The sequence below is a fragment of the Pseudochaenichthys georgianus genome, chromosome 21 (genome assembly GCF_902827115.2).
Source record: "Pseudochaenichthys georgianus chromosome 21, fPseGeo1.2, whole genome shotgun sequence".
Lineage (NCBI taxonomy): Eukaryota > Metazoa > Chordata > Actinopteri > Perciformes > Channichthyidae > Pseudochaenichthys > Pseudochaenichthys georgianus.
In genome coordinates, this window is record NC_047523.1 from 18130238 (window position 1) to 18190170 (window position 59933).

The window sequence follows — 59933 nt, forward strand, 5'->3', positions numbered from 1 at the left end:
GATCTGAACCTGAGTGATTCAGACCCAAAAGACATATGAGAGGATGCTCATACCAACCAGAGAGCTTTATATACGTAATTGAAATACTTTAAAAAGTCAAAAGAAAGGGTTAATAAAAAAGCAAATCCTCCATTAGGAACACTTTGAGGTAGAAAACAAGGTCACCTTGATCTCATACATCTTCCATTATCCACTAAATAAAAGGTGTCCTGGAAGCTGTCATCTTAAATTGATCTTAATCTAAACACATGTCTTAAACTGTATCTAAAACATTTAGAAGCTGTGTGCATTGATTCCCAAACATAATTATTCAGTTTGTCAAATGAAGCGTCTGAAGCTTGTAGTGGCATACTTAGCATAAGATTATTTGTTTACATTATAAAATGTATAAGAACTGCTATAATAAAGAAGCTGCCAACACACACAGACAAACACAGTGAAACACAAATAAAGACACACACACCAACATCTCAAGGTAATTCTAGAGTCTGGCATTCAAAGTGGGTCACATATTTGGAGAGGGCGGGGGTGCGGTGCATAGCTACACCTCTGTCTCCCAGTCTCTCGGGGGACATTTGAACCAGCTAAGGTAAACTTGATGCCAGAATGGAATCTGTTTCCATTGGTTTTCTTTGTGTTGGTGGAGCTGCTGCATCCCCCATCTTCTGAATATTGGTAAGAAACGCCAACACCCTGTAATACTTAGCTAGTAGTAAACTCAAGTTTAAAGGTCCCCTATCATACTGTTTTTTATCAATATAGTATAGGTCTCAGATACAGAACATGTCTCTGAAGTGTTTGGCTTGAAATACCAAACAGATTGTGCATTATAGCATCCCATAAACCCCTCTGTTTCAGCCCTGTTTCAAAAGTGCTGATTCTGTGTCTGTTACTTTAGATCAGTGGTCACCAACCTTTTTAAGCCCAAGATCCCCGACCTCGGCCTCGGTGAAAGGCGAGATCTACCTATTGCAATGGAGTGAAACAGACAGCCCAGACAGTACTTCCAATTTGAGGCCTTTTATGTAGGCTAATTGCATCTGGATTACATCAAATGGTGGTGACGAAGTCCATAGGGGACTTGGCTTGGCAACTGGAAGGTCACCAGTTCAAGTCCCGGCAAGACCAAGTGCTACCGAGGTGTCCCTGAGCAAGGCACTGTTCCTTACACTACTCCCCGGGTGCCGTTCATAATGGTAGCACACTGCTCCTAACACTAGGATGGGTCAAATGCAGAGAAACCATTTCATTACATAGTACCTGTACTGTGTAATGAAAATAAACAATAATAATTTGGTGCAACTTCCAATTTGATTAAACCAAGAACACAACATAACTAACATGTGAAAAAGGATAAATATATATATTTACATCATACCTATCATTTTAAGTTTCATTCATTCCCTCATTACAATCCTAAACATAAATGTATGTAGCTTATTTTCCATTTGTTTGAGTGAATGAGTACATTATTTTGTTGACAGCAACAACAAAGAAGACAAAAATAACATCTTGCAGTGAGCAGATAACATAACGTGCCATTTTAACTGTGAGGCTTATCCACTGAAGTCTCATGCAAGTGCAACATTTAATATTAACATTAAAACTAGTTATTTTTAACACAATTCTTACAAATTAAAAATGCTAACAACATTATTTATCCGTGCATAGACCATTGGTGCGTTCACACCGGACGCGATGCGATTTTGGGGGGCGGCGCGATTATTTATTTATTTATTCATTTATTTAACAGGGACAGTGCACATTAATGAACATTTCTGTAAACGATTACATGTAAAGTCAATGCAAAGACGCGGACAGACGCGGTTGATGCGAATGACGCGTTCGCGCGGTAACCAATCAGCGGTGAGGATCTCAGCCTGCCGTCAATGACTTGAATCAGAAAACCAAAACAGCAGCCGTTAGCTGTTAGCACTCAGAGCTCACAGCTCCTCATATCTGTTCAGAAACTGGACAAAAGATAAACATGTACAAACCACAGACTGTCTGTGTCATGCCGAATACAGTCGCTGTTGTATCTGTGTCTGTATCATGTTGTTGTGAGTTTGGACGGAGCAGCTACAACGTTAGTTTAGCCTGATCGATCCGATCTCCATTCAGGAAACACACATTTTAAAAGGTTTTTCGCCTGCCGACAAGACAAGAGTCTGCACACTTGTCAAAGCATTAATTAATGTTTTTTACTAACCGTTTTTTTTTACTTTTCTTTCTTTAGTTACTTTTGTTTACGGTGCGCGATCTACCCTCACCACACTCGCGATCGACTAGTTGGTGAACACTGCTTTAGATGAAAATAAGGTTCCACTCCCCATCAGTAGCGTGGCGTGGGGAAAAAAAGCCAATAATACGTCCTTTTTTTGGGGTGGCGGTCAATGTAATGCTGTAACCAGATGAGTGATTACGCCTGTTATCTAACCGACAGGCACGCACTCTCCAGCCGAAACTCTAATAAGCATTCATTCACAAACTAAATCAGAGACCTTTAACGTTTTACGTCCGATTCGCTCCTTTTTTCCTCTCTGTACACAGCTCCAGTTTGGTTATTGGCCTGTCATCAGATTTAATTTGTTGTTGCTGCTGTAGCGGAAGTTTAGTACAATTATTTTTGATCAAATACTCTAAATCTCCACCCTCCATAATTGCACTTGCTTCAGTTGCTTTCTACTTTCTAATGGCGGTGAGAGTGGTGCAGTGACGCTATCTATCTTCTATCGATTAGTTTTATGATTCGAAAATAATAAAAGTAGGGTAGACATGTGGATATTATCCGACTGAACAAAACGTGCATTTATCTAACAGGTTCATCTCCCACTGACCTTATTTCGAGCTATTCTCCAAAATCCTATGGAGAAATCCCATTGCTTTTTTGTCGAGGGAACGCGAGCGCGGCTTACTTCCGGGTTTTAGGACGCGTCACTGCACCACTAAGTTGATGCGATTTGATTGGATTGTGAGGCAAGGGAAGCCAGCCACCTCTGGTTTCCCTTGGCATGACCCTGACTAATCACAGGTTGGCAGGGGCATGACGTGAGGCTTGTCTGATTGGTCAATCCCTCCATTCTTTTTCACCAAGGGAAGCCAATTTGGGCTGGCCTCCTCTCGCAACAGAGAGTGCAATCTCCTGTTTCACCATAATATCTAGAGGGGCGCTGTTTCACTCTTTGTAAAATACTCAATGACAATGGGGGAGAGACGGGCCTGCAGCAACACACAGCAAAGAAGTATTTCCGAAACTAAACAAAGTGTTTTTATTTATTTATTAAAATTATAACTACAATCCGAAAAAACAGGGGAAGCCTGGCTTCCCTTGGCCTCCAGGAGAAAACGCCACTGCTCCCCACGCCCCTTTGAGAGATATTTGGTTAAAAAGAGGACAATGGTGCTCTAGGAGGAGATCCAGGTGATAAGGTGGGCGGCAGTTACCTTGGTTGGTTATTGGCTAATGGTTAAACAAGCCAAAAAATCGTTATGACATCATCATGCCAAAATCTGATCAGCTCATTTTCAGACACATTTATATAAATGGATCAGGACAAAAAGAGAGGGGGTCTTTTTTCCTAAAACTTTCAGAATCTCTTAACGCAGAGGGGACACATGTTTACGTATGTATAAAATACATGAAAAAGTGGATTTTGCATAATAGGTGACCTTTAAATTGGATTGGAACGTACATAAAGTTGAAGCACTGCATCAGTAACACATCACTAAAACATCTGACAAATAATCACCAGGGTCCTTTTTTAACTGAAGCTGAATGGTGCTGACCATCTCTGTACTCTGAGAACATGGATACACCACTTCCATGGCATGCATTGTATATTTTGGAGCTATACCTAGAATGCACTTTCACGTAAATATCATCCAAGGCAGGTCGTTCTTGATTGAGAGACGAAGTCCTGCACATACTTGTCCGTGTATTTTAGAATAAATAACATGAAGCTGGAAGCTTTTTTGGATTTTTCCACAGCCCTTTTAAAGACCTCTGCTTGTGTCTTGTTGTTTCCTGTTGCTGACAGCAGTAGAAAGCGAGCAGATACACTGACAGCAATGATGTTGAACATCACAGTTTGCTGACGTAAAATAAACCGACCGTAACACAGCTGCTGGTGTTGGAACGAGCTACTGGATATGAAATCACAGATAAAGCTCTGTCTGGCACGGAAGCATCAAACTAGTGGGAGTGGGCGGGGGAAATGAGCCTGGTGATCAAAAGAGAAGAAGGGGCGTAATGAGGTTTCAACCCAGCGACCCGCCTGTATGTTTTCATATAGAGCTTATTTTGTTCATGTCACACCCTCATATGCAGAAAACATCAAACACTTCTTTCCCTCCACCCTCGTCTCTCTTTACTTAAATTCACCTCGCATGTCAGGTTTATTTTGCTAGCGTTAACTACTGTTTTCCCTTCTCTCGAGAGGTGGTTCAACTACATGTTTCTCCCCTACATGGTGTGTTTTGGCTGTAATTAGAGGAGCAGGTTAAAAGAAGGCAGAATGTAGGTCATATATCCTCAATCTGAAAATAGATCCTGCTGTGGGTGGTGTTTCTGACAAATGGCTTTATAAATGGGAAGCTTTGCACCACAGGAGACGCTCACTTCACGTTACCTCCTGTGTGTTGTCCTGCATAGTATTTTATTGCACATCCTTTTCCTAAAGGTGTTTGTCTGGATTCAAGGATGAGCTTGCAGGTATTTCCCCAGTTAAAGGCTGCTACAGCTCTTGCGTGTGTTCATGTTAAGGTGACTTTTTGCATAATTATCATCCAAGGGCAAGGCAGATGCAAACTCTCATTTTGTCTGATTTCAAGATATGTCCCTCTGTAGGCCTACATGTTATCACTGGCATTTTCTCATATCTCCATGTGTAAAACACATGTAAAACACAAGAGAAAAGGAGCTTCTTCATGTCTGTATTTTACGTTTTGTTTGACATTTAGCTTTGTTTGTGTCTTTGCATTCAACACGAGCATTGCCCACATCCTTGATTGTTTATAACGTCTTGTTCGCATTCGATTTCAAGGCCATTTTGACATGAATGGGTTGTTTTTAATATTATGAAAAACATGTCCTTCCTCCTTTGCAGAGGATATTTTCTTAACCTTGATGGAAAACATCATGAGTTTAAAGGGAACTTGTAAATAACCATTTGGAAGGAGTCCGGAAAAGCAAACCACAGCGCTGAGAGAATTTGGCTAAATGTATACCAGGCAATATAAACATGTGTGGGTGTGTATAAGTGGGGAAGATCTTGGTTTCTGCCCTCTTACAGTCCAAGCTAAAACCATTCTGGCTATAAACTCCCCAAAATCAAAACATTTTTATCAATTATTCGTATCGTGTTACCTTAAATACTTGAAGAAAACTTGTATTTCTCTCACATGCTTTCACAAGGAACACAGAATAAAACAAAAATAAGAAAGGTCTTGTTTAACATCAGCAAAACATATAACAAATTCAACATTTCAAGGTAGCACATCATAACTGTTGATATACAAATTGTCGTTATTTTGGATAAAATACTCCTTTAATTTACGTGAGATAAATATTAATCCTCTCATCCTATACTGTGACAAGAAAATATTCCCAAAAATGTCAAACTATTTCTTTAATAAAACTATTAAATTGTAGATTTATTTGAGTCTGCTGTGAATGTAGGGGATCCTTTTCCCATGTATTTTCTATCCCGGCATGCTCTGGTGGTACAGGTGTATGACATCTTGTAATTTATCATTTATGTAAGACATCAGTACAAACGATCAGTCACTGATACAGCCAAAGGAATCCTTCTGTTGCACATAGCAGAGAAACTGGCCTGCCGCCTTTCAATCACACTTAATTATAAGTTGGCTGTTTAGAGGAGTTGGACATTTCTTCTTCTCTCCGTTGCTGGACTTTCACTCCCCAAGCAAACCCTTTGATGCAGTTGCTAGGCAACCTCTGCTTTCTCTCTCTCTGCCCTCCTTTCTCTCCGAGCAGCCGGCTTGATGTCTTGTTGGACGGAGTGATGAATGATGTAAATCAGCCGTTACTGATATAAAAACATGTGCACATCATACTGGGTAAAGCTGAGGCGTCATCCACCCCGTTAGCCTGAGTTTAGAATATAAATTGTTACCTTGGTTGGTTATTAGCTAATGCGTTAGACAAGCCAACAAATCGTTATGACATCAAAATCTGATCAGCTCATTTTCAGACAGGTTTATATATAAATGGATCAGGACAAAAAGTGAGCTAATCTTTTTTCCTGAAACTTTCAGAATATCTTCAGGGGACACATGTTGATGTATAATAATAACATAATAGGTGACCTTTAACAGTGGGAGGTGCACCCGTGTATTCCGAAAGGAATTCAGTCTTATTCAGAGCACCATTTCACTGTCCTACTATTAATCCTGCCTTCATAAACGTTAAATGTTCAGGCTTGGTTGGTTTAGAGATGGGTTGATTTAACTTTATATAACGTTTGTTGTGCTGATTATCCAAGCAGGATTGTATTTACCTCAGCTACTGTACAGGTGGGTTTACTTAATGGCTCAGAACTAAGGTTGTGTCTCTACTGCTATCACTATTGTGACTTATTGTCTTTGTTTTTCTTTTTGTTGTGTTTTACTCATGTTGAGAATAGAAAGACAATTAGTAATTGGATGTTTTTGTATTGCTCTAGAGCAGAAATCATGCAAATAACAAATAAACATACACAAATGTATCACAAGGCTCATCATTCGGAATTGCACAAATATATTTGTACATCTCGTTTATTTAAATGTATATATTTTTTCACAAATATTTTTTATATTTAATGAATATCTTAGCCGGTTTTTGGTAGGCTACTGCTGTAAATATGAATTTGCAGGAATCTTATTTTAATTACTACAGACCTTCTTGATCTCTGCTTGTTTATTTTGTAGAACATGTGACAATTACAGAAATACTTTTTCTTTCTCCGCTTCTGAACGTTATCAATTAAATCCATTATCAATTGTGGAGCGCGCCTCTGGATACGCGCTCATCTTCACGAGGTGCAAAGAGGAGCCGCGTGAAGAAAACCAAAATGAAGCAAGTTAGTTCCTGTGAGGACCTTCAGAATAAAAGGTTAAAATACAAATATTACATTTAAGTTGTTTTGAGAACTCAGAACACACTTAAGAGAGTAAACCCCCACTTTCTGTTGATGTAAAATACAAAATGTCTCTCCATACCTCCTTTTAAAATGCGAACATTGTTCCTCTAAAATCCCATGCTCGTATTCTGAAAGTAATTACATCCAGTTTCCGGTGTTAAAGTGTCAGAGGTCTCCTAGCTTGATGCAGGGGTGCTGTCGAAAGCCTGCAGCTTCAGAAAAATAAAGCAGACTAATTTATCCAGGGTTTTATAATCGTGCCGGAAGATGGTGGCTAAACAGAGGATCCGCATGGCCAACGAGAAACACAGCAAGAACATCACGCAGAGAGGAAACGTGGCCAAGACGCTGGTGAGCCGCTAACTGAAAGCAGCGAGGTGCCAGCATGACATTAGCCCAGATAGGTGACGTTCTCTCCGGTATGGAAGCAGCATGATGAGGGGGGTGGTGGTGGTGGTGGTGAAGTGTGTCCTCCTGCTTATCACACATATGTCATACAGCAACACATCTTGGTCCTATCTGATACATTATGACCCACCAGGCTGAGCTGCTTCATCATTAAACATCTTATTTATGCACACCGCCCTCCGCAGTGTCACTTGACGTTATTTTTTTTTTTTTTGTGAAATGATGATAATAAAACATGTGCAGGTTATGTAATGTAGGCTCGGATATAGCTAGGTCAGTGCTGCTGGTTGATTTTTGTAATACATGCCAAAATGTTGGTGGTGATATGAAGCACTTTTTAAAGCATTACCCAGGTGAAAACCCCAAAAATATATCAGTAAATGAGTCCAATCAATATTTAAAGCTGACATTACAATACATCAAATGTAATTGTGTGATAGTTTTAGTGTACCAAATGTTCATGTGATGGCAAATTAAGTGTCTTTTGGACATGTAATAAAAAAACTATTAATTAATCGAAAGATAAATGATAACAACCAGGCATATGTCTGAGAGTCTAAAGACAGCATCAGATGTTTGGATTTACTGGCTGTAGTTTCATTTATGATTGGGATATAAATGTGTAGTGACTAGTTAGCATACCGAGGTGTTATGTTTTATCTGGTAAACATTACAAACAATAATCCGATCGATAAATCAATTATTGATTTGAGATTAAATGAATGTGTTCATCATTTGAGTCATTTATCAGTTTGCCTATGTACTGGTTGTAGCTTCTCAAATGTGATTATTAGCTGATTATCTGTTTATTGTAAACTGAATATCTTTACTGTGATTTGAAGACATCACCTTTTGCTCTGGTGGATTTGTGATTTTAACACTATTTTGTGACAGTTTACAAAACAATCATACTTTTGATTTTATCACATTTGTAAGCTGATGGATTTGCAGACATTAGTTTCCACTCCTCTGAGGGCCTCTCATCCATGTTGGCTGAAAATATTTCAAGGTTCATTGTTGACCTTGGAAACAGCAGTTGACAAAAATAAACTCACCACAATGTCCATTTAGTATCTGATCTCATAGTTTCCAAGGTCCAGAAATGCTGATGAAGACTCTTCCACTTATTCTCTTTGCCATGATATATCTCTTTTCCAACCAACAATAAACAAATCACCTTTTGCTATCCACATATTATTTAAAAGGGGGTTGTATGTAATTTAGCCATAATTAGCAGTGAAAAAGAACCTTTTAAGACTCTTGCTAACAGCCCAGCCATTGCAGTCTGACAATGTGACAATTATTTATTATCCTCCTCTTCCTCTGTCACTCAATGTAGTTTAAACAGCAGCTTAAAGGTCAAACATTGAGGCTGCTCAGGCTCTGTTTCCCTCCAGAATCGTTAACTGACAGTAACAACTTCCGTCACCAAAAGAAGACAACCCTCTAACACTTCCAAACTGATGAAATCATCTGTTGGAGGCTGATGGTTTCTCCCTAAATCTGTCTAGACTGACTGACTGACTCATGCTGTCCCACTCATCAAAAAACACTAACTCAGCACCTCTCAGGGTATAATTAGACACTCAGCTGTGTTCAGTGTAACCGCAAAGTTGTTATTGTGGTCATTTTGGTGAGCAGCACAACAAACCCGATCATCTGTGGTGGCAGGTTTTGAGGACAAAGGGTGACCAGGCAAAAAGCAGCAGCAACAACTACCTGAGCGGGATGGAAATGGAATCCCTTTTGTAAATCTATCCATGTAAAGCTATTTTACTTTCGCTCTGCAGCATCTGTCACATTTCTGTTGAAATGGTGATACACTAAGGATATATGTGTGTGTGTTTTCCATAGCGACCACAAGAGGAGAAGTATCCTGTGGGTCCCTGGCTGCTTGCCCTCTTTGTATTTGTTGTGTGTGGATCAGGTATGCACTTTTGTTTCTTACAAAAGAAAGGGTCTGTTTGTGCAATGAAGTAAATTAGTATAGCTAATATAGTTGTGGATTCAACAAGTTCTCACTCCGAACGATTGGTTAGGACCCCTTGGCTTCACTTTTTAATACACATTTAAATCCGTTAGTGTCACTTTTCAACGTGCAGGGTCGTCCAATAGACTTCTACACATGGCTATCGTTGTGACTACTTGATTAGTGTTAGGAAAAAAATATTGGTGTGTGTTCAAATAAGTATGTTTGTTTAGTAACTCAAGCTACGTATGGGACACAAGTATTCACATTACTTAAATTAACTTTTGTAAATGAAAAAGATAAAAATTGACTTTTGGCAGCCCCCTGGTTTAGAGTCCTGTGTATTGTTAATTCCAACCACCCTGACTTCCTTCCCTAATCCTGTCATAATAACAGTGGCAGCATTGAGGGGTTCAGGGAGTGTCAGAGTTAAACGCCTAGGCCCAAGAGTTGGGAGTGAGAAAATCGCTGGTTAGTTATGTAAACATCAATAAGCTATGTTCATATGCTGGTGGATTCAAATCATAATGTAGCAAACTACAGTAGTGTCAATAACATTACATTGAGCAATAACTATACCAGCACCCTGAAACTGAATTGAGTTCAGCTATGTTTTCCTTTACTGATGTTGCTGTGAAAAATATCCATAGAATTGCGGGGTTTTGACAGCGCTGACTGTATTTTGGTTGTCTCTCAGCCATATTTCAGATCATCCAGAGCATCCGTATGGGGATGTGACGCAGAAGAAGCATCCGTATCCTCGCCCCCACACCCTCACTGAGCCTGGCTAGCCTGCACCCCCCCCCCCATCCAGAGACCACGCAGACTGACGCTACAGCCCTCAGAGAGAAGCCTCCCCATCCCCCCCCCGATAAGTGTTTACAGTGTTGCAGTCTGTGGTACTGACAGCTTTTCTATGGACAGTCTCAAACCACGCCGGCTGGAGAACATGTATGTCTCATTACTCACTTGGCACTTGTGTGTGTGTATGAAGTTTTGACTGTTGACGTGAGAGTGTGTGCAGCCATTGAATCCTGCTGATATGTGCCATATCTGTCCGTTCAAGTATATGTCTGTGCAGTGTGAAAATAATATTTTTTCAAATAAATGCCAAGAACAAGTTGTACTTCTTTCACCCAAGTCCCTGTGTTTATCAGTGCACACACACCATTTTGCTTGGATTGTATTAATGGTATTTACACCCTGTAGAATAACTAATCAAATAAAGTAGCCAACTTACTAAAAGTTACATTCATTGTATGTCTGCAAAGTTTTAAACGCACCAACCTTTATGACATTTTTATCTAAGCCTTGTACTTGTCCATACAATATGCATGACTAAGCAGCAGCCCCAGGATATATTGTGTCGTGAAGGACCCCCAGACACTCCATTAGAGGTCCGGACTAAGCCAAGAATGGCCTTAAATCATAGTTAAAGATGAGTTATAGACATCTTAGAATTCGTTCATTCATTATTATCAATATAAGATGACCCAGCATCCTATCCTTTTTCAAAAGTGGCCTATGGATAAGGAAATAGTGTCCTTGGTTTAGCTTGTTGTTTAACTTTAATAGCAGTTGTGTCTCTTGAGAGTATTTCCTTTTAGGGAACAACTCCATTCAAACTGAAGCACACATATATTCAATCGTTTATTAATTCCTATCCTCCAAACAGCATATGTTATTAAAATGAATGTAAGAAAATAATATTGTCTCATTTTAGGTGGTGCCAAATTATACGGACATTTCCAAGGAAAGAATAACACATGTATAGCATATTTTTGGTCAAAAATCAGAGGGCCATCCATGAGCAGTTTGAACCAAAACGCCTCTTGGTCATAGCTTTTATCTGACTGCTAACAAGAGAGTTCTACAACATAGCTGGCAGTGATTCAATGACAGCGAGAAGCAGAGGACTTCAGCAACACAGCAAGCATACCGGAAGCAGCGTGACACGACAAACGGCCGGTCAGCATCCAGCAGACTGAGCTCAGGAGGACGAATAAGAAAGAGAAGCTGACCCAGGTGATTATTCTTCCTTAAGCAGTTTATTGAAAGTTGTGATGTGCAACTGTCAAGTGCAATTGTGGTATTTATGTTACTATATCTTATCCGGTTTTTTGCAGAAACATGCACAGAACATGAGCATACAACTGATACACAGAATGTTATGAAAAAAAGTGTTTTATGTTGAGTTTTAAGATATTGTTCATCCAAAAATACTTCAGTCAAAGAAAAGTGCAATACGCCAGAAAGAAAAATGATTTTACATTAAGTTATTGTTGCAGTAAGGGATATGGATAACATTGTTGGCTGTTGTGTTTTAAGTTAAATAACCTAAACCCCTGTCCACCCAGTCTTGAAAATACAGCATTAAAAATAGACGTTCCTCGCTCACCCGTTTCAATCTGTGTGACCAAGATAACCTCTGTTTCTCTCCTTCTCCTCCCTATTTTACATGGTACTTACACTATACAGAAATATACATCTTCTTCTGCCCATCAAACTTTTAGGAAAAAGAGAAAATGCAGCTAAGCCCAATGTCTCAACCCTGTCGAATAAGGTTTAAATTACATGCCACTGCAGGGTTGAGAGAACAGCAATGATGAGCTTTGTCTAGGGCAAAATGAGGAGCTTGAAAGTGAAATACTGAAATAGAATATCACCACCTCCATAAGAAACCACCGTTTGTTCATCCCAGCAACCCACATTTGAAGTAACGCCATCAATGCTGCCATGTATTGTTCAAAACACCCTCCCACCCCTCCCCCATTCCAGATGGGGACTTTGTCTTAATAATTGCTCACATTCTTCATTTGTCACTCTGAAGGCCTTTTTATCTTTCTCTCGAATATCTCAGCCTGTAACTTTAGGATATAGCCTTGAGAGGGAACCACTTTTTAATTTACATCATTCAGCAAAAAGGTAATACAATCCTCTACCTCGTACTCTTCCATCGCCACCATCAGTCAAATCGACATCACTAAAATCAGACAGTGATTTTTTTTAATCTATAGCTAAGGGTATTATCGCCACTGATAATAAGCAGTTTTGTTTCTTCTTGGTAAGACATTCTCATTGATATGTCCAAGTGTTTTTTGGCAAATGTTCTGATGATTGAATCCTCCCCCGAAACCAACCGCCCCCCACACAGCATTTCGAAATTGTCCCCCTCCACCGCCATGTTGTAAAGCACTGCGCTGCTCGTCCCGCTGGCTGCATCCTTCTGAGAGATAAATATGTGCAAATTCTTGTCTTGACAGCGTAGCCTCCTGCCTGCTGAAGCCAAGGCTTAGCTCTGCTGCTGTAGCAGAACTGAAAAACGTTTCAGTTAGTCCGTCAGTCTGTGCAGACCATGCTACGCCGACGGGCCAGAGCTGTGCGAGTTGGGCTGGGTGAGTTGGGTGGTGTTTGGGGGTCCCGGTGTTGCAGGCGCGGGCGGGGAGCCGGTCTGAACCTGCGCCTGGAACTGGGCCATCTGCTCAGGGCTGGCCAGGGTCTTCAACAGGGTGTTCTCCTGCTCCAACTGGGAGTTACGGTCGATCAGCTCCTTGATCTGCTCCTTCAGGACCTCCACCTCCTCACGCACGGCGTACATCAGGTGACTCTTCACCAGGTCCTGAGACACAAAGAGATATGGGTTAATGGCTGAAATATAACAACTTATTGACTTAAAGAAGAGTTAAGCAATCATCTTAACCAACCTGTGGCCCATTCTTGACGTTTAATATCTCATTTCTGTCATGTAAAGTCACTTAAATAACAACTGAATATCAGGCTATCCCACCTGGGGTGCTGGCCACGGCCAACTGCTCTTATATGACAATGAAGTACACATAAAATGCTGTTCAATATATTGCGTTTATGTCATACATGTGTATGTTTAAGAAATGTTATTTAAATAATCCTACATATGACAACTAAACATTTTTGGGCAAATCCTGTATCCTATATCACTTACACGTGTAAGAATATTACACTTTAAATATTGTGGCATTCCCTTGCAACCTACTATAATATGAAACCGTTTTCTTCCGATAAGAATGGAGAATAACTTAAAAATCAACAATTTATAATGTGATTAAGTGCTGAAAAAATTATGATATTAAATAATTACGTGTAGTAAGTGGGAAAATATATTTAAATGTGATGCCACATAAAACACAATCTCGCTACTATTGCAGAAGAGAAACTGAGTATATTCAATGGTGCCACGTCATTAACCCTGCCCACATTTACGTGAGAGCCAATCAGAGGCCGACATATATTTAAGCAGGCATGAGAGCCTTACAGTTTGCCTAGCAACAGAGCCGAGACAACAACAAAGGGAAACAGAAAATAAAACTACGATTTTTTTAATGGAAAAAAAATATTATCATAGTTTAGCAAAGACATGTAGTGCGATAAAGAAATAAAAAATAAACTTTAATAACACGTTCGTGACTTTGTCTCAAGTCGGGAACAGCCGGTCGTTTCAGGTATTGTTAGCTACTTTAATATTAGCATGAACAGTTTTTTTGAAGACATCATATCTTTACAGTTATTTATGGAGTGGTTATTACAGTACAATCCAAAGTTACACTAATTTCACTCCACAGTAAACCTTAGTCCTTTTTTATTTTGTCACTAAGGTTTTAAATGAATAAACTCACTGTTTCAACTGCATCTCATCACAATGCAAATCCTTAAATAGCCTATATTTTCTTGTTAACTAATATTTTTAAACACCCACTCAGTATGAAGTATATATAACAATTACATTTTCCACCAAGAAAAAGGGAAGAAGTTGAAACTCACCATTGCTTGTTCAATCTTGTTGTCTATGGCCACAACACTGGCCCCCGAGGAACTGCAAAAAAAGAAAAGGGAAATGCTTTAAAACAGACTGCTATATAGTGTAACATTAATACAAAAGGATTTAGAGCCGCAGCCTTTCCTTTGCTCTTGCTAGAAATGTGGGTCGTTACTGGAAGCTTCTGGAAATGTCTATAAAATCAACGGGACAATTCCTGATGTCCTGGAAAGCGTTTATGGCAGTGTGGCCTCTGGGTGTAACAATACTGTAGCATCCCTCCTCCATCACACAGACATTACCGACCGAGAGCCCTGAACACACAGGCAGCTCTGCGGGAACTAAAGTGCTCCATATGTAACACATAGTATGTATTTACCCATTGTCGAGTTTGACGTGTGAGCTCTCTGCGCTCAATAACGACGACAGAAAAGATATGGAGACATTTCTCAGCTGGCAGACGCCTAGATCCATAGCCACGGTGAAGCAGGGAGTATTCATGCTGGTCATGTTTCACAGTCCGCTAACAAACACACCCGTGTCCCGACTCGACCTCCTCGGTCTGTAAAGGCACATCCACGGGCTCTTCTAACACTGTCCGTTAAGGGTGGTGCACCGACAGCAGCGGTAGCAATACAATCCAAGGTCAGCTCATCTCGGAGGTACACACACAAAAAACTGCAGCTCGGGATAAGCCCGCATAATTTATCCAGCGACGAGAGCCCGGCCCCTGATTGGTCGAGAGTGACGCTATTTGCGTAATTTATTTAGGAACGCTCCCACCTGCCGCTCAGCTGATGCGTTTATCATAAAATAGTCTGAGAACAGAGAGAAGGCGGATGAAACCGGGGGAAACCGGATGGGAAGGGAAAGAGCAGAAGTGCAGGAAAACAGGACAGGGGAAGGGCTAGATAGTGGGCTGGACAATGCACGTTAATCAGCTACTGTTTAAATATCTATGTGTCAGCCCCTAACCCCATGGATGCTTCAGTCTTTAGAATCAAAGGAATGTACCAGTATCTTAACCTGATTGTTTTGTTATCAAATCAAATCCCATCAAAGTGTTTTAACAGTAAGGAAATGACTAGGATAATGTACAAACAATGTGTTGGGTAAAGTGTTCTCTCTCCACAATGCAAGAGTAAATATTAACATGTTACAGGTTTGGATAAAAAAAATAAGTATTTATTTCATAGACTAACGCATATTCTGGATCATTTACCCATATTTTGAAGAGTTAATGTTAATGTTTACACTACTCTTTCGGCAAGATTAATTACCCTGTTTCAGAAACACCAACGTATAGCCTACAAATCGTAAATACCTACATCAAAACGGCCTGCATCATATTTCCAACACCTTGCAAAATAACTGATATTTACAGTAAAAGGCATAATAATATCCATGGGATAATAATCAGATAGAAATACACCAGGAGAAGTGGTTGAATCAAATTCTCTGGATGTTTATAAAGTGCCATCATGTTGTCTGTACATATGATGCCCCCATGTGGCCCTGTACAGCAGTGTTCGTCACATCATCACAGAACTGGCAAAACAACCTCCAACATTTAATTAAAATGATTGAGTCTTACTTAGCGCGAAGGGCTTGAACTATCGGAAGGCGCATATCAACAAATCCATCATTATTCTCTCCTGTAGCACCAACTGGCTCTTAAAAAAAATGCCATTTGTCCCTGGACATGCCTGGACATTCCCTGACTTGATTGAAAACATGTCCCATGGGTTTTATAACTCCCCGGTGGGTTCAGACACCCCAGGTTTTCAACTGTTGATTGCTAGATACTATATAATCAATTTCCCTGGGAGATGAAACACCCGTCAAAGGTCTCTAAGACAATGGAAGCCATGGGAATTTAATTAGGTCAATCTGACTCAATGTTACTACACATCCAAAAATGCCTTTACAGAGTGGAGAATCTTGGGTCAGACCGACGCACCTATAATAACTGCTCCATACAGAAATTCCCAACATAGACATAATACTCAATAAGACCCCCACCCCCCCACAAAAGCACCTCCTGTACAGTCTAAAAGACCGCTCTCACACATTCCAGGTACACCCAAAACCTCAAAAATCATGTGTACAAAAAAACAGAATCCTGATTTATTTGTATTACATTAGGGCTGCAACTAACAGTGATGTACTTTATTGATTAATCTGAAAGTTGTTTTCCAGATTCATCCTTTGTTTTATGAAATTAAAGATAAGAATCCAAGGCTGATGTAAAACATAGAAAAGCTGCCAACATCCATCTTTTTGGAGGTTTCAAACTGCATTTTCCACCATTTTTGCATGAACATTTAAAATAAATCATCCATCAAAACAGTTGATTCGTTTTTGGTTGCAACTCATTGATTATTCAACTTATCATTGTAGCTCTCTCACACAACTGTTAAATATACAATAAAATACAAGAATAAAGTTGGGTGTCCCATTGAGAAAACATGAGCAAAAAAAGGAGGCCATCTATGAATTATGCTGATGTTTATATTTTAAAAAAACACCCTCAAATAGTACTAAAACAAGTCATTGAAGTGCTAAGTACTATTGAAGCGCAGTAAAGAGGGTGAGCGCGGGAACACTTCCAAAGCCGAATGGAGTATTGGGGAAGATGAATGGGAGAGGGGGAGGATAGGGAGACATATTCAAATCCTGAACAGAGAACAGGTTGAGCACCTTTTCAAGTCATTTGAAAGTGAATAGAAGGATTTTCAATAGCTGCTTATGCTAATGTAGGTGTCACAGCATAGTCCTGGCTCATTAAGCACCAGTACCAAGACGATAAGCTCAAACACAGCCTGTGTTTACCGTCAGCTGCTCACCTCAGATCCCAGTCAAACACTTATTGAGAAGTCAAATCACTTAATGAGATACTCTAAGCTACTCTCATCTCTTCCCTTCACTGACTAGAAGAAGGGTTGAACTAATTATCCAGACCATAATAGCCGCCAAAACTGCAGCTCTTGAGGAGTCACACAGTTTGAAAACACACTGGAACTATAACTGGCTGCTAACAATATATTATTTTAAGACAATTTAATTTTATACGTCACATTTTAAGCAAGACATGATGATTTAAAAAATACATCCAGAGTATTGTTTAGTCTGATTAGTAAGGTTTGTAAATTAAAGTTAATATTTTGACCTTTTACCACAACATTGACTTTTTCCTTAGAATCAGAATCTGGTTTATTGTCAAGAAGTTGTACACCTTCAGGGAATTTGCTTGGATGTATAACATTTCTTTATCTAAGAAACTGCTAAATCACCATATCGCATTTGACTGTTCCTGTGTGGCTTAGTGGAGATGCCTACATCTCAGAAGTACTGCTGTATTGGCACACCACTTGCATGGCCTTGCTAATTTGCTGAAAAACAACAAGAGCACTTTATGCAAATTGCTCGTGGTCAGGTTTGCAAAACAAATATCCAAAACTGCGTCGAAACATAGTTTCCAATTTTCTGATATAAATATATATTCTACTATGCATAGAATACTAAATATGACTTGGATTTTTGTATTTCTATCAAAATATATGGAGAATCGGTCACAGTATATTGTAATGGGTTATCTTTAAGAAAAAATAAATAAACAAAGCTTATCGACATAGAAGGCAAATGTTAGAAATACCTCTCAATATAATGCTAACAATCCAGCGATACCACTAAATGTTGCCTAAAATAATACACATAAAAACCACTCCCCTGAGATCTGATTTACTACAGGGCTTACTCACATTACATCATACATGTGTACAAAACTAGTGTCCATGTAGCACTGCATGTATATTTCCAGCTTTTAGTTCAAACATATTTTCAAAATGAAAACAGCCCCGGATCGATCACTGCAACAGAAAGCCTTTAAGATCACAACAAAACAATCATAACAAAGGAAGTCAAGCTTCTGTTTTAAGGAATTTACCAGAGTTACCTATGTGTTGCAACATTGTTGCAGAAGAAGAGGTGACTTAATGTGAAACGGACCAACAGAGCCGTTACAAAACAGCCAAAACATGGCCAGCAAATCAGTGACAAAAAAAGGAACAAGCAGTGGGTTTGCTTACTCGCAGTCTCCAAGATAGATTACTAAATGTCACAAATGTACATAACAGATGCATGTCATCTTTCTTTCCACACTTTTCTACAGTTCCCTTGTTATCACAGCACACCTATATCATCACTTGAGATATGCCTACCCAGCAAACCTGTTTAAAGAATAGACTTGAAGTATTCTACAGTGTAAAAGCTGCCCCTGAAGCTATGAGTGACTGAATGGAAACAGTATAGCCGAGAGCCTTTTGTGTGCAGCTACTGTAGAGATTAGCCCATGCTGAGCCGCCCTCTCTGGGGACCCCCTGTCTTTATTTTACCTTTTGAGATGCTGCTCCAGCTCCCAGAACAAAAGCTTCATTGCCATCTCGTCATGGCCTTGTACTCCCCGTGCTCTCATGGAGCCGTCCGTCAGCGGGATCATGTAAACTCCAAAGTATCAGAGCCTCCTGAGCCTCTTTGTGTAGTGTTTTCTGACACCCCTCGCTCCTTCTTTAATGTAGTGAACAGATCTGGGTCGCTCCCTACAGATGCATTGGTGAGTGCGGCTGCATTGGGAATCAGAGGCAGGCTGCCGGGTTATGATGACTGTATATGTGTGCTCCTCATTTTCCTCTGTCTATGTCATCCATTTGTGTTTGAATGGCTGACTGGTGAGGGAATTACTGCGTACAGACAGAAGCTGGGCGTGTGGTGACGTGGGCTCACGTGATCCTGGGAGTTACATAAACCATCAACAGAGATTAGCATGTGGTCCAGTGATTTCCCTGCTCCTACTCCGTGATCCTCCGCCCTCTATAGCCCAACACATGGATGTACAATAACTTTAAGACTCAACTCTTCAACAGCCCTTCAGCAGCTCTCTTCTTACTGGAACATACAATTATGTGGCCCTATAGCAGGATGGAATGTTATGAGCGCACAAGAATGTCGATGTACAGTAAATGCAATATAAATATCTAAACGTCCCCTGCAATTATAGAAGGTTCAAATTGGCAGTAAATATCGAGAAATCAACAGCCATTTGGCGAATAAATAATCAGCAACTTTTTTGAATAATCGGCTTATCGAAAAAAAAACAATCGTTGCATCAAAAGTGGCAGAAAAAGCAGTTTTTAGCTCAAACTCCTGCTTTAATTTGTTTGATAATATAATGAACTGCATTTCTATAAGTTATGGGCTGACCAAACAATACCTTTAAGGACATCATCTTGTCCTTTCAGAGACTGGGATGGATGTTTTTCACCTTTACCTGACATTTTACAGAACAAACGATGAATACATAATTAAATAATTGTCAGTGCTAGCACTATTTTAATGTGATATATAACAGACTTGACCGTAGAACTTAGAATTATATATTGACATTATATCCATATTGTCAAATGAGACTAGAAATCAGCTTGGATATAATATGGTTATTTGGCTTAAGTGTTGTATTTTCCAGGCTTTAATGGCTGCATAACAGTAGAGCGATGTCATTTTCTAATAGTTCTTTTTCTAAATGTTAATTTGCATTCGATAATTATGCATCACCATACATCCACATAACTGATATTTATCAAAAATATTAAATATATAAAAAATGAAATATTTTGTTAAAGCACCAATCAACCGTCAAACCCTCAAATATCTTTGGCCAAATATTTGGTGGCATTTGATATAATCCATTTCTCCAACCCTATAGGACAGTTCAGATTGTCATTTTTGAACACGCTGTACTTTTCGGTGCCAGCGCGATAGTGAACCTGGCCTCAGGGTCTTATCTTGTCATTTCTCATTGAAAGCCCTCTCAAGATGGCTTAGTGCCTCTGCAGACAGAAAACACAACGTGCACTCGCAGGGCCTCCGCGGCTTAGAGACAGCCGGCCAAGAAACAACAGGTAGAGCAGGGGCATAATGCAGGGGATTTCACTTGTCCTAACAGACTCCATGTGCTGGGGTGAATCGCTATCACATGACTTCTGATCTGGGTTATACAGAAGCCTGCTTAAGCACTTTAAACCTCTGCCTCCCTCACTTTTTATCAAAACAAATAATATTCTTGCTTATCAACCAAAAAACTAAATTGAAGAAAAACAGGTTTTCTAAATGTTAAAAGGCTCAATATTCACTGTATCGTCTTAATCTGCAAATACACCATACAGGAGGACACCCAACTATTGCGGAGGGATTTCTGCTTTACACGTTCAAACCTTTGATGTACGAGCTAAACCCAAGGTTCCTTTACATCTTCCCTATATGGATAATGCAAAAAATATGTGCTCTAGAGACTGCACAGCCCCAGCCTGATGAAGGCCACGTTTGTCAGACATCAGCAAAATCTGTGTTAACAGCCAAGTGCTAAACACACCTGTTGCTGGGCTATCATCGGCCTTTTCTTCTGATTTGTTCACATCAAAAACATGTCATCCAACTTTTAACCCAAAGCAGCTTTTGAATACACTTGAGGAGCCAAACAGGCTGTGCAGTATCATGCTTAATTTCATATCAACAATGACTATAACTGATAGTCATCCTCTAAACACTACACATAGTTCACTCCCTGCTTCAATTCTCTAATGAGGAATTTATCACTGTGAATGCTTCCCATTCATTCACTTGAAGCATATGCCACCAACTACTCTGATCAAATGTAGTCTGGCTTGTGAAGCAACAAAGGTTAATGTATGCAGCCATGAGCAGCAGGCCCATTTATTAATGCATGTCTTCTACTCATCAAACAAATGTGCTCTTCAGCTACGATTTCAAACATCATTAAAAGATCAAATGACACACAGAAAGGCAGCAATATATCCAGTTACTGGCTGTTGGGTACAGCCGCCTGACACAAGGGTGTATTTCCTTAGGAATGTTTACTAGCACTGCTGATAAACTTGCTTCATTATGACAACTATGCAAAGACATCGTTTTGATGATTTGATTAATAATTTTTCTGACTGATTTGGCAATTGCGATACGTTTTGTGATATGAGGGAAAAATAATTTTGAATCATTATTTGCATCGTTGAAAAATATATAAGAATGATTATGGTGTGACGGACGATCTCTGTAGCTTTACAATACTTAATTCAGAATAATATTGAATCTTTTACAAAATATTGCCCTTATTGGAGATTGCCCTTCTTCATGAACTTGTGATTAATTGTGCAGCCCTGGAGAGAAGTCCTATATGTATGTCAGTTATGTTTCTGGTTTATTTCCTTATTTCTATCTATTGGCAACATGTGTCTTACTCCCAGGAAGAGGAACTCCTCTCATATATGCTGCGTTTCAGCGGAAATGAAAGTTAATAAAAAGGGCCTGGCATGACCCAGCGATGATAAAAGAGGCCTATTGAATAGTTGAATTGTAAAGGCTTTTGGCTGTGCTGTAGTTTGATAGTGGAAAGAACACAGACTTTACCAGTAAGCCCTGGCAGTGGTTTTCCATAGTCACACCCTGACTATGGAGAATGACTGAGAGCTACTGAGTGAGTCAGTCAGGGAGGCAAGGGAGGAATGATGAGTGGCCATTTCGGCTTCCATACGCAAGAGAGAGAGGTGCTATTGGGGCATTTGGGCTGACAGCAGCAAGTCCTTAGTGCTCGCTCTATACTACAATCACGCGCACACACTGGGGGAGAGCCGGCGGGAGAGAAGGAGGGAGAGAGAGTCACCCAGGGACACGAGCTAGAAATGCCTAGATCCACCACCTCAGCATTCATACTGTCTCAAAGGGTCAGGGTTACAGGGAGAGCGGAAAACAGAAGCAAAGACAAATACACTCTGGCTGCGTTTCACTGCTCTTATTTTTCATTTCCTCGCTCCTCTGTATCACCGGAAGTTGATTTGTCTGCACCATCTTGAGTAGCGTCCCAGTGGCCTTATTTGTGCCGGAGGATCGATAATGGAGGAGCGATAACCGAGGAACCACCAGACCATCCTTCGATGAAATCCTCAGACACTCGCCCCGCCCCCTTACTGTGTATCGCTCACTGATTGGACGATGCAGTGCATGCACTGATCTGATGCTTCTTGACATGAGAGCAGTTTCCCAGCGGAGTGAAGAAAACACATGAACCTCACGGGAGTCACTCCTCAGTTTATACCGTGTTTTGTTTCAATTCATGTATCATTTAGTTACAAATATCTTATGTGATATATCTGAACAACAAAGTGGTCAAAAATAATTTTCTTCATTTATTGGAAACATTTTCATGATCGCTTTTTTCGTTTTACATTTTCATTTATTGTCATTTCCATTCAGTCAGTCATTAAGTGCTATTCAAATGTTAATGTGCTACATAGCCACACAAACAAACAAAGTGTGCAATCCAATGAATGTTAATCTAACTGGGTTTTGATAGATAACATCTCTTTTTCTTCTCTCAATTATTTTATTCCTATTGTGCACTCTAATCAATATTAATCCAACTATTGTTCGTTTATACATTTTGAGAATGGCGTTTATCTTTTTTGTCAATGAGTTTTTATTTTATTTTATTTATTGGGGTCTACAACAGATGATACAAATGTTTGTGTCAGTAAATGTGCACTAACAGAGGCGGGGGTGTGTGTGAAAATAACAGGGACAGAGCTGCTGTCAGACGATCAGCTGTGCAGCGTCATCACAAACGGACCGCTTCACGTGACGCTCCGGAAGAAAGGACGTCCCATTGCTCTTAAAACTAATTTCCCTGCTTCTCGTGGTTTCCTTGCGTCTCTCCATGCTTCCCTGGTGGGAGGGAATAGTCATTTAGCACTTCCTGGTTTCCTCGTCTCAAAGTTTTTGTGAGATGCCTGAAATAAGGTCTGTAGAACACATTAAACGACAGTAAATTCCACCCTGATGAATGTCTGAAACTTTATGTGTCTTATAGAAGGTGCTTGCTCACAACTGACTAAATGAGACTACTAAACAGCATCACACTGAAAAACGAGTCCGCCTTTTAGCTAAGCAGTGGTTCCATGCAGTCATGAGACCGTCATGTAGGTCAGTTATAGCTTTATGTTTACTTTTACTTCTGGCGATTGCCTTTACCATTCATCTATTCCATGAATGTTGGGAAATTATTGAAATGTGACAGGATTATCAAGCTGAGCACATGTGTCAGTGTGTTTGCCATATTCCAAAATCCCATGGGAAAATCCCATTGCTTTTTGCTAAGAGAGCAAAACAATGCTAACTTCCGGGTCTGCTTTCATAATACCTCATCACTGCATCACATATGGTTTGATGTATATGTTTTGTATTTTTTACGCCATGTTCGATTCTTAAAGTTGATATTTTTTATATAACTTTGCATTTAATGTAGCTTATCATTGGCTCATATTTTTGCGTAAAGCCTTTCTGAATTAAAAAGCAAACATTTATAGATTGACATATCAAATTCATGGTTTGCATTTCATAAAATACAACTTCAGTGTGAGAAAAAGTTTTTAGAGAGTACTTGTCCATGGACAAGTGAGTTTGGCAATTTACTTGTCCGAATACATTTTTCACTTGTCCAGAATGGACAAAAATTTGGGGCCACTGGAATCTTCTTCTTCGCCATCGTATTTTACATTTTCCCACGGTTTTTACGACACCGCTAACGTAAGTGAGCGGTAAGATTTTACTTCATCACACATAGGGTTGGGTATCGTTTGGATTTTAACGATTCCGGTTCTGCTTTTCGATTCCGGTTATTTTTGTTTCTCGATTCCGGTTCTTTGAGAGGGTAAATAAGTCCCATGACAAACTGGGAGAAAAATATATTTATGAAAACATTAAGTAAAATCTGTATTCCTATTTACAAATCACTTCATACTGTTTAATTTCTTTCGGTTATTGAATACAATTATATAAAAATAATCTCTGCATTGTTTAGTTAGTTCTAAGTGGTGCAGTTTGAGAATGTACAGTTGGCCCAGTGTCCTTTGATGTTACACTGCAACCTGCCTGTGAGACACAGTCCAATCACACATGTCCAACACATAGGACATAACCTAATAATAATAATGACACATTAGATGTATAGCCTAGAGGCCTAGCGCTTTTCTACAACTCAAAGACGCTTGCACGCTACACATGTCCTGCAATCAGGGCCGCTATTATTAATAGAAGTTGTTTATTTGCATTAATTATATTTTAATCTTTTTGAGAATAGTATTTGGCAGGAAATGCAGACGTATTCACCTGTAAACGCATACTGAACGACATACATGCACAACCATTTACCTCACTGCATAAAAAGTGTTGATAATAATAATAAACAGGAATTATATTTATATTATTATATTAGCCTACTTTGTTTCGAAGAAAAGAAAAAAAAAGTTCACTCCTGTCGGTTGGGGGGGGGGCCTCATCTCACAATGTCACTTGGGGCCCCAAGTTGGCCAGGGGCGGCCCTGCCTGCAATACACATGCTGCAGCTGATCACTGTTTGTAAAAGTAAATAAATAGTATTTTCATTTCAATAATGTACTTTCTATACCCTGCTTCATAAACAATACTGACATCCCTGTGCTCCTCCGAGTCTGGGGGTCCGGGAATGTGAGGACAGCGCGAGGACACAGACAGGGAGGCTACTTCATAAAGGAAATGGCGGGCAATATTAACAACATAGGAGTTAAAACGCTTAATAACCTTCATTACGTGTTAGAGAAAGAACATAAGAAAGTTTGACAAAGATGAGGCTGTTAAACGGGCTGCGGATCCGCTGTGTGGAGAGAGAGAGAGAAAGACGCTGAGCTGCACCGCGCAGCGATCAGCTGATACGGAGCATAGAGAGAGAGAGCTGTGTCCTCACAACTCTTATTAATCCCGGTACCTGACAATTGTTATTTGTTCCCACCCCGCTCCGCCCCGCCCCCGTCTAACTGTACAGAAAGCGGCGAGATGCATTTCCTTAGGAATCGACAAGCAGAACCGAAACTAACATTTCTAAACGAACAATGGCGGGCACGTACAATTTGCGAATGAGTTCTGCCTTTTGTAAACTGAATGTATCAATAATTTGTCAATAAATCAGGCCGAAAAACGTCACTTGTCCGCCGGACAAGTCAATTGAAAGATCTACTTGTCCGATATTGTAAATAACACGTCCCGGACGGTGGGACGTGTACTTTTTCGCACACTGAACTTATGATATATGATGGTAGAAGAAATATTTGTCGTTCTTTTTTTCCAACCATAGAAGACACTGGACTAACTGACCAACCTTAACCACCAGCCATGGTTGGGAAAACAATACACAGCAACTCTGTGCAAATCACATCAAGCAAATAGCCTTAACATGCAAAAACAAACAAAGGCGTGGTCCTTGAACTGCCATATAATGATTCAAGACTAAAGGAATTAACCAATGCTTTCTCAATCATAGCCTCCCTCCACTAAATTCTATCAGTAGTCATTTGCTCAACAAATGGCCTCTTTATTAACTTCAGAGTAGGTCCCCACTCTCTTGCACACTCACAGAAGATCCAAGTTGCATAATAGTGATTGAGCAGCAGGTTTGAGTAATGCGGGGTGAAACCTGGCATTAAAAGGATTAGCATCCAAAGAACACACAGCGCTCCGAGTCCAGACAACAGAGGATAGGAGTAATGCCGACCGCAGCAATATAGATAGAGCAAAGATGAGGAGAGAAGCCCACTGTGTGGTGGGTGGGGGTAATGTAGTGATGCTTATTTAGAAATTAAAAACACATACATTGCATGTAAACGAATTACATTTTTTGACATTCGCATAATCCGTTTCTTTGGTTTTACTATTTATAGGCATGTGTTTGAATAAAGTGATTTTTCTTTTCTTATTCTACAAACTACTGACAACATTTCTCTGTGTTGGAGGTCAACAGACACTGGAATGGAATGGCTGCCATACATGTAGAGATTGAGATTTAAGGAAAACATTGGAGTGCCTCTGTTAATTTTTTCCCGACCTATAGGTGAACTCAAACTTAGTATTTCCAACAAGTTACTGTTACACCTTAACACCTCAGCTATATACACACACAATGGGTGAGTCTGAGCTGCAGCAGTGTCGCTGAAATTATCCATCCATCCATCTTCTCCCGCTTATCCGTGGTCGGGTCGCGGGGGTAGCAGTTCCAGCAGAGAGCCCCAAACTTTCTTTTCCCTGGCGACATCAACCAGCTCTGACTGGGGGATCCCAAGGCGCTCCCAGGCCAGCGAAGAGATATAATCCCTCCACCTGGTCCTAGGTCTACCCCTTGGTCTCTTCCCAGCTGGACGTGCCTGGAACACCTCCCTAGGGAGGCGCCCAGGTGGCATCCTAACTAGGTGCCCGAACCACCTCAACTGGCTTCTTTCGACGCGAAGGAGGAGCGGCTCAACTCCGAGTCCCTCCCTGATGACCAAACTTCTCACCTTATCTCTAAGGGAGACACCAGCCACCCGGCAGAGGAAACCCATCTCGGCCGCTTGTATCCGCGATCTCGTTCTTTCGGTCATGACCCATCCTTCATGACCATAGGTGAGGGTAGGAACGAAAATGGCCCGGTAGACAGAGAGCTTTGCCTTCTGGCTCAGCTCACTTTTCGTCACAACGGTGCGGTAAAGCGACTGCAGTACCGCTCCCGCTGCTCCGATTCTCCGGCCCATCTCACGCTCCATTGTTCCCTCACTCGAGAACAAGACCCCGAGATACTTGAACTCCTTCACTTGGGGTAAGGACTCATTCCCTACTTGGAGTGGACAGTCCATCGGTTTCCTGCTGAGAACCATGGCCTCAGATTTGGAGGTGCTGATCCTCATCCCAGCCGCTTCACACTCGGTTGCGAACCGATCCAGTGAGTGCTGAAGGTCGCAGACCGATGAAGCCATTAGAACCACATCATCTGAAAAAAGAGGTGGTGCAATCCTTAGTCCACCGAACTGCAGACCCCCTCCCCCACGACTACGCCTCGAAATCCGATCCATGTATATTACAAACAGGATTGGTGACAAAGCGCAGCCCTGGCGGAGGCCAACCCTCACCGAAAATGGGTCCGACTTACTGCCGAGGACCCGGACACAGCTCTCGCTTTGGGAGTACAGAGATTGGATGGCCCTGAGTAGAGACCCCCTCACCCCATACTCCCGCAGCACCTCCCACAATAACTCCCTGGGAACTCGGTCATACGCCTTCTCCAAGTCTACAAAACACATGTAGACCGGATAAGCCTACTCCCAGGCCCCCTCCAGGATCCTTGCGAGAGTAAAAAGCTGATCCGTCGTTCCACGACCAGGACGGAATTCGCATTGTTCCTCCTCAATCTGAGGTTCGACAATCGGCCTGACCCTCCTTTCGAGTAAACTTTCCCGGGGAGGCTGAGTAGTGTGATGCCTCTGTAATTGGCTTTTTAAAAAGGGGAACCACCACCCCGGTCTGCCACTCCTTTGGTACCGTTTCCGACTTCCACGCAACGTTGATGAGACGTGTCAACCATGACAGTCCCTCAACACCCAGAGCCTTCAGCATTTCCGGGCGGATCTCATCCACCCCCGGGGCTTTGCCACTGTGTGGAGTTGTTTGACGACCTCAGTGACCTACCCCCGGGAGATTGGTGTTGATCCCCCGTCATACTCCAGCTCTGCCTCTAACATAGAGGGCGGAGTTGTCGGGTTCAGGAGTTCCTCAAAGTGTTCCTTCCAACGCCCTAACACTCCATCAGTTGAGGTCAACAACGTCCCATCCTTACTGTACACAGCTTGGATGGTTCCCTGCTTCCCACTCCTGATGTGTCGGACAGTTTTCCAGAACAACTTTGGTGCCGCCCGAAAGTCCTTCTCCATGTCTTCTCCGAACTTCTCCCACACCCGCTGCTTTGCCTCGGCCACGGATGAGGCTGCTGCCCTTCGGGCCTGTCGGTACCTTGCAACTGCCTCGGGAGTCCCCCGGGATAACAAATCCCTGAAGGCCTCCTTCTTCAGTCGGACGGCTTCCCTGACCACCGGTGTCCACCAGGAGGTTCGAGGGTTACCGCCCCTTGAGGCACCTAGGACCTTGAGACCACAGCTCCCCGCCGCGGCTTCGGCAATAGAGGCTTTGAACACCGACCACTCTGTTTCAATGTCCCCAACCTCCACAGGAATGCCCGAAAAGCTCCGCCGGAGGTGCGAGTTGAAGGCCTCCTGAACTTGGGCCTCCTCCAGACGTTCCCAGTTCACCCGAACTACACGTTTGGGCTTACCAGGTCTATCCAGAGGCTTCCCCCGCCACTCGACCCAACTCACCAGATGGTGATCAGTTGACAACTCCGCCCCTCTCTTTACCCGAGTGTCCAAAACATACGGCCTCAGGTCCGATGATACGATAACGAAATCGATCATGGACCTTCTGCCTAGGGTGCTGTGGTACCACGTACACTTATGAGCATCCTTATGTTCGAACATGGTGTTTGTTATGGCCAATCCATGACTAGCACAGAAGTCCAGTAACAAACCACCACTCCGGTTCAGATCAGGGGGCCCGTTCCTCCCAATCACGCCCCTCCAAGTGTCTCCATCATTGCCCACATGTGCGTTGAAGTCTCCCAGCAAGATTAAAGAGTCCCCTTCAGGAGCCCCATACAGGACTCTTTCCAGGGTCTCCAAGAAGGCCGTATACTCTGAACTGCTGTTGGGTGCATAAGCACACACAACAGTCAGAGTTTTCCCCCCCATAACCCGCAGGCATAGGGAGGCGACCCTCTCGTCCACTGGGGTAAACTCCAACAACGAAGCACCTAACCGGGGACTTGTGAGTATCCCCACACCCGCCCGGCGCCTCACACCTTGAGCAACTCCGGAGAAGAATAGAGTCCAACCCCTATCCAGAAGTAAGGTTCCAGAGCCGACGCTGTGCGTAGAAGTGAGCCCAACCAGATCCAACTGGTACCGCTCCACCTCCCGCACAAGCTCCGGCTCCTTCCCCCCCCAGAGAGGTGACGTTCCACGTCCCCAAAGCCAGCTTCTGTCGCCCGGGTCCGGTCCTTCGAGACCCTCCGCTTTCACTGCCACCCTTCTGGCAGTGCACCCGACCCCATAGCTGTTTCCCGTAGGTGGTGGGCCCGCGGGACGGAGAAGCGGAGGTGTTGCCCATGTTGCCTTTTCGGGCTGGGCCCGGCCAGGCTCCGTGGCAAGCCCGGCCACCAGACGCTCGCCGACGAGTCCTCCTTCTGGGCCTGGCTCCAGAAAGGGACCCCGGTCTTCCTCCGGGCCGGGTATCCTCACTTCTTGTTCTTGTTTCTTTCATGAGGTCTTTTGAACCAATCTTAGTCTGGCCCCTTGCCTGAGACCAATTTGCCATGGGAGACCCTACCAGGAACACAAGGTTCCAGACAACACAGCCCCCAGGTTCATCAGGGCACACAAACCTCTCTACTACGGTAAGGTGCTGGTGCTTCAGAGACGCTGAAATTATGATAACAAATATTTTGCACTTTCACATTCAAATAAACAAAGCACTGCTCTCACTAATGCATGTCCTTATTCAGAGAGAGACCCCTAAGTCGCCTGTGCTTAGTTTTCATGTTTGGACAGTTTCAAGTTGGTATTGATGAAACCACATCTCTACTCTCAACTCTTATTAGTGCTCATACAAAATAAGTGTATCCTCCTCTTCGATTACAACATCTCTGTTTTTCTAGGCTGATGGAGGAGAGCTTACTCACTAATGTCTGGGTCACAAACGCAGCCTCCACATTGTAGGAGGCTGTTTATTTAGATACTCCACCGAAGCACATGACCAGGTGATTCATGATTCCCTCATGCCCTACTCTACATTTCAGCAAATCTCCCTCTGACACGATCAGCAATCCTCGTAACTAAAACAGTCTAAGCTGTGGACGCGCTGGTAACTTATACAGATATTTTTGGCATCAGCAGAGTTCCTATTTTCAAACCTATCTTCTGACCAAACTCACTTCTCTTGAAAAAAAACGAATGCTCCAAGAGTTTTTCCTGAAGGCAACTTCAACATGTCTTCTGACATTATTAGCTGATTGAAAAGCTGTAAAATGTCAGACAGTAAAAAACATATGTAAATGGTCAAATTAAGCTAGTATTATGGTAAACAAACCGCTATTTTATTAACCTTTAGATATTAAGATCGAGTTCCAAAAAGTGGCTTAATAGCAAGGTTTCTTGTTCTCTTCTTCAAATTTCCAGCCGAACTTCGTATAACTTTTCTGTTTAACATCTCTAAATGTCCTCCTGACATGAGATTGGATTGCTGCGTTTCACAGTTCCATTCCTCCCAACCCCCCGTGCTTTTCTGACCCAGTTTTTACCATTGCAGTCGATTTACTCCGCTCCATCCTCATTTGGGATGAGTCTCTGAGAACAGAGGGACCGAAGGTTTGGGTGTGCCAGAATTGATTCGTCATTGACCGGCCAGGAAATTGATGGAGAATGGTAATGTTCATCCGAGTTTGTCCCAGCATTTCCAAAGGGAAATGTTGCCTTGAAGCAAATCTATTGGATTGATTGTCTTTGGAAACTGCACACCAAATGATTAGAAATTGCGACAATATATAAAAATTCTCTGAATTCCCATTTTACCTCTTTCATGCATCAGAATTATTTTAGAGTAGATATTGTGCTCGTTCATTTGTAGTGTGTTTTATGGTCCGTTTGTGTTTGTCTTTATTGTTGTAGCAAAGTTATTGCTGTTCCCTTGGCAAGGTCACTCTTGGGAAAGAGATGTACATCTCAATGAGACTTATTCCTGTGTATATCAAATATATATTGTATACATGTATAGAGAAAAGAATGATGCTCATAGGTTCTCATTGTTGCTGCTGAATTAGGTCAGGGAGAGTTCAAACAATCAATACATCACTGAAACATTTGGGAACAATTAGGCTACATGCCCTGACCCTTTTGTGTGTGTGTGTGTGTGTGTGTGTGTGTGTGTGTGTGTGTGTGTGTGTGTGTGTGTGTGTGTGTGTGTGTGTGTGTGTGTGTGTGTGTGTGTGTGTGTGTGTGTGTGTGTGTGTGTGTGTGTGTGTGTGTGTGTGTGTGTGTGTGTGTGTGTGTGTGTGGGGGCTGTACCCGAATAATCGTTCGTTGGCCAACTATTCGGGTTTCAATTTCATTATTCGGATATTCGTTTTTTTATTTTATTTCTCAATGTATGCTATTAATAAACGCGAATTGCCATATTCTTATACTATATTTATACTTTTGAATTGCACTGTTAAAATGCGGAAATATATACCATCTCAGCCTGTGCTCCTGACATCGCGTTCACTCACAGTCACGAACGCAAACGGCACGCTTCACCTCGTTTCACCCACAAAATGATGAAGACTTCAGCTGTGTGGGACCATTTTAAATTGGACGACGGTAAAAAGAAGGCAGTGTGCCAAATATGTGATAAGAAACTGGCCTACCACGGTGGCACAACAACTCTGAAAAGTCACCTGGATGCTGTAAGTAGTAGCCAAGCTTAGCTTAGCTGTTGTGAAGTTGCCATGATGAAGCTGCTTTATCCGCCGTTTAAACAGTAACGTTACACATGATAAAAACGTGCACTTACTTTGCTTGGAAAATAGTTGCAAGCAAGCAACCGAATTGTTTTTTTTTATATTAGTTTTTTAATTTTATCAGAATAGTGAAAATAATAGGAGTAATGTGGGAACATCTGGGGCTAAGGCAATTATTGGCATAAAGTTGAGTAGCTCAGCCTAATAATAAATTGTGTCCATAGGTGCATCCCCACGCATCCCAGCCATCAACATCCTCAACAATACAGCAGACCCTACAGTTCCAAAAACCGATAACGGAGAAAAGAAAGATAGAGATAACAGATGCCATAGTAGATTTCATCGCTATGGATATGAGACACATTTACATAGTCGAAGGCGAAGGCTTCAGAAAATTAATGAAGAAGATGGAGCCCGGCTACACTGTCCCCAAACGCTCCAGTATTTTAGATGCCATGTCTTTGAAGTACAGCGATCACCGAGACCAAATTGTAACTCAGATTGAAAACTCAACTGCCGTAAGTTTTACAACGGACATTTGGACCTCGGTGCGTATGGAGGCGTATATGGCTGTCACCTGTCATTTCATAACTCGGGAGTGGAAACTCTGTAACTTTGTTTTGGAAACCAAAGTAATGGAAGTAAACCATACGGGAGTAAATATTGCAGAACAGCTTGGAGAAGTGGCGGACGCCTTTGCCATTCCGAATTATAAGCGAGTAGCCGTTGTTCACGACAATGCCAGCAACATGAAGCTGTGCACAGAAGAAAGAACCAGAGAAATGGGGGCAACGTTCAAGGGGTCTACTGCTCAGGACACACGCTACAGCTGTGCATAAATACAGCCCTAAAACAGGACAGAATACGCCGCACAGTTGCGGCTGCCAGGAATCTCGTGGGACACTTCAGAAAAAGTCCAAAGGCTACAGCTGCGTTGAAAGACAAACAAAAGCAGCAGAATGTTGTAGTGCACACACTCACAAATGACGTCGCTACTCGATGGAACTCTACGTGTGAGATGCTTGACCGACTGGTGGAGCAACGATGGCCAGTGACAACTGTTTTGTCAGATCCCAGCATCACGAAGAAAGCAGATCGCACCCTGGACCTGACAGCAGACCAGTGGAAACAGGCACAGGAGACAGCAGAAGTGCTAGGGCCCCTAATCACGCTCACAGAACTGCTATCTCAGGAGGAGAACGTGTCGTTGTCTGCACCAATGCAAATGCTCTTTAACCTGAAGAGACGCCACCTGTCACCGAAGGAGGATGAAGAAGAAGTGAAGAAGACCGTCGTCACGGAGATCGACAGAAGATGGAAGCTGTCACTTTTGGAGCCCAGCAGCATCTACCTCCTTTCTTCAGCACTGGACCAGCGATTTAAGCATTTAAAATTCCCCACGAACGAGAAGAAGGACCTCGTCTACATTGAGGTTAGACTAATATTCTAAATTTAAATTATATTTACTATTATTATGCCACACTACTTTATCTTGTGCACGTGACTAATAAAATGCCATTTGATTTTAAGGTTGTCCGCCTGGCTGAACATCGACACCAGTGACAGACCGTTCGGGAGGTGGAAGGAGAGCCGGCAACAAGCGATAGAGAAGAGGAGACTGCCGTGCCACCCCCCAAAAAAAAGAAACAGCAGGATATGCTGATGCAGTCCGAGTCCGATGATGAAGAGGAACAAGAACATGATGGAGACAGCGCAAAGAAAGAGATGGAGAAATATTTTAGAGACACGACTACAATCCAGTCCGGCCCACTTGCATGGTGGAAGCACAACAGTGACCGGTATCCCAAACTGGCATGTGCGGCCAAGCACTGCCTTTGCGTTCCGGCCACTTCAACCCTGTCAGAGCGCATTTTCTCAAAGGCTGGCTACATCGTGAACAAGACCAGAAGTTCACTTTTACCTGAGAATGTGGATAAACTCATCTTCCTCGCGCACAACATAGAGAGAGTGTAGGTAGGCTGGCTTACGGCTTAGTCAAATGAAGCTTGCAACCTGATTGTGATTTATTTGTTTATTTGAAAGATTGGAAAGAAATTGTTCATTTCTTGAAGTGTATGCTGCTGTTATTGTTATAGCGCTCAATCGCGCTACCTCCCTTGTTCTATTTGTTACAGTTTGTTTTATTATAAAGCCAAGCCATTCATTTATTTGTATTTAAATTGTTCGTTTATTAAAATGTAATATTATTATATTTATTACAGTTTGTTCATTTATTTTTCGTTCTTCATTTAAATAGTTTACTGTATCGGTAACAAGTATGACACTGTTAGGCCTACTGTTATACGGCTATGTTATTAAAAGTATTGTTGTTATAACAGAAATATGTGTTTTGTATCTTTGTTTGACTGTTCAGGTTGTAAAATGTTATAGACGGAATGTGGAACCAGATTTGGTCCCCGGGTGCTGCGCTGGGTTAAATGCAGAGGACACATTTAGTTTTAATGTTTGCGAGTACTGAGACAATAAATACATATAAATCGTAATAGTATGCTCTTTCTGCGCTTCTGCTTAAAAGTGTGTTGTCAGGTGTCTCGGATTCGGAGCGTGTTATGAAACCTTTTGGAAAAGTTATTAAAAAAAAATACAAATCTCTCCACACCGAATATTCGCTGCTGATTACTACCGAATATCCGGAGCCCGAAAAATGGTATTCGAGACAGCCCTAGTTAGTGTGTGTGTGTGTGTGTGTGTGTGTGTGTGTGTGTGTGTGTGTGTGTGTGTGTGTGTGTGTGTGTGTGTGTGTGTGTGTGTGTGTGTGTGTGTGTGTGTGTGTGTGTGTGTGTGTGTGTGTGTGTGTGTGTGTGTGTGTGTGTGTGTGTGTGTGTGTGTGTGTGTGTGTGTGTGTGTGTGTGTTGAGGGGAGGACAGAGGACTGAGTGGATTAACTTTGCTCTGATGACATCAGAGCTATCAAATGCTCGGCTTAGCTACACACTAACAAACTCTTGTTTTCTGCACGGCCTTACAATCAGGAAAGACAACACAGAGCCCATCATCATCATCATCATCATCCTCATGCCACTCTCACTGAGGTGATCCTTCTCTGGGTATTCCTGCTTTATATTCAGGGTACCTGCATCCTGGTCTGATTTGGTAATCAACCTTAAATGGCAAATTGCTGGCATGCTCTCTAAAGAGACCCCCAGTGAATACCATATTACTGAGTACAATAGGTGTAGGTGACCAAAATTCATGAACAAAAAGTGTGTTTCACCAATTTACAATGCAGCTAAACAGAGGAATGGTTTCCAACACGTGGTAAGAAATGCCAATACAACGTGTCCAGCAACACATTTATGCAGAAAGAGTAACCGGAACAACGACGCCATCTTCTGGTGACAAATCAGAGTTCAATTCAAGGTTCCCCTGCAATTCCTTTTAAATTATATTTGGTTTACATGCTTTTTGTCATTTGTGTCAAGTAAAAGGAGCAACTGGACGAGTGGCAGACTTGGGATCTACATAGGAAGCAACCCCATGCACTCTCTTCACTCTTGTCTGATTAAGCAATTATTGAGATTCTCCACTGTTTCACCGCTTTAGGCGTAACATGAGGACCGTGAGTTCAGGATGTTCAGTTGAGAATCAGAAGTGATTCTGACAGCAACAGACAACAGGATGACCTCATGCTGCTCTCTTATAACCTGGAATATACTAAACATGGTGCAATCATTACCCAGTTGACAAAAAATGAATCGCCAAATATCTTGATAATTATTTAAGGTCATTTTTCATGCAGAAATTGCATTAATGTTGTTTTCAGCCTGAGCGTCACGCAGCGGAGAAACTGTGACGCGCTGGGACGACTGGGGCGGCTGCTAGTGGAGCCTCGCAGCAACTCTGATTTTTGCACCACGATCTGGTGCTGCTGAATTGGGACTACTAAATGAGTGAGACTCAAATATCAGAAGTTCAGAACAAGTTTTATTTTTACTTCATTTACTTTACTCCGGGTCACTGAGAGGAAACCAGTTTTAAGATGTTGAAAAGTTCATTAAACATAAAAAGGCATTTCAAAGAAGTTGTGTTATTCTACATTTTGACACCAAGATTTTCTGATTTTACTGCAAATGTATATTGGTTCCAAATATCGGTTATCGGTCTCCTTGATTATTAATAATCCGTATCGGCCTTGAAAAAGCCATATTGGTCGATCCCTAGTATTCAACACAATATTTTTGGCCCAATTTCTTCTACAATTTTCTGACATTTTATAGACCCAAACAATAAATGGATTTATCTATAAAATATTTTGCAGATTAATCAATAAGGAGAACAAACTGTTATTGCAGCCATAGGGAATGTCTATTTAGATAAAAGTGAGTAAAAACTACAATTATTTAAAAAAAAAAAGTCTTACCTGTTGCAGCAAAAAGAGGAGGCCACAGGAAAACATGAAAGGAAGAAAAGAGAAAAGCTGATTAATGACAGGGGGTCGCAAGGTACACACAAGCTAGTTTTCTTCTTCAATATCAAATTATTAAAAAATATATACGGGATCCTAACAGAAACCCTTCCTCCTGAGCATAAAACACAGTTACTTTACACTAGCAATTAGCTGTTAAAGACTCTTTAAAAAATGTTGACAACCACGAAGCCAAAATATACCGCCCTGCTAAAATCGTTTTTTTTAAAAAAAAAACAACAACAGCTGACTTATTGAAAGACAACACTGTGGCAAATGCTTAATCAGTACAGTGTATTATTGTTAAGACTGGTTGGTATACACTGCCACCTGGTGGAAACTACTGCCGACTCAGTCAATACTAATTCAACTCCCATTAAGGACCTGAATAGACCTCCTTCTGTAGGGTTGAATTCCTGTCAAGTACTCGCTTTCTGCCAGAACGCCACCAATTAATCCCAAACCCTTTGTTGTTCCCTGAAGAGTCCGACATGTCCAGACTCAACAAGCCTGCTGAGTCGCTCGCTGCCTCATTCAATCTGCACGCTGTCATGTCTGTATGGTATTTAACAAAAACAGTTTTCACTAAAGCAACATTAATTTGACATTGATAGTTTGCAATCATGATGTGCTTTTCTAATGCCATTCACTGTCATCAAACTAAAAAGATATGTTTTTTACCACCTTAAAAGTATATCATGCTCACAGAGTGCTCATCACTTAAATGCAGGGCCTATAATAACCATTATGTGGGCTTTATTAGCCAATATGGAAAAATGTTATTTATAAGACAAATAAGTTGTAATTTTAAAAAAGACAAATAAGTTGTAATTTTAAAAAAGACAAATAAAAAAGTTATTTGCTGAACAAAGCCTAAAACAATGTCAGGTATTTTCTGTCATGTAGTGTTTCTCATGAGCCACTATAGGGACATGTAGCCCATTTTTAATTCAAGGCTCCTTAAATCCTAGAGTGGAATACATTTCTCTAAATCTGTTTTTGTCTAGATTTGTGAAAAAGACAATTTCTTTTAAACTGATCATTAGTTTCTGATTCTGAAAGTCCAATTGAAAACACATTGCGTCATTTAACATTGTTTGTATCAAATTCATGAATTGGCAAGATAATGGACTCGGTCTCCTTTTGATATGGTAAAAAGTATATCCGTGCACATAATCCGTATATTCCAGTTAGACTTCATTCACAATAATTCCATTCCCACGGAACGTTCCCAGCTAGAATATTCCCCAAATTTGGCAACCATAAGAAACTCAGAAAGAATAGATGTTTGCTGAAATCATTGGAATATTTCCCTTAAGCCCTGTTGGAGAGGCATGAGCTCCTACAAGACCTCATCAACCACAATCACACTTAAATACTACAAACCAACCATGCGATTTACAGTCATTAAATATATGTTAGGGTGAATAACAGTTAACCACTACTCTCATGTCCACACTGTGGAGTACTTTGGTTGAGTCTTACTTAAAGCACCAATAGGATGATGAATATGCTTACTGTGAATGGATTTAAACAATGCTTATGAGTTCCTTTCATCCTAAAATCCTTACCCCAGTTGTTTCATAACAATTCACACCATCATTTCTGTGAATGTATAAACTCTTATGACTAGGGTTGGGAACCGAAACTCGGTTCCAGATGAGAACCGATAAGAAAATGCCGGGTACCGGGTACCCATACAAAATACACAATTTCGGTTCTGCTTAACGGTTCCTAAACGCGGTAGACCCTGTATTCCTACGGGTCTGTCTGCACCGCGGTGCTGCGGTGACCTGGTGGAATACATTGCGGACTGGCCATCTGTGTTCTGGAGAATCACAGAACGGTCTGCCGTCAGCGGGCCGTTGACGGCCGGCTCGGTACGCTAACGGCCAGCACGCCTTTAATTTTTTTAAACGGCATCATGTAAGTTGCGCTGACAGGCGACAGAGGTCCACAGTTGCCCCGCAGCGAGGCTCCCCCGCCCTCCCGTAGACAGTTCACGAGCTCAGTCACTTCATAACACCAAAGATGGGTCGCGGTAAACGCTCTAAAGTGATGCTCCACTACATTAATAAAGAAAAAGACAAGGCACAGTGTAATGCCTGTTAATAGCTTGCCACAGGCATAGCTCAGTTAAAATAAAGCACAGCTATTGTGCAATACATTTGTATTGCATGTATATATTTTTTATTTGTAAAAATGTCAGTTAAAGCTTAAAACAATAAAGATATTTTACTTCTATCTAAACGTTTGACCTCTTTCTTTTAATATTTTGGAATCGAAACGGGGAATCGATAAGAACCGGAATCGATAAGCAGAACCGGAATCGATACATTTCAAACGATACCCATCCCTACTGATGACTGCTTTTGACCTCAATAACTCTCACATGACTCCGTCTCAAGTCTCAGATGATGAAGCACAAGAATGCGTAAACCTTTTCAAACCGATTCATTTTCCAACTGCATGTTCAGCGCGTGGTGCACGCGCTGAACATGTTTCATTCAGGAATGAGAAATAATTTTATGATAACAGTGATGGACGCAAACCTCATAAATTGAAAAGCTGACTTTTAAATATATAACGTCAAATATATAACAAAAAGATAACATAGTAAAAATATGACTGAACGTGTATTGGCCAAGTAAGTAAAGTGGAATCATTCCAAGTCTTACAGGTAAAAAAGGAAATGTATACTACCATCCCAGCATCAATGAAGGCAAGCTGGGAGGAAGCATTCATTCAGCAGCTATATACACGGCACTAAAAGCAGCCTTCAGAAGCCCAATATATGTAGATCCATAGGATGGGCCTGCTGTATGTGGGCAGTTCACAGCTTGCCTACCAGCAGGTGGTAGTACAGCACTATTTACAGAGCTGAACATAGTTGGCATTAATGCTAGAGTATCCATGCCAAAACAGACCATAGGGAATGTATAAGGTATATATTGCTAACAGTGCATTAATCCAAAAGAAAGGAAACAGGTTGTTTAATGTATATCTGGTCACTCTAAAAAATAATTGGGGGAGAGGCTCTGACATACCAATTTTAAATCTAAATTGTAACCATACAGTCTCTATAGTTAGTTATTTAGAATATATAATACATTCTGATTATTTATTTTTTTATTTGAGATGCCTATGCAAATCACCCTGCTGTGTAACCCTAATAAAAGATGATCTTATTTCAAACAGAGATTGCTTTACACTTCTAAATTGAATTGTTTTTTCAATTTTTTTAAAAACAGTTCATCTCCAGCACACAATCAAATGAACTGACCCACATTAAGAGAGCAAGTCCGTTTGTGTGGGCTGTCTGAATAAATTCAATATATGGGAAATAATAGGGACAGTACATGGACATTTAAGTACCAGACACACAAATGATGAAGTGGCTCTGTGCTTAATTTGTGCTATTAAGAGAAGCAGCTGGCTAGACTATTGAGAGAAAATGTATTTGATAAACACACAAAAAAGAAATCACTGTCCCTCCAGCAGCCTTCCTCACTCAGCCACAAAGCGTAGAGAAAGGGATTAGCTCACACAAAGCGAGAGTGAATGAATATCGTCCCTGTGGGAAAGACACTCGCTGGATAGATCTCACGTCATAACAGCCTCAGAGAGCCTGAGCAAACCACATGAGCCAACTTTCCCCCTGTGACACTTCATGATGATCATCAGACTCGTTCTAATATTTCAGCAGGACATCTGTGTTTTTGAATAGAGCCTGTCTAACCATTTTATTTTCTCTTACTCATGGTGTTTTTGCCAAGCTAGACTAACCCCGTCCCAACTGCAGCTTCGCACAGGCATGAGATTGCTCTTGTTATCTCACTCACTAAAACATATTTAAGTCTATTCTTAGAAAAAGGTCAATTACCAATATGTCAAACTATTACTTTAATAGACTGGGAGCATGTTTAATTTAAGTTTTTTTTGCTTGAAGGTGCATTTTAGCATCACAACATCTATCTGTGGATATCCGTCCTTCCGAACCCCTTTGCATTTCCCTGCAGTTACAGAACCATGGTTCAATTTGTGCATTTCATCTACCTTTGTGACATGTAGTGTGTAGTATATATCAATTACTTGTTACAATAATTCAGAGCAAAAACTCTTAATCAGTCTTCAAGCCTCTCTGATTTTTCCTCTGCGCTAAATATATCTTTAAATACTAGACCAAAGGATTTTTAAAAAGGCAACACCTTGGACATTGTTTCCTTTTTTGTGATATTTTTTATAACTTTAAATTTAATTTTAATTTATCCTATTGATAATCATCAGATTAAATCAATAATTAAAACACGTTTGGTGCAGTCCCAACAGATTCTTACTTCCTTCTCAACTTCTATGGAATGATAATAATAATGTCCAATATCTAACTCATATTGAATCACAAGTTGTGATTTGTTATAATTTCCAAAATTCACAACAGGTTATTTCACTAAATGTTCTGCTTCACTTAATAGGAGTTGCAGTTTTGCATTTAAAAAGCACCTTAATATCTGCCTACCGGTCAATCGTCAATTAACGCTCCAATAACCAATTAACACAACCCTCCACACAGACTGAAAAATACATTTTTATCTATCACTTCGCCTATATCGGAGGACCTTGGAAATGTTTATCCCTGTAAATCATTTAAAAAACGATGAGATATGGATAAAAAAGCAGGAATGTTTACGCCAATAGCAAAGTCATGCAATGCATTCTGTCTATGCGTGAGTGTGTGCGTGAGAGTGTGTGTGCCAGAGAGAGAGAGAGAGATGCAGAGATATAGAGATTCCTGGAGCTGACTGGACAGTGTTCTGGCCACAGGAATGCCGGCCATGATTCAGCACAATGTCTGCATGTTTTTGGGGGGGGGGGGGGGGGGGTGACAGTGGCAGCCCACTCAAGCCAAAAATAAATAAATGAGAGGCTAAACATCAAACCTCCATCAACACCCCTCAATTTCCTCTAATATGGCACGTTACAATAATACAGTAGCTCCAGCAAGTCTCTCCAACTTGCACATATTTGACTCCAAGTTTTCAAATCTTAATATTAATACAATTTGATCCTATGTATGTATGTATCAGTGTGCGAAAAAGTACACGTCCCACCGTCCGGGACGTGTTATTTACAATATCGGACAAGTAGATCTTTCAATTGACTTGTCCGGCGGACAAGTGACGTTTTTTGCCCTGATTTATTGACAAATTATTGATACATTCAGTTTACAAAAGGCAGAACTCATTCGCAAATTGTCCGTGTCCGCCATTGTTCGTTTAGAAGTGTTAGTTTCGGTTCTGCTTGTCGATTCCTAAGGAAATGCATCTCGCCGCTTTCTGTACAGTTAGACGGGGGCGGGGCGGAGCAGGAAGTGTAGTACAGTGCCAGGGTTGGGAAGCAAAACTCGGTTCCGAGTAGGAACAAATAACAATTGTCCGGAACCGGGATTAATAAGAGTTGTGAGGACAGGAGGCGAGGCCGAGCCCCGCGGACTGCAGCTCTCTCTATGCTCCGTATCAGCTGATCGCTGCACGGTGCAGCTCAGCGTCTCTCTCTCTCTTTCTACACACAGCGGATCCGCTGCCCGTTTAACAGCCTCATCTTTGTCAAACTTTCTTATGTTCTTTCTTTAACACGTAATGAAGGTTATTAAGCGTTTTAACTCCTATGTTGTTAATATTGACCGCCATTTCCTTTATGAAGTGAAGCAGCCTCCCTGTCTGTGTCCTCGCGCTGTCCTCACATCCCCGGACCCCCAGACTCGGAGGAGCACAGGGATGTCAGTATTGTTTATGAAGCAGGGTATAGAAAGTACATTATTGAAATGAAAATACTATTTATTTACTTTTACAAACAGTGCGCAGCTGGGCAGCTGCAGCATGTGTATTGCAGGACATGTGTAAGCGTGCAAGTGTCTTTGAGTTGTAGAAAAGTGCTAGGCCTATAGGCTAGTATAAATATAATGTATTATTATTATTAGGTTATGTCCTATGTGTTGGACATGTGTGGTTGGACTCTGTCTCACAGGCAGGTTGCAGTGTAACATCAGAGGAGAATGGGCCAATTGTACATTCTCAAACTGCACCACTTGGAACTAACTAAACAATGCAGAGATTATTTTTATATAATTGTATTCAATAACCGTAAAAAATTAAACAGTATGAAGTGATTTGTAAATAGGAATACAGATTTGACTTAATGTTTTCATAAATATATTTTTCTCCCAGTTTGTCATGGGACTTATTTACCCTCTCAAAGAACCGGAATCGAGAACCAAAAATAACCGGAATCGAAAAGCAGAACCGGAATCATTAAAATCCAAACGATACACAACCCTATGTGTGATGCAGTCAAATCTTACCGCTCACTTACGTTAGCGGTGTCATAAAAAACGTGGAAAAATGTAAAATACGATGACAAAGAAGAAGATTCCAGTGGCCCCAATATTTGTCCATTCTGGACAAGTGAAAAATGTATTCGGACAAGTAAATTGCCAAACTCACTTGTCCATGGACAAGTACTCTCTAAAAACTTTTTCTCACACTGGGTTACCTTGGTTACTGTAGCGGCAATAGGCATATCTGCCTCAAATAGTAGTATCAAACAATTGAAATCAAATTTGACATCCAGCCAAAAGATAAAGTAAACGGTTTTCTTAGCTAAAAAAAGGGAGGGATAGTTTATTCAACACCCGCCTCTCCTCTGTTTAATGCACCGTCATTCTACTGTCAGTCAAGCGACCAGCTAGATGAGCCCTTTCAGGAGGAACAGAGGGTCAGTCTGAGCAGCAACCAGAATGTGGATGGCATGCCACAGATGCCATCCACATCGCTCATATAATCCAGGTAAAAGCCCTAATTCAGATAGGCGTTTTGTAAGGGTCTTAGGTCATTCCTGTGTCAATCCATGAACAATAGTTTAAAAAATAGTCTCTGTTTTTACAAGTACAATGACTCACTATTAGTCCATGTTCTCCGGAACTAGTAAGGATATGAACACATGACAATCCAATTTTGGTTAACAATTGATCCCTGCAGTGCTTCAAACCGTCTCATTCCCCCAGAACAAATGAGGCGAACATTGAACCTCTCCGGAATCCAACAGGACGACCCCAGTCTATTGATTTCACTGCACCACAGACAAACCCCTTCAGTGGATATGAGCGTGCAACGTGCATGCATGTGCTCGTGCTGGTCTGCGTGCGTGCATTTAGAGGTGGAAGGGCTTTTTCCCATAGATGAAAGGCCTGCTAAAAACACAATCCATTATCATCCATTACGGGCCATTAGTTTTCCCACCACACTCTTAAGTGAAACAATCCTGTTTATTGATGGAAAAATAAACCCTTTGAGCGAAGGGGGGCGAGCAGATAATTGAAATCAATGATGCATCTGCACACAAATACACAGAGACAGGGGGATTTATAGAGATGTTCACGTGCAAGTGGTTTGTATTAACCTCTGTTTTATTAATACCCAGTAAACAGCTCACAATGTTCTTGTTTAGTTTTATCCTGCCATTCATGCGCTCACTGCCTGGCATGGAAAGACAGTAAATATTCAATGTGGTGTAGTGAGAGCCCCCTCCCTCCCACTCACACACAGCCTGTTAGCGCTCTGCTGTGTTCTGGTGTTCTCTGGCTCGGTCTGTGTGCTGGGGTGGGGGAGGTGTCAGCAGCAAAATAAATAACAAATGCTGTTTACTTTTACTGACACCTTTTATAGCACAACTGTGGAAAAGCCAGAGCTCGATATATATAGCCACAATATTGGTGCATATACTACAAAAAAAACAGCAAATTAGTGTTTTTCATTACATCAGTAAATGCTTGTCACAGCTTAAAAAGCACAACATCTGTCCAATCTATACACCCGTGTGCATTTTAAGTCCATGGCTAATTTGCAGATCAATTTCAGAAAATGATCAAGTAAAAAAATAAAACGGATAAAGGGTCAACATAGGGCTGTGCAATTAATCGTATTTTAATCGCGATTACGATTATGGCTTGCGACGATTATGAAAACAGCATAATTGACAAAATACGATTATTTTGCTGGGTGCGCTTTCGCCCCTCCCTAAAAGCCCACTCGGCCACGTGGGAGTGACATGTGTTGTGAGTGTTCAGCGCGAGCGAAGATGTCAGAACAAGAGCAGCAACTCGTTAAAACGAAGTGTAAAACTATGTCCACTATTTGCAAGTACTTTGTCATTACATTTCACATCGCTAAAGATATGTGCCCAGTTAGCACTGTTAGCAACCAGGGCTTCAAGCAACTTGTCAACACGTTGGACAAGCGTTACGCGATGCCGTCTCGGTATTATTTCAGCAGGTCTGCGCTGCCTGCACTATATGACAAATGCCGTGGGGAAGTTGAGAGAGATGTGGCTTCAGCTGACTACTTTGCTACCACAACAGACCTATGGTCTAGCCCAGGGGTGCCCAACCAGTCGATCGCGAGATGTGTCTAAAAATAGAACAACAATATTCTGTTTTATCGTTAATGTCCTATAACATAATCTTCCTGTGCCAGAATAATGCACTTGAACGCATCAAAGCTTTGTGATTGGCCGGCGTCATGTGTCGGGGCGTGGCTGAGGGTCTTCAGTACAGGTGGCTTGTCACCTGCCTGCGCTCATATCTGAAACCAGACCATGTAAACAGGCTGGTGTTTCTTGCAAAAAATCTTTAAGAGATGACACGAGCAGCCCTACCAGCATTTGCCATGGTGGCCTAAACATTTTTATTTGGTCTTAAATTGTAGTTCAACACTTATTTCCTGTTACTTCTGCACCATGAGAGTTGGCCAGCCTTCAACATTTAACTGAGTGGAATATGTTGAATATGTTTTACCAAAATGTTGGCTATATGTTAAGGAGTTTTCAGTAGGTTGTGACAGTGCACTGCTTCATATTTGATTTAATTTATTTTGGTCTAATTTATTCATATTAATAATATATGTTTAGTATGGTTTTGGAAGTGCGCTCCAACATATTTGTTGATCTTGTTTATTGGTAAAATATTATTTGTTTTAAAGTTCAATAAATGGTCAATGAATAATCGTCAAAATAATCGTGATATCAATTATTGACCCAAATAATCGTGATTATGATTTTTGCCATAATCGCACAGCCCTAGGTCAACATAAGAATTAGGGATGAGACAATTCGGGGTGCAAATAGCATAATTCAAAGAGGCTGAGGTGATTTGGGTCGTTAATTTGCATCAGTGAAATTGGGTCATTGATCATTGAATCGATAAACACTAGGGACAATATTGGATTGGATCCATTGGCATATATGGCCCTATTTTACAAAAAAAGATGCGTCCTATTTGTAATGAAATAAAAATGCTTGTAAATGTAAAGTGATCCAAGTGTTTCAGTAGTATAATAAGTGTATAATGTTGTGAATATAAATTATTTTGTCCAGGTTAATAGTGACATACATGTTTTATGTAGTCCCATGACAAATTAGAATCCATTGTAACTTAGAAAACAACAAAAATGGCTATCTAGAACCTTTAGAGCCATCTTAAAATACTACAAGTGTTTGTGATTCAAAATTTACAATATTTAGAGCACGACAACAATAGTATTACACCACAGATATGCTGCCTTTAGGAATGTATTACAAGATTCGATCTATGATTGATCGCAAGCTAAATGTAACAGCAGAGGAAAGGCTAAGTTGGCACAGTGTCTGCATCTAAACTCATACGGCTGTCATTAATGGAAATGTGGTCTGAAAGAAAAACAAACTAAGTATGGCCACTGTTTAAAATCTGTTTTTATCTACGACCCACTTTAGAAGACTGGAACATCTGGGCATCAGGTGTTTCTATAGTATAACCTTCCGTGAGCCAATGATCGTACAAAACCATCTGCAGAGTGGGCACTGATGGAGGGAACAGTGGGGCAACACAAAGACAGGATTTATCAGAGCTGGACTCTGCTCAGTCTGGTTCCATCTGGTCCAGCCTGCTGTGCCCTCACCGCTCTATACCAGCGTCAGTAGGTCTGACTGAGTCAGGTTGGGTCAGGTTGGGTCACTTCCTCTGTGTGTTGGGAATTCAGGGGATCTCGTTGATCTCTGCACAATGAGCAACGGGCCCAGCACACACTGGCTCTCTGCACCACCAGTGGCAAGATTACATTCAAAACAGCCAGCGGCAGAGATAGCCATCATTATGCCAGCCAAAGCCACATTCCCCTGAGCCTTCACACTCACACTTAGTCTGTATTCAGACTAACAATAGGGATGTGTTGCAGCATCCTCATTTGTTTCAATGAGACCATTTATCTGGCAGAGCAAGGTCTTGAGAAAAAAGATGTAGACTGGTTAATAAAAAGTTGTACTTGTGTACTTGTGCCACAATCTATCGTCATTGGCTCTGTGTTGGCCATTCTAAAAACACACATCATTTGTAATATTATTAGTAGAAATGTAATATCCTGTTTTTACCATTATAGTAGGTCTGATAGGGCAAGTATTTAAACAAAACAAAACATAACTGTATACATCAATAGATGACCATGTCACTGGCTAATACTAATATTAAACTGAAAAAAATAAAAATAAACTTAGATCAAACATTTGATTTTGAAAAAAGGAATTACCCTGAGTCATTGTCTCAATAACATAAGAGTATTAACTAGTCTAGAACTGAACAACTTCAAACAAACTAAGCATGATACATTAATGCAATATCTGACATTAGTTCACAGCCAGATCTCACCACAAACCTACATAATAATGAACAATACTAAGAATAACTTTGAGGGTTAAGGGTTTTACATACAAAAGGAACAGACAATAAGACCATGCACTAAAGTTAACTAGACCCATAACCAAACTCATTTAGCCAAGTTTGCAAACCAGGCCTACATTACCTTTCGTCAAAATACTGTCTTCTATCGGAAACTTTGACAATGAGAACCGCAGCGCAGCACCAAACCACATCCTCAAATACAAAGACTCATGCATGTGAAAATATGCATATTGCATAGGGGTGTAACGGTATCCGTATTCGTCCCGTCACGGTTCGGACGTCACGGTTCGGACGTCACGGTTCGGCACATGCAGTAACACGGCGTAACCGCCTTTTTTTACGAGTGTGAAAAAAGTCTGTCACTCAGGGCAGTATTACACTATATATAATCCAGGGGGCGGTATTGCGCCTAAAAGCCAGCCGCCCGTAAATAAGAAATGAAGAACAAGAACAAAACACAACAAAACGAACACAATACATGAAGAAGAAAAGTTAGTAGCTACGGCGAGTTCACACAACACACAGGAGCTAGAACCCACCTGCTTCTTTTAAATCAGGTGTGTGGGAACATTTCGGGTTCCCTGTGGACTACAACAATGATGGGGTGCGAGTTGTGGATCGGACTAGGACGGTGTGTCGGCATTGTTCGACAGCGGTGCGGTATGCTGGTGGTAACACGTCAAACATGCTCAATCACATCCGAGTCAGTCTCAGTCCCCAGCGAGAGGGCTTTCTCGACGGCAGGTGACCTAGTTACCGCCAACAGATCTGCCCTCACTACTGACAACGTAGACAAACTCATCTTTCTGATGAAAAACTTGAATAGAGTAAAGCTTGAGTACCTTTATTTAGGCATAATGGCCTCACACACTCACAAGTTAATTACACATGTTAGACATTGCTCCTAAAGGTACAGATTTTATTAGTTTTATATTTATTAGTGGTGCACGATAATTATTATATTAGGAATTATGACGTCATCCCGATAAACCCGATAAAAGTACTGTGGTATAGTGGTTTAGGAAGAGGGGAGTTTTTCACAAATCCAGCGATCCCTAACTCATGCCTGGCTGTGACGTAAATGGTGTGAAGCCAGGACAGTAAACAAACATGTCGTCGGTAGTATGGGACTATTTAAAATGTTCAGAGTTAGATAGTTCACTTGCTATTTGTATTAACAAATGCAATGCAGAAGTTCCACGAGGAGGGAAGAAGGCAACGAGCTATAATACTTCCAACCTGATTAGTCACCTGAAACATCGCCATCGCTACGATGGTGTGTTAAAAGCGTACGAAGACGCCTGCGCTGCTAAACTAGCGGCGAATCCAAAGCCAGCTGCAAAGGCACCGGGGCTTTTACCTATCGACGAGGCTTTTGAAAAAGGCAAGAAGTTTGCCAGAGACGACCCCAGGGTTAGTTTTGTCCATAGTAGTAATGCGCATGTAATTTGCTCAATACTAGTCTTTTTCTTACCACCAGGTGTGCAAAAACTAAAAAGGTATATTTAATATATATTATATTATTATCGGTTATCGGTATCGGTCTTGAGAAGCAGGAAGTTATCGGTTTCAAAAAACCAATATCGTGCATCCCTAATATTTATCATTGTATTTTGTTTATATTTTGACATCAGGAGATGTTATACAGTTCTGTATTGCCTTTTATTGATTGTGATTGAAACACTTTCTTATTATTTATTTTAATATTTTCAAGACATTCTTTTTAGGTGTACAGCTTATTTAACCTTTTTGTTTGACATCAGCCAATATAAATAATATGGCCATGAGTGTGTGTGTTACGGTTTGTGGTTTGTTTTTAACTGTGTAATACAGTTAATGATTCCAAATGTTAGAGTTCCTTATTTTCATACCAAAACTTGCACTACAATTAAAAATAAATAACAGCAAAAAAAACTATGCATTTGGGACTTTTTTTTGCTTTTCCTTGTTGTACCGAACCCGTACCGAACCGTGACCCCCCAAACCGAGGTATGAACCGAACCGTTACACCCCTAATATTGCACATTAGAAGACTTTCATACTACTTACATTTTGCTCATTGCCATTTTGTAATCACTGTTTTACTGTGAATGAGCCTATAACCACCAGCAGTCAAGACGCAGCTGTCTCCTCACTCATACGCACAGACCACCCGCCCATTTTGAACATATTCCCTTAATGCAAGGCATGTTAGTGCAAATGCACAATTGACAGCCTCCTTCATTCAAACACACTCTGTAACACACGCACACTATTCTGCACTGACACTCTAAAGAGACCCGGGCGTTTTTTACAACCTCGCCTTAGGAGGTGATTTATGGGGGTTAGGGTCATCCCACACAGGAGCCTCACAGCGGACCCCGGGAATAGAACAACGACTGATATGTCACACAGACCCCCCAGCCCAGCCTTGCTTGTAAACTCAGACCACGAACAGAACAGCTTTTATGGAGATGGGCGGCCCTTCTGCAATTAGTACACAAAGGAAACAGGTTCTGGGTCTTAGTATGGTTCCATTAAAGTGACCTTGACTATCACATATACTTTAATGTCGCAATATACAAAATGGCCTTAATTTGAGGCAGGGAAGTGAAAGGAATCAATACCAGACCCTCCTCTGTTACGACTATGACATTTATATCAATGATTCAATAAAACTGGACATTAACTTTAAGTGCAATCTTATTGTAATCATATAGGCTAGCAAATTGTGTTGTCCAAATGAGTACAAATTGAAAATAAATGCAAACAAAACCCCCGATTTTATTGGTTGAGACGAAAGACAGCTTGTTGATGTATTTTTGCTGGAAATACTATTCTCGGTTCCCTAAACCAATCACTGTGCAGTTTGAACTTGGTTTTTGTTTCTCCTGAACACAAGTGACGCACAACATTTCCAAGAGGTAGGAAACCTCAAATTAAATAAAAAAGTTCTTAACAATTACGAAGACACAGCCATGATCCAGAAACAGTAGCTGGACTGTAAGCAGAAAGAAACATCTTTATATATTCTAAATATTTATTTGGGTACAAATGTAACAGTAACACTAATCAGTATGGCAGTAAGATATTGAAAAGTGTGACCTCAAAGATGGTTATACATCCTAATGAGCAGCTGAAAAGCTCTGTGTGTTCTTATTCATGAGGAGCAAAGATTTACCTAAAAATTATATTTCTATGCTATAATAACATGGGTGCTCAGATTAAATCAGTGGTTTGTCAGTTATTTAAATGCAGAATTGAAGCCTAACCTAACAGTGAATTAAGCTTCAGCTGATTATCAAAAATCAAACATCGCAAGATTGATTTGGCCATGCCTAGCGTGTGAACTTTCTAAGTGTGCAATAGCTAACTTTAGCAGTTATGTTATCAATGAGGTTTGTTGGTTAAGATTAATTGAAATTGTCCAGTTTCAGTTGCAGCCACACATCAGGGAGTGAAACACAGACTTCAACTTCAGGCACTGTCCCCTAATTGTATTCGCGTGACAGCAGGTAAACTACATAGAAATGTACTGTGAGCCTAATTCACCAGGACAATCTTCTCATTTGAAACAAGGGCTTTGGTCTCACCCAAATGCTACTTATCATCAAAGACAATAATCCACCTGACCTCCATAGATTTCACATTCCGCAGAGTTAAACGTCATGTGATAACAGTAGCCATCCTTCAGTATCCATTTACCAGCCCATAAAGAGGGACTGAAACAGAACGAGCATCATTATAAAATCCATGCTACCCTTAACATTCCTAGAATGAAAACCAGTCAAGTCATCAACCTAATCTTTGTAATTATAACTGAGGCATGCAAAACATCCTAGAAACTGGAGGTTATAATAACATTTTCAGAGGTTGGGAAAATGGGTTCAAGTCAAGACTGTAAGAGCGGCTGAAATGTGGACAATTTCCTGTTGTTGGGTGATTAAAATTCCCCTGTAACCTCAGAAATCAGTGCTTGAAACTTGTTGGGAAGGCATTCCAGAGGAGAGCTTTCAGCGGGTTCACAGCATGTTACAACTAAACTGTAACAGCTGGAGGAGTGTCAAAGAGAGATGGGAGAAAGAAGAGCGATAGTGAATATAGAGAGAGCTCTTAATTAAATCAATAAGCTTTCAGTGAAGGAAAGGACTACTGCGCAACACTTTTCATGTCAACTAGTAAACCGACATCCCTTCCTCATGAGTTCAACGGAAAGGTAGAAAGATTATGAATAAGGCCTGCTTTGGGAAACAAAATGAAGTAGTCTTTAATGTTTTGATTCATCTGTCGGATAAGACTAGTTTGCTCCATTTGCAGCAACCTAGCACCTGCCATCTCTAATTAAATAATCCTGCCTCCTCCTTCTTTTTTCCTGCTCTTCAACAACAAAATAATGTGCTGAGAGTGTACAGCGATCTGTGCACCCAACAGAAATTGTGCGCTGTAAGGCAGACTATCAGGATTCAAGAAAGGAGTAAAATGTCGAATCACTGCAGCCACTTGTTAAAGACATGTCACATCCATCTGAACCCTGCACTGTGTCCAACGGAAAGAGGACAGACAGCCTGTGGAAGCCTGGCAATTGTCTGCTGGCTATCAAGAAACACAATGACACTTTTCTTCCCTCACGGCTGCCACAGCAACCAGAAGTCATCCAGCATCAATCCCACACTATGAATGCCGATTGGGTCAACCAGCACACATGTTACAGGAAGCATCTCTCAGTAATCTAGACAAAATGTGCCAATATATGTTTACAACCAATAAAATAAATCAGAAGAAAAAGTAAAGAAATATAATCTCTTACCCATCATCCTCTCCATCACCAGTCTTTAGACCAGCTGATGCAGTTAAGGCACTGGCGGCAGTGGCGTTGCCATCAGCTTCCTGACCCTGGCCAGCGCTGGATCCAGACCCAGCCTCCCTTCCGGACAGCTTGGGCAGCCCCAACAGAGCCGACTGGTGCTGGAGGAGCAGCCGCTGGGCGTCCTGCAGCTGCGTGGTGGTGAAGGTAGGCAGACTGGCATAGAGGGCACTGGCCTGGGCAGCATGAGCCAGAGCCAGGGCGCTGCTGTGGTCATGGGACAAACTGAGAAAAGACGCCTGGCTCTGAGGAACACCCTGCGTGGGCATCCGACCGCTATTCCCAGTGTTGTGGGCTTGGGGGGCGCTCTGAGGGTTGGGTGGAGGCACACTTGATGCAAATACTTGGTTCTGGTGGACTGTTGTGGGCAGCTGGGTCCTCAGATTTTGAATTTGCGTTGGGAGTGACTGTTGTGTCTGCTGCTGGCAGTCCAGGTGGCCTGGGTGGCTCTGAGGCCGCTGGCCAAGACCTGGTGCTCCAACATGAGAGGGCATATTAGAGGAGGAGGTCTGGGTATGAAGCAGTGACTGCTGCAGGCCTCCTATCATCTGACATAATCCGTTAGCAGACCCGGAGGGAGCTGATCCAGTTTGGTTGGACAGAGGTTGAGAGGCAGCCTGGGGGACACCTTGGTGTGAATGGGTGTACTCAGCTGGTCTCACCTGCACCGCGGCTGCTTGGTGGTTAGATTGTGGTTGGTGTGGCAGGGCATAGCCTCCCTGTTGCTGCTGAACACCTACCAGGCCCTGTGTGGAGCCTAAGGGCGGATTAGCAACTGCCTGGGCATAAGTGAGCTGGTGGTGGGGTAAAGCGGATGGCGGTCTGGCGGTCTGGCGGCCTTGCATGGAAACAGGTTGTTGAATGCTAGTTGGAGCCGAGGGGGTAATATCGTGCGGGGGCATGTAAGGTTGGGACACTCCCATGCTTAAACCACTGGGGAGGATTCCTTGATATCCCTGTGGAGGGGAGGCGTGTTGGGGTACTGGGTGTCCCCCAGCATCTCCACTGCACACACTCTCAGTATAATGGCTCAGTGTACTCATAGTGCTACTCACTGAACTTCCACTTGTGCTTTCTCGCTCTGAGGTCCCAGCAAAACTCTCAGAGACAAACTGACGCATGTTGTGAGAGCCAGTCTCCGACGCAGCAGAGCTTGGAGCAGAGGCAGGGGTCTCCTTATCGTAGAATTCAGTGCATAACCATCTTCCCTTCTTAAAGGGTTCAGAGCTAGAGTCCAGCTTCACCACCCGGAAGCGAGAGCTGGTGGTAGCCACAGCAGGGGCTGGAGCTGGGGCAGGCTGGGCAGGGGCCGATGTTACAGGGGCCACAGATGTGTTCGGAGCACTCGCAGGCTGCAGCACGGCAGATCCAACTCTTCCATGGATCCCAGCTGGGACCCCGATCCCTCCAGAGGCACTAACAGCAGAAGTCGTAGTAGTCATAGTAATGTTGGAGTTGATGTTTTGGTGTTGCTGGATCATGTTGACATTAGAGGTGGGGGTTATAAGGTTACCTGCGGCTGTAACAGCACCTCCGCTCCCTGCACTGCTGCTCATCACATTGAAAGGAAAGCCACCACTGCTAGCACTCATGCTTATCCCCCCTCTCACAGGCACGTTGGCAGAGCTCAACATATTCACATTACTAAAAGTGCTGGTCTGGGGATTAACTATGCCAACTGTAGTGTCCATAGCAGAGCTGTGCATTCCAGGGAGGGATCCCGGGGCCACAACCCCCTGGGGCTGAGCGGCAATACTTGGAGGGGCAGCCTGGGAAACATTCTCTTGAGGGCCCCCCAAGTTAGAAGGCATTTTCTGGGTGATACAGGGTACAGCTCCAGAATTGAGGGAAGGTGAAGTGCTCCCAGGCCCAGAGGACAGAGGGTAGACCTGGGCATGGTTGTGATGATGGTGATGATGCACATTCCCGTTCACCATGGTCCCACCATGCTGTTGAGCTTGGTTCATGGCATGTGGGTGTGAAGGCTGGTTGGGGGAGACAGCTCCAGGGGTATCAGCCTCATGGAAATTATTCAGAGTCTCCTCTGAAGAGCTCCTCTCTCCTCCCACTATGTCATTAGGTCTGGATAGAGACATATCCAGTATTTCAGAAGAAGAGAGATCCTCTGTGTGGGACTCATCCAGGTCATCATAGCTTTCGGTGTCCTCTGCAATACTGTTGTTGGTACTCACAGATATCTGAGCTGGAGTCACACTTGTAATCTGGAAGCCACTCTTCTTTTTTATCTGAGCTCCAGTCTGTGTGGGCTGGGGCTGGGCATGCAGATTCAGGCTGTGGGGTGGCATGTGATGGGGACCCGGGGAGGATGACCCAGCAGGGGGTTGGCACTGAATCAACAGGGAAGCTTGATAATCATCGGCCGGGACGTGGCTGTTATTGACCACCGGGTTTGCCGGTGTTGACATCGCGGAACCGCTCCCGCTGCCTGTGTTGCTACCCCTTCTGTGAAAGACAGCCGGGTGCGCCATCTTTCTAACACTGCCAGAGTCTCCTGCAGGGTCCGGATGATGCATTTCGAGAGGATCCGGGGGGAGGTTGCTCTCTGACAGTATGCAATAAGGCTGCAGCTCGTTAACGGCGCCGTTTTGACTACACTTCGACCAACAGACAACACGATCGAAAAATAAATATATTAACCAAGAACTGACTGTTTGCAAATTTCAGGCGAAGTTATGCCAATATTTACAGCCTCTAAAACACGATGAAGTGTTTTACGGTGACAGTTAGCGAGGCAAGAGAAGCTAGTGGCCGCTCGCTGAGTAGCTAGCGAGCTAACGTCAGCTGATGCCAGTGTTAAATCACCAGTGATATCCGTTAGTAGCTTTGTTAAACACAAGATAACATTTTGTAGGTTTTCTAATGATAAACTATGCCACCCGTACTGAAAGCAAATAGCTGCTAGATAAGTTAGCCTTAATGTAGATGCTAGCCTGACATAGGAGTAACGTCAGCTAGCTAGCTGCCAGTCTCCTTCACCGGCTAGCTAAACACAGACTATAGCGAGCCGTTTTAGCTACTGAATGTGCTCAAAGGAATGAAAATGTAAACAAGCAACCTTTCTTCCGGTGCACAGAGATGTATAACCGAATACGATCCCTTAATAGCGGCGTACAAATGTTAAATCCATGCCACTGAATCCTCGTTTTGTCGTTGGTTTTGCTGTATCACTGGTCCTCCCCAGCGTTGTTCAGCGTTGTAGCCTGCCTCCTGCACCGCTGCTGTGGCTCCGTGCTGCCTGTGACGGGCTGAAGGGGAGGGGTGCTCCGTAATATGGCGACCGCGCATGGTCTCTGCTGCCAGACATAAAGCAGTCTGGGAGAGGCGGGGACGAGCCCAATATCAACATCACCGAAAAGAGCCGGAAAGAGCCGAGGACAGGGCGCACCCTCAGATAGATAGATAGATAGCCCCTATCAAAACAGACATAAACATGACAGTTGAAAAAATACATATATGAAGTATATGATAAGGTATTTACATTATACAAAACATTTAATATTGATTATATATATGCTATAATACAGGAAAAATGTGTGGCTTTACTTGAACACATGTAATAATGATATAGCAATATAATCCTCTGTTTATGCTTATTATATTTTAATGTTAATATCGCTGTATTTGACATTATTTCCAATTAGTTTGATTGGTCCAATGTAATACCTGTACTTTTATTTAAGTACATTATATGTACAATTATATAAATGTCAGTCTCCCTGTTTGTAACACAATCAGAGGTATTGATAATAAAGTTGACTTTTGACTTGAAAAAACTGTGACTACTGACAGGTAGACATATGTTATTTAATGATCAAGGGATGGGTATATCTCTGCGGAAATAATAAAAAATAACCCAAAAAACAAATGAATCAGGTTGTAAATATCCTATCAATGAAATCCATCCTTTTGGATCGAGCAAAACATCAACATCACAACAATGTTTCTGAAACAAAGGTGGACAGAGAGCTGCTAGATCTCTCTGCAGACACAGGTTATATACTGAAGGATTATTCTACACACAGGTGCTGTGGGCCTCTCTCTCTCTCTTGTGTGTGTGTGTGTGTGTGTGTGTGTGTGTGTGTGTGTGTGTGTGTGTGTGTGTGTGTGTGTGTGTGTGTGTGTGTGTGTGTGTGTGTGTGTGTGTGTGTGTGTGTGTGTGTGTGTGTGTGTGTGTGTGTGTGTGTGTGTGTGTGTGTGTGTGTGTGTGTGTGTGTGTGTGTGTGTGTGTGTGTGTGTGTGTGTGTGTGTGTGTGTGTGTGTGTGTGTGTGTGTGTGTGTGTGTGTGTGTGTGTGTGTGTGTGTGTGTGTGTGTGTGTGTGTGTGTGTGTGTGTGTGTGAGACATTGTTGGTCTGTAATGCTGCCACTCAAGGTCAATGAACTCTGGTCAAACATCTCCATTTTCTCTGTTCTGGCCTCTTCTTCCTTGATTTTTTCTTGGTAATCCAAAACAAAATCCTTATTACAAAATTATATCAGGTGAATATTTGAATATATATATTTTTTTATATATATATATGTTATGTAACATTACAGTTAGTTTTAATACAGAAGCAAACATTTTGAAACATTATAAAGCTATATTTAATCACTTAAAATATTCATTATAAATATTCACTCAATCAATTCAATTGACTCTTAACAACACAAAGACTTCGCTCTACAAGTTCATCGGCAATAACACCTCCCCATAAAAACGTTTCAAAATCCTACACAAGTCAAGTTTACACAGGCTTCCCTTTAGTGCAGTATATATTTAGCTTGACATTAATTATTCCAAAGCATTGTTAGTTTTGCCGAAGCTACACATTATTCTTCATTCATGAGTGTTTATTTTGCATTTGACTCAATATGTGGATGCTTTAATGCAAGTGACTTTCTGGATCACAATCAGCAGAACTGAGAAAAAAGCTGAATAGCGGATATATTTTTGTTAAAAGATGTATTTTTTTTAGCTCGGTTTTCCAACCTTAGCCATTTGGAATTATGAATGTCAAAACCATTGAACATAAGAGAAGTAAGGAGGGGGGAGTGCTAGAAACAGAGAGAAGAGGAGTTGAGATGGAGGCGGAGGAGCAAGAAGGGAGAGAAGAGAAGCACAGATCGGCTGTCAGGCGGGCAGACAGGCTATATCCATCGATACAAATGATAGAGGGCGAGAGACAGCAGGAGCCTAGTGCAGTGTAAGCGTCTGGTGCTGTCAGCAGCTTTAAATCACACTGGCACTCCACAACAAACAAAAAACACCCAGCACTATTGTACTGCTGCCCCACTATAATGAACAATTTGGACACTAGTTTGATTTTGCAAACACTCCAGTAATAAAATAAACGCTTCTTATGCTCTCTATTTAGCTGATTTGGAAGATATGCAGATGTTGGATGAGCCTCTCATTGGTTGTTTGCTATTTAATTAGACATTAAGAAGGTAGTTAGCGGTGGCTTTTTCTCAGGCTATTTATCAAGTGGGCAGTTCAATTACCAGCTCCTGTCTACAAGCCCTTGAGTAAGACACCGAATCCCAAATTGCTCATCAAATGTAAGTCACTTTGGTTAAAGGCATCTGTCGAATTAATGTAGCACAGGTAACAGGTCATTTCTGCGAACTGCAGTGCAAAGCAATTGGGGAATACACAATTACTGCATGGTTGAACAAATTATCCAAAAGAGGCCCTTGTGTTCTTGTGATTTTCCCTTGAAGAAGAAGAAGATATACTTTATTCATCCCTTACAGGGAAATGTCTTTCCCCACTCTGTTGTGTTTACACACATTACACCAGGGGTGTCAAACTCAAATACACAGTGGGCCAAAATAAAAATATGGGTACTAGTCGAGGGCCGGACTGGTTCGATGTTTATTGCAAAACTTATTGAAATGAAGTTATTGCACATATTAAACCTGGAACTAACAAAGCTTAAATGATTGCCTATAAAAACAACCTTAAACATTAAATAATCAGTTGCATTAATTGTCATTGTCATTTCTTATGATTACATTTTTCCACGGGCCAACAACAGCTTAAAAAAAACTATTTTCCTCAAAGAAAAAACCAAACATGCCCTGTTGTCGCAAGAAAGAAAGTGCAGAAGGAAACATCTATTGAAACTCAGTTTGCTGCTCTGTGATGCTAATTCAAGCCAAATACTTGGCATCTCATCTTGGGTGCAAGTTCATCAATGTTTGGGGTCAGGCTCTGAGCTGAGGAAACCCTCAGGATTGCGTGAAGGTGTGTGTGCAATAAACCGGCGGGCCGGATCTAATAGTAATTAAAAATGATCCTACGGGCCGAAATTAAATCCACCAAGGGCCTGATTTGGCATCCGGGCCTTGAGTTTGACACATGTGCTTTACACACACAGGGGAGGATATACATGCAGAAACACAGAGAATATACATATTGAACTTCACAACTATGCATTTAACAAGATAATATTTTACTTTTTAGCAAGGTACATTGTCTGCCAGGTTAAGTTTTTTTACAGAAAATATATGATAAGGTCATAAAATATGAAACCCTTATAGATGTCACAACCTATACAGTTGGGTGAAATTAAAAGTAAAACATATTTTTGTTTGCATTTTGGTCAAACGACTGTACATTTACTTTAGTAAACAATTTGAATTCTACATTTATTTATAATATAGTATTTTTACATGTGGTGTTGCTTCTTGTAATTAATCTCAGCATGCCAATTGCTTCTGTGAATTCACACACTCTTTAGTTGTCTGAGAGAGGCATTGTTTAGACTAGCTGCATGTATTTGACCATAAATCAATGCTTTCTGAAGTATATAGTTGTCGTACATTGAGAATATAAAGACAGATCTGTGGGAGCAGAGTGGTGGTGGTGATGGTGGTGATGGTGGTGAAACCAACCTAAAATTCTTGAAACAACAGAGGCTTTGGACGTGCAGAGTACAGGGCCATGCCCAGTGATGCGGGCAGGGGGTCTGTGTCTCTGTCTGGGGCTTGTGTCCACTGAGCCTTTCCGCTCTGAATGGAGACCAGAATAGATGCTGGCTTATATTTTCATTGGACAGCCCTCCCAGCAGAAAATCACAGCGTGTGTTACTAGATGTCAAAATACCCAGGCCCACTACATTCATTCATTCATGAATGTTTCTTCCCAAACATACTGCAGAACAAACCCAACTTGGCACTGATGTAAGTCACTGTAACAAAGAATGAGGAACAAATAAATATCACGCACAGTAGAAGATGCAATGGGGTTGATCAGGGCTGAACACAGCTTTTCTAGGTTCATATTTTGCATTTCAAACCTTTATTTATACAGATAAATCCCATTGAGATCATTGATCTCTTTTTCAAGGAAGACCTGGTCAAGTAGTTCCACATGAAACATAAACACATAAATAGAACAACAAAAGGACATCACACAGCATCATTTACATAATTATCCACATAAACAGGTACCAATAGCTTCCGATTGACTAGCATCCAACCGAGCTTTAAAAACATTTAGTGGCACCAGATTGTTCAGTTTCCATTTAATTTGCAGACTATTCCAAGACAGAGGAGCTGCGCATCTAAAAGCTGTCTTCCCTAAGACAGTCCTAGCAGTTGGCACATTTAATAAAACCACAGCATTCGATCTCAGGCAGTAGCCACTTACAATTTTCCGTGAGATCAGGGAGCAGATATAAGATGGAAGTTTCCCTAACATGGCTTTGTATATAAAAATGTACCAGTGACTGAGCCTCCGTACAGTTAGTGAAAGCAAACCAGCCCTTGTATACAGGGTACAGTGATGGGTTAATGCTTTACAGTTTGTCACAAATCTTAGTGCACTGTGATAGGCGGCATCTAACTTGACCAGGCAATTGGCAGGTCCATTCATATACATCAAATCACCATAGTCCAGCACAGGTAAAAAGGTCACAGTGACTAGCCTTTTCCTGGCCTCAAGCGAGAAACAGGACTTGTTCCTGTAGAAGAAACCTAGCCTAACCCTCAGCTTTTTAAGCAGGTTATTGACATGAAGTTTAAAAGTGAGACAATCATCAAGCCAGATACCAAGGTATTTGTAACAGGTAACCACTT

The 59933-nt window shown here is 41.6% G+C and overlaps 2 protein-coding genes across 4 annotated transcripts; one reads left to right on the forward strand and one right to left on the reverse strand.

Moving 5' to 3' along the window:
• Positions 1-7327: 7327 nt before the first annotated feature.
• On the forward strand, positions 7328-10298 carry serp2 (stress-associated endoplasmic reticulum protein family member 2). Its single transcript, XM_034110616.1, has 3 exons — positions 7328-7493; positions 9405-9477; positions 10217-10298. Exons 1-3 carry the CDS (start codon positions 7410-7412, stop codon positions 10255-10257), a joined length of 198 nt encoding a protein of 65 aa, XP_033966507.1. The 5' UTR covers positions 7328-7409; the 3' UTR covers positions 10258-10298.
• A 1247-nt stretch (positions 10299-11545) lies between these two features.
• On the reverse strand, positions 11546-55151 carry tsc22d1 (TSC22 domain family, member 1). Of its 3 annotated transcripts, none has more exons than XM_034109716.1 (3): positions 51797-55151; positions 14317-14368; positions 11546-13138 (listed from the first exon to the last, which is right to left on the reverse strand). In XM_034109716.1, exons 1-3 carry the CDS (start codon positions 54385-54387, stop codon positions 12878-12880), a joined length of 2904 nt encoding a protein of 967 aa, XP_033965607.1. In that variant the 5' UTR covers positions 54388-55151; the 3' UTR covers positions 11546-12877. The 3 variants fall into 3 exon arrangements, with proteins under 3 accessions (XP_033965607.1, XP_071063241.1, XP_033965608.1); XM_071207140.1 differs by lacking the exon at positions 51797-55151 and adding an exon at positions 18706-19013; XM_034109717.2 differs by lacking the exon at positions 51797-55151 and adding an exon at positions 14691-15108.
• Positions 55152-59933: the final 4782 nt, after the last annotated feature.

Excerpts from the sequence above, each read along its gene's own strand:
- serp2 (XM_034110616.1), top strand. The coding sequence starts at position 7,410 with ATGGTGGCTAAACAGAGGATCCGCATGGCCAACGAGAAACACAGCAAG. Across the intron at positions 7,494-9,404 it reads GAAACGTGGCCAAGACGCTG|CGACCACAAGAGGAGAAGTA; the intron begins GTGAGCCGCTAA and ends TGTTTTCCATAG. Across the intron at positions 9,478-10,216 it reads ATTTGTTGTGTGTGGATCAG|CCATATTTCAGATCATCCAG; the intron begins GTATGCACTTTT and ends GTTGTCTCTCAG.
- tsc22d1 (XM_034109716.1), bottom strand. The coding sequence starts at position 54,387 with ATGCATCATCCGGACCCTGCAGGAGACTCTGGCAGTGTTAGAAAGATG. Across the intron at positions 14,369-51,796 it reads GGTGATGGAGAGGATGATGG|TTCCTCGGGGGCCAGTGTTG; the intron begins GTAAGAGATTAT and ends CTTTTTTTGCAG. Across the intron at positions 13,139-14,316 it reads ACAAGATTGAACAAGCAATG|GACCTGGTGAAGAGTCACCT; the intron begins GTGAGTTTCAAC and ends TTTGTGTCTCAG.